Source organism: Lissotriton vulgaris, chromosome 4_1 (assembly GCF_964263255.1).
Source record: "Lissotriton vulgaris chromosome 4_1, aLisVul1.2, whole genome shotgun sequence".
In the NCBI taxonomy this organism is placed as follows: domain Eukaryota; kingdom Metazoa; phylum Chordata; class Amphibia; order Caudata; family Salamandridae; genus Lissotriton; species Lissotriton vulgaris.
In genome coordinates this window covers 1517050277-1517122365 of record NC_141691.1, presented here as the reverse complement: position 1 = coordinate 1517122365, position 72089 = coordinate 1517050277, and the positions used below count along the sequence as shown (strand labels likewise).

At 42.7% G+C, this 72089-nt stretch overlaps 1 pseudogene; it reads right to left on the bottom strand.

Moving 5' to 3' along the window:
* Positions 1–39618: 39618 nt before the first annotated feature.
* On the bottom strand, positions 39619–56194 carry LOC147724174 (gamma-glutamylcyclotransferase-like; annotated as a pseudogene).
* Positions 56195–72089: the final 15895 nt, after the last annotated feature.

Here is a 72089-nt window from a genome sequence, read left to right as displayed (position 1 = left end):
CAATATACCTTGGGCCTCAGTGTTGAAATAACATCTCTTGAAATTCCTTGTTTAAGGATGCAATTTAACAAACACGGCCTCAGTCCCTGCCACTTAGTCCATGAGTAGCCCTTGGGATTTTCACGTTGCCTTAACTATCATGAAGTAATAAAAATCATTTCCAAAGCAGCTTTTTGCCCCCCTTTTGGCAATATATGAGCACTGCAACATAACTGGGGTGACACCTTGCCGTGCTCTATGACGCCCATCTGCAGCTTCTCTATTAATAAGCTGAAATATGTTGAAATGGAGCAATTTAAATTAACTCCCAATGCTCTTGTTGCCTTTATTATTATTGCGGTCGATGTGCGATCTTTGTACAATCACGGACGTGCCACTCTCACTCTGTGATGCCCGTTCCAACACGGGATCAGCAAATTAAAATGTACCTGACGAGGTGTTGTATCTACATATCACCTTCACAGGGTCAGATGTCCCTCTTTACTCAGCCACTTTTCAATTAATAATTCATTTCCTTCGTCTGTACCATGGACAACACGGCATGAGCTGGTTTCTACCCTTTCCATAATTTTTTAAACGCCAATTGACAATCTCCATCTGGCGTCCTTTGAAACCTCGAGCATACCGTAGCCCTATGTAGCATGGATCACCATGACAACTTGTCACGTGATCGCTAACCTGCCACGCCCACCCCGGGACTGAACGCGGGCATTAATAGACACGGCTAACACAGATCTCTGGAGCGGGGTAGCGGGCACGGCCATAGGTATTTCGCCGTCCTTTCAACAGCGGAACTGTAAGTACTCTTAACTGCATTCTATTACAGCACCAACGATCAACGTCCCTTTCGAGCTCGGAAACGCCGCAGATCCACGCGGCCACTACAAACGCTTGACCGCTTTTTTGCATTTCTATTTCCCGCAGAATACGTTCTAGTTGAGGATAATTCCTCCTCTGCCCCCCGATGCCTTAAAGACATCTAATCTGAGTAAGACAGGCCAAAGTCATCCCTACATGTTGTTTGTTGGTCCTTCTGTATGTTGGTTGATGTACTTCCTTTTCAAGCCTGGTATAATTGCACAATTCATAACCGGTGCTCACTCATAGTCTGGAGAGGATGGACTACCACGCCACACAAGTCTGGAGGCGCGTATGACTATAACCTATATACGCCACCTTACACGCACATATTGATAAGTGTGTAAGTTGTTGACCCTCACCCACACTTGGGTTCCTTGGCCACTAGGATTAGTGACACCTAGTATTGGTTTTTAGGTACCAGCTAACCCCCTGAAATTACGGTCGGATAATTATTGGAAAAGAATAGGATTGGCATGTTGTTTGTGAACACAAGAGAACCTTCACAACGTTACAGGCACGTAATTCAGTATATTTACGCCCCTTTTTCTGTCTTTCCTTCCACAGGTCTCCTTTTTCTTGAGCCCACCGATTTTTGGTAGATGCTCACACTTTGCAGCAGATTATTTTTGCAATTTCTCACAGGAATCTAGGATTGGGTACGCCTTTTAGGGGGTGTCCATTTTCTTGGTTTTTTGGTCCTGAAGAAAACCTGGCACTTCCCACTATAAGGTTGAAACATGTAGACCAGACCACTTGCAGAGATACTCTTGGTCATAACTACCCTCAAAGTATCTCCACATTGTTTTTAATATTGTCCAGTTGCTCACTAATAAAATATATTTCTTGAGTTTATACCAGGACAATTTTTAACATTCTTTTTTTGCACTCAAACACAAACCAGCTCCACTGTAATTCAGGTGTTGTATCACACCCTGATGACATTCGGTCATCAGGGTGGACTCCGATGTTGAAGCAGGTCACCACTAGGTTGGTGAGTGAGGGGTTTTTATAAAAGGAAGATGTTTTCCTTTTTTCCAACATACATCTCATTAAGATTTTTTTTTACTCTTTATGGTGATACTCCATTTGTGTTTGCTACATACCTACCCAGGGGAACAGGAGTAATCCCCATTCACTCCTGGTGAAAAATTCCTCTACTCTCCCCTTTGGTTGTTACATGTCCCGGCAGCGCACAGCTGCAAGAGTTTGTATATTGCAACACTACCAGCTTTTAATACAACCACATCAACCATATCTGAAAACCAAGGCCTATCCTACTCGACAGAGGAAGTTGAATCAATTATGAGCAACCTCACAATGTTTGCGGATGCAAACATCTCAAACATTATCTCTTAAACTACAGACTGGGAAAAACTCTCAGAGATGAAACGAAACAGAATAAGGACAATCTTACATGGCACGATACTCAAAGAATACCTAACTAACAACATGGCACCAAAGGGACTGCTAGTCACAAATGCTCCACGTATCTTCCTGGATGACCCTGAATTTAGCAAAGACCGGGACCTCATTGCATGGCATTGCACACATGATTGGATCATGCTCATACTAAAAACTGCACTACGCCTATCAGAGAAGATTATGGTAGAGATACAAGTCACTGAATCCCAAATCAAGGCTACTATCACTGGCTATAAAAAGAAACTGGATGACCTGAACAAGGAAATCAATGAATACAGGGATAACTTAACACAGCAAAAGGTCCAAATATTCCATAAAGAACTCAAACGCTTTTCCTTTGTGAAAGCATACCCTTATTCGGACGCTGATTGCAAAGCACCTGTTCCATCTGATCCAGTGTCAGATGCCTCCAGCAATACCTCATAGCAACGGAGGATCCAGTACTAGCAATTCCAGACAGAGGCAGAGAGGGGGGTACAGGGGCCACCAACAATGGCCACCCTATAGCCAACCACCCTTCCAAGGTCCATTCAACCCACAAACACAATGTCCTTTCTACGGTTGGCAACCACCTTTCCAACCCCACCCTTATCAACAGAATCAATTCCGCCCTCCTTTTTTAGCCAGGGGCAGACGCGGAAGAGGAAGGAAAAAAACCAATGAACAACGTCCAATGGGAGAAAGACGACCCAGTGGGCAGCTACACCAGGAGCAAAGCAGGCCCAAGCAATGCGAGGACCTAGTCACAAATTTGTCATCTAGACCACTCTCAGAGATTGAAACAAAAGTACTCAACAAGGGACTAGGCTTTGTCCCCACAGCTCGCCTAGACAAATTTAAATTGCATTGCGAATTATCAGCCTTCTTTCGGAAACTCAGACTAAAGGCCTTTTTCGAAAAGCAAGAAACAACCTCTACAGAGGAAGTCACCAATGAAACTGGGCTCAGAATGAAGTCCACTTTTATACCACCTCCTCATACCATCCCAGTGGAAATCAGCATCTTTGAACAAGCAGTGTACAATGATATTGAAGCAATGACAGTCACCACCCAATTCATGAACACTAGTAGAGAAGAGAACAATGCAATACTGGAACTGAAGAAAAACAACACCATCATAATAAAACCAGCAGATAAGGGCAGAGGCCTGGCAGTTATGGACAAATCAACATACGATGCAGAATGCATAAGACTTTTGGACGACAGAAGAAATTATCAACCTCTACGTTCTGACCCTACCGACGAACTTCGGGCTGAGATTCTTCAACTAGTAGAGACAGCGGGAAAAATATCCAAACAAGAGGCTGACTATCTGTGCAAGCCAGAGGGTAAAACTCCATACTTTTATATAATACCAAAAATGCACAAAGGAAAAATTCCCCCCCCCTGGCAGGCCAATTGTGTCAGGGATCGGTTCCCTTCTAGAACCACTATCAAGATTTTGTGATTTCTTTTTGAAAACATTAGTCCAGTCTACTACCACATATCTACGGGATACAAAAAGCCTATTGGTACTTCTAGAAGACAAAGAAGTAGATGATGAAACCACTCTTCTGAGCCTTGACATAGAAAGCTTGTATACAAGCATACCCCAAGATGCAACAATAGATGTACTAAAGAAAACCCTTGATAACTGCACTTGGACCCATAACACTCCAAAAAAGTTCATACTGGAATGTGCCACCCTTGCCCTAAAAAGAAACTATTTTGAATTTGAAGGATCACTGTACTTACAGACAGGAGGTACTTCCATTGGCAGCGTTTTTGCCCCCAGTGTGGCGGGGCTATACGTGTTCGATTTCGAACAACAATACATTCTGAGCAACCAGAACCCCTATTGCAACCACATCAAATTTTGGAAGAGGTACATAGACGATGTCTTTGCCATTTGGCAAGGACCATTGGATCTACTTGAACAATTTACTGTCTGGATCAACTCCTGTGACCCAAACCTAAGATTCATCCACTGTATTGACAAAGAGAAAATGATCTTCCTGGATGTTGAGATCAACAAAGGCAATGTACGGCTGATAACTAAAACTCATTTTCAAGTCCACTGCCAAGAACAATCTCCTTAGCTATATAAGAGCTTCCACCCTTGCCCATTGAGAGAAAATCTCCCTTATGGCCAGTACTTGAGGCTGTGCAGAAATTGTACCCAACTCACTGATTTCAAGGATCAAGCTAAAGACCTCACAACTAAGCTTAAACAACGTGGGCACCCTTCTAAGATCGTTAACAAATGCCAGAAAAGGGCTAGGAATCAACCCAGGGAAGCCCTACTCGAGAACAAAACCACAACCAGCAATACTTTTCCGCTCACTTGTGTCACAACGTACAATGCCATCTCTAACCAAACAAGTAGGAGTATTAAAAAACATTGGGCAATACTGAATACTGGCAACCTCAAATGGGAGAAGCCACTGTTTTCCTATAAGAGGGCAAAAAGCCTGAAAGATACTCTGGTAAATACAAGGCCAAAAGAGCCAACACCCAACGCCGCTCAAAGTATAACACAGGCATGGGGTCTTCCAGACGCCACAGGACATTTCCGATGCGGTGACTGCAGCGTTCGCCACCTGACTGAGAATACAAAAACACTTAACCTTGAAGAAGGAAAAATCTGGCAACAACGATCTCATACAAACTACAACAGCAACAATGTAATATATATTATCAGATGTACATGTGACAAACCTTCTGTTGGCATGACGACACGGAAGGTGAAACAACGTATCAGTGAACAAAGCAGCACCATACGCTGTAAAAGGAATGCAACTAAACAGCAGATCATTTCCTGGCAGCCCACCAAACAACCAACGACATGAGATGGACCGTAATTGAGCAGGTCCAAGCGGGACCAAATCTACAGAACCATCTCAATGAAAAAGAACAACGCTAGATCTATAGATTGTCCACTCACAAAATCGGATTAAATGACAATATACCTTGGGCCTCAGTGTTGAAATAACATCTCTTGAAATTCCTTGTTTAAGGATGCAATTTAACAAACACGGCCTCAGTCCCTGTCACTTAGTCCATGAGTAGCCCTTGGGATTTTCACGTTGCCTTAACTATCATGAAGTAAGAAAAATCATTTCCAATGCAGCGATTTGCCCCCCTTTTGGCAATATATGAGCACTGCAACATAACTGGGGTGACACCTTGCCGTGCTCTATGCCGCCCATCTGCAGCTTCTCTATTAATAAACTGAAATATGTTGAAATGGAGCAATTTAAATGAACTCCCAATGCTCCTGTTGCCTTTATTATTACGGTCTGTGTGCGATCTTTGTACAATCACGGGCGTGCCCTCTCACTCTGTGATGGCCGTTCCACCACGGGATCTGCAAATTAAAATGTACCTGACGAGGTGTGGTATCTACATATCACCTTCACAGGGTCAGATGCCCCTCTTTACTCAGCCACTTTTCATTAAATAATTCATTTCCCTCGATCTGTACATTGGACAACACGGCATGAGCTGGTTTCTACCCTTTCCATAATTTTTTAAACGCCAATTGACAATCTCCATCTGGCGTCCTTTGAAACCTCAAGCATACCGTAGCCCTCTGTAGCATGGATCACCATGACAACTCGTCAAGTGATTGCTAACCTGCCAGGCCCACCCCGGAACTGAACGCCGGCATTAATAGACGCAGCTAGCACAGATCTCCGTAGTGGGGAAGCGGGCACGGCCATAGGTATTTCGCCGTCCTTTCAACAGCGGAACTGTAAGTACTCTTAACTGCATTCTATTACAGCACCAACGATCAACGTCCCTTTTGAGCTCGTAAACGCCGCAGATCCACGCGGCCACTACAAATGCTTGACCACTTTTTTGCATTTCTATTTCCCGCAGAATACGTTCTAGTTGAGGACAGTTCCTCCTCTGCCCCGATGCCTTAAAGACATCTAATCTGAGTAAGACAGGCCAAAGTCATCCCTACATGTTATTTGTTTTTTGGTCTTTCTGTATGTTGGTTGATGTACGTCCTTTTCAAGCCTGGTATAATTGCACAATTCATAACCCGTCCTCACGCATAGTCTGGAGAGGATGGACTAACACTCCACATAAGTCTGGAGGCGCGTATGACTATAACCTATATACGCCACCTTACACACACATTTTGATAAGTGTGTAAGTTGTTGGCCCTCACCCACACTTGGGTTCCTTGACCACTAAGATTAGTGACACCTAGTATTTTTTTTTTAGGTACCAGCTAACCCCCTGAAATTACGGTCGGATAATTATTGGAAAAGAATGGGATTGGCATGTTTGTGAAAACGAGAGAACCTTCACAACGTTACAGGCACGTAATTCAGTATATTTACGCCCCTTTTTCTTTCTTTCCTTCCACAGGTCTCTTTTCTTGAGCCCACCAATTTTTTATAGATGCTCAAACTTTGCAGCAGATTATTTTTGCAATTTCTCACAGGAATCTAGGATTGGGTAAGCCTTTTAGGGGGTGTAGACCGTCCATTTTCTTGTTTTGTTGGTCCTGAAGAAAACCTTCCCACGATAAGGTTGAAACATGTAGACCAGACCACTTGCAGAGATACTCTAGGTCATAATTACCCTCAAAGTATCTCCACATTGTTTCTAATATTGTCCAGTTGCTCACTAATAAAATATATTTCTTGAGTTTATACCAGGACAATTTTTAACATTCTTTTTTTGCACTCAAACACAAACCAGCTCCACTGTAATTCAGGTGTTGTAGCACACCCTGGTGACATTCGGTCATCAGGGTGGACCCCGATGATGAAGCATGTCATCACTAGGTTGGTGAGTGAGGGGTTTTTATAAAAGGAAGATTTTTTCCTTTTTTCCAACATACATCCCACTAAGATTCTTTTTTTTAATCTTTATGGTGATAATCCTTTTTTGTTTGCTACATATCTGATATGTAACACTGTGCCTTAATACTGAAGAAATTCCAACTGAAATCAAAATTAATGAAATCTTTGTTGGTTTCTATAAAATTACAGACCGAAGTGCTGAGGGGATAGCAACAGAACTTGTAAACCTTATAGAGGACAAAAGCCTAGTGCTTTATAAATGTAGAGGTCAGAGATATGATGGTGCCAGCACAATGAGTGGTATATATAGTGGAGTCCAAACCAGAATACGACAGAAAGAATCCAATGCAGTCTATGTACACTGTGCTGCTCAAAATCTAAATTTAGTGTTGAATGATGCCTGCATGTACATTCCTGAAATTGAGGAATTTTATGACATTATACAGAAAGTATATTTATTTTTCAGCCAAAGCATCAAACGGTGGAAACTTCTTACCGTTACAAAAGAGAGCACAACTCATTCAAAGCAAACACTGAAGAGACTCTGTCCAACACATTGGGCATCCAGACATGATGCTCTCCATGCTCAACGCTATCGTTTTAGGGACATCATGAAAGCAGTCACTACCATTTTACTTCAGTCTAAAAAGGTTGAGGAGCGCACAGAAGCTCAAGGTCTTAGGAAGTGCACAGAGACTTTTAAGTTTGTGGTAATGGTTGTAATCCAGTCCAAAGTGCTGGAGACAATAAATATTGTGTCCAAACTGCTACCGTCTAAAGATTTTGACCTTTTACAAGCATCAAATATGTTAAGTAGCACAGCAAATACATTTGTCAGTTTCAGAGATCAGTTTGAAGATGTTAAAAGCTCAGCATCTTTACTTGAAGCTGCATGGGGAATTCAATTGCATTTTACACAAAAACTACCACAATGCAAAAAAAAAGGCACTTCGATGAACTCTGTGAAGACCAAAGGCTGTGCAATCCCGACGACAATTTTAAGGTGTCTGTCTTTTATGCTAACATTGATATTGTTGTAAATCAGATAAAAACTAGATTTGCGGGTATGAACACCATAATTCAATGCTTTAATTTCATGATGCCTTCAGAAATCCTCAGAGCTAGTGAGGATGAGTTGTTTGAAGCAGCCATGACCCTGGCAGCTCATTACGAAAAAGACTTGTCCCTAGAGTTTCCACAACAACTCCTCGCTTTCAAAGATGTGTTGAAAGAACAAATACAACCTATCTCAGTTGGCACAATAGAGGATCTGGCTGACCTTTTATTTTTGAGAAACCATGCAATTCTGCCCAGTGTTTTGTATGTTGCAACAGCACTGAAACTTTCTTACAATTACTGTAGCCAGTGCAGAAAGATCATTTTCAAAGTTAAAATTAATCAAGAACTACCTCCAAAGCGCAATGACTCAGGAAAGGCTGTCGGGCTTGCAACTTTAAGCATTGAGAGTGATCGGGCAAAAAAATTAAATATGAAAGCTCTAACGGAAGAGTTTGCACGAAGAAAGGCAAAGAGGCAAATATTCTTTCAGTCAAGTACCCCCATCCAATTTGGTGAACCAAGCAGTAGTAGCCTTCAGCCACCAGTCTAATTTGCCAGTCACTCTTCCTGGTGTAAGCAGTCTTCAGCCTTGTGTCCACTCTTTAAGTATTGTTTTTCTGCTGTACCAGCCTTCAAACTCTGCAATTAATTTCATCAGGCTCCTGCAAGTACTGTTCCTACTGATAGTGTGAGTCTCAAAATGTATCTGTCCTTTGAAACCCATGAGGAAGCAGTACGTAATATGGTATTCTGCCAGTATATCATACTTTAAATATTGTTCGCTTATATATAGGCTACCTCAATATTATGAACAAACGTTTATAGAGGCAAGAAGAAATGTATTCAGTTTAACCTGACTATATGCACCCCCTTGACACTTTATTTTGCACAGACAAAAGGGGCATCATTTGAGTAAACAGCTTTGTTTATTTTGCTGCTGAGCTTGTTATTGTTTTGCTGGTCACTTAAATATTTGTGCCTTTATGCACAAACTAAAGGGGTATACTTTGTCGAGTTGTTTTAGTTTTTACCACTCATTTTGAAATATTTGCACTTTTATGCACAAATAAAAGTGGCATTGTTTGACTGGATCGGTTTGATGTTTATGCTGCTAAATTGTTATTGCTTTACCAGACACTTTGAAATATTTATGCCTTTATGCACAAACAAAAGGACAATTAGTCTGACTAAATATGTTTGATTTATGTATGCTGGTGCTTGCTGTACTTGTTATTTTACTAGTCAGTTTGAAATATTTGTACCTGCATGCACAAACCAAAAGGCATTGGTTGACAGTGGTTTGATGTTTGTATGCTGCTGCCTGCTATACTTGTGACTGTTTTTCTAGTCACTTTGAAATATTTGAGCTTTCAAAAAGGGAAATGTAAGTTTAAACTGGTTTGATTATTATATGGAGCTGTAGTTGTTGTGGTTTACCACCTGCTTTGAAATATATGTGCCTTAATCCACTCACCAAACAGGGAATTGTTTGAGTAACCGGTCTTCATTTTTGCATACAGCTGGACTTGTTTTTACCATGCACTTTGGAAGTATTTTCACCTTGCTGCAAGAAGAAAGTTGATTGTTTTATGAAACATGCTTGATTTTTGTATATTGCTAGACTGGTGATTGCTTTATTATGCACTTGAAAGTATTTGCACTTTTTATTTTGCTTTACCAACTACAGTTTGTATAGATTGTCATTAGGTACTTGCTGATTTGGTTTGTTTTTATTCTACATGCAGTGTTATTTATGGTGTGTAATATGTGTGCCTTAAATCTCGTATTTAGTATTGTTTACACTACAGAAATTATAAACTAAAATAGACAAACATCTGCATCAATGTTCTGAAGAATCCAAACTGTTTTCTTTCTCAGCCTTGTTTGCCTGCCTGTTTTGCAATGCTTACTAATAAAGATATGATGGTAGAAATCGAAATTGCTTCCTCAGTTCACGTTATCATGGACAACCCTTGACAGTCGCTAATGTGTGACATGCTGTCTATTTCCCTTGACTTTCACAGACTACTGAGTTATATCGTGTGTACTTCTCATGTATATTGTCAGTCAAGTTTTTACGGATTTGCAGGTTAGGTTTTTTCTTCCAAAGTTTCAAGCTATTGTACATTAAGGTCAATTCTATTTCAGATCCTTCGTAGTTGTTCTATGTTCTTCAGCCAGAGGCAGCTCCTTGGCATTGTTCTGATTGCTGCCTCAGTCAAGTAATCTGCTTTTGACAGTATTGTTACAAATGGCATAGCTTGTATGTTAAGAGTATTTCCCATGTTATCATTAGAACTTAGAGAAAGACAATATAGAGGCATTTCATTTAAATGTTGGGAGGTTTCAAATCAAAATATACTAGATTTCTCGGTGGTAGCGCAAAGTGGTAGGTGGTGGACTGTGCCGCCCGAGGGGGCCTCCATGTGCTTTGCAGGGGGGCACCCTCAAGTTTCGTTACACCACTGCAAAAGAGGTGTGCCGTTTCATTTTTTTTAATGAATCCACCATACGTTTTGGGAGGAGGAGTACTTCTTTATCAGTTTCCCATTTGAGGACGATGTCCCATTAATGTTAAACACAAAAGCCTGGAACAACTATTAAAGTCAGAAAGAGTTATGGTAATAATGTGGAAAGTGTTGCGAAAAATTGCCATTCACAAATGACATTCCCCATTTGTAACATTGAAGTGAAGTCATGAGCACAAGGAAAGCTATATATAAATGTACTGTAGCACATAAACAGGTAAGTGCTTTCAGACAAACAGAAAGAATAAAAGAAAGTTGCACTCAAGAGGCAGCTAGTTCTGGTACCTGCTGGTATGTGGACTGATGTTGGGCTACATCTGTTGCCTTAGGTGATAACATATAGTATGCACTGTTTTAAATAGTTTTTTGAGCATGAATTTAACAAGAATTACTTTTCAATTATGCTGCTCCACAACACTAATGTGTTTTAAGATTTTCAGTGCTACAGGATTGTGAGTGCAAAAGAGCTCATAAAATATAATACAGATCTTGCAAAATTACTACACTACGGGTCTGGCATGATCTTACTAAGAGGTTGCAACTGACTACTTTCCCATCTCCCTAAATGCCCATACATTTTAATTTTTCCTTACCCCCAGCCCTTTTTATGGACCTTTTGAGGTATGGCAGGCAGGAGGCTGCCTAATGATCTCTGACTTGTTCAGTAGAGGGGAGATACTCACCTTCCGAGACTGTATGAAACAATTCACTCTGCCTGCCAAGGTGGAATTCCACTACTTGTATATTAAACATTGGGTGCTGCAACCTTTGGTACGACTGGCCGCCACCAGAGATCTGCTCCCCATTGAGAAACTTGCCAAGTCTGGGTCCACATCCAAGGGGTGCATTTCTTACTTGTATTACCTCACTCAGGCGCTGGGCCCCAAAGTGACCCAATGACAAACACTTTTGGGGCCAATCCTGGACACTCCTGTAGCTGAAAAACAGTGGGAGCGGTTATGTAGTGACATCACCAAATTCAACCGCTCGATGTTTCTTAGAGAGACACATTACAAAATCATGTACGATTGGTACCTATACCCCCAGAAACTGCATAAGATCTTCCCCAACTCTTCTGATAGGTGCTGGCGGGGTGTGGACTGCTGGGCGACTTTTCCCATATTTGGTGGGCCTGCCCCTCCATTCAGACTTTTTGGAAAGAGATTTTGTCCCTAATCAAACTCATTCTAGGTAACCCAATCCGGACCTCACTGGAACACACATTGCTGGGGGTGAGAGATCCAACCCTGAAAAATCAAACACACGGAGACAGATCGATGATGTGGCTCTGCCTGGGGGCAGCAAAAATGGCAGTAGCTGCTGCTTGGAAAAAAAAACAGGCACCATCATTAACTCAATGGCACACGCGGCTGTGGAGTGCGCTGGCTCTGGAGCGCATGGCCGACGTAGTGGAAGACTCCAGGAAAGGGTTTGAATATATATGGTCCCCATTGGTGGGCTATCCTTAGGAAGGACACCTGTTGACGGCGTGCGCCCCATGGCTGAGAGCCCTCAATTTATTTCATATATAAGGTCGCAGAGGCACAGACAGGGGCTTGTATCTAGGAAGGTGCCTCTGCCTTGGGTTGGAAGCCCTCCTCTCCTGAACACCAAAATAATTTACGCAACATGACATCACAGTTCTATTTTTCTTTTTTTATATTAGGTTTCCCTTTTTTCCTTTATTTTGTTCCTGGAGGTATGATTGACACACAGCTACAAGATACCAATTGTGACATTTTTCAACTGATTCTACAAGTTGGCCTTGCACACCAAAGATCTTGTGGACAATCTGTAACCCTCATGTGAAATCTGTAACTCTTGGCATACAAGGACTGTAAAAATTGTGCTATATCTCTATGTTGATTTTGAGACTCAATAAAAAGAATTTGAAATAATACAGATCTTGCTTTAGATTGATTTAGGAAATAGTCAGTGTATGGGACCTCTATTCAGGAAAAAGACAAACCTTTCCCTCGCAAAGCTCGAGGCCAGCACCTCAGTATGTACGTCACAATATCAACTTATGAAAAAAACTGTCTTACCATCATGAAGTATACATGTCAAGTTCCTGCGGAGGAGACCCTGGACACCTTCAGAGGCAGCAGGATGGTTGCCGGGCTCCCATATCAGTTAACCCTCTCAACCAATTCTGGCCTTGTTCTTTCAGCGCTCTATAATTGAAGGTATCGACTCAGGTCTACAGAGGTGCATGGCTGGCTGCGGGCAGGTTCAGGCTATGAGTCACAGCAGGCTGCGGCAATTCGAGTTTGCTGCCCGGGGGGTCCGGCGCACCTGCCACCAGTGATAGTTGTGTTGACTGTTTAGCTGTCCTGACTCCTGTCAGTCCTGGGCAGAGCTGTCCAGTACCAGACTGTCCTGGCGGCCACTAGGACACTGACGTCTTCTCTCTGTCTCCCTCGGCTGCTTTCATATATTGAATGAAGCAGGGGAGAAGTAATAAGTACAGCTGATAGGAGTCGGTGGCCCGGGTCGGTGCCAGCTGTAGAAACAACGCCTTGGCCAGCACCATGATTATTTACAGCGCTCTGGCCATGACTATTATATACCGCAAACTAGCCAGCCAAGCCGCATTCTAGCTCCAAAAATAAACTTCCAGCGCTCTGACAGCAGCATGTAGCGTCTCCTCCCAATGACATCAGGCTACTAGTGAGAGCTGCGGGGACTGGAAGCACAATCATGACACATTGTAGCAGTTGAGGGAAGGCTACCAGCAACCTTAGCTCAGCTGCGAGCCCAAGCCTGTTGCAGCAGCATGGGGAAGCCACGAGCGGCGCGCTGCCACAGATTCAGTTTTATCAGCAATTTTAGTGACAGCTGACACACAACACATGCGTGACAATGCATTTCAGTGCAGTAATGCCGAGTACCACACTGAAATGTGTTACTCTAACATGTGCTGTGTGGCACTTGGCAGGACAGCATCACTGAGTAGGTCATTGGTATTGGAGCGGCATGACCACAGTATAATTAACTATGGTTTATCAGGCAGGCCGGTGCCAAGCACTATGAAATGGTTTGGCGTGCACATACACCAAGCTCTGTGCCATGCTAGTCTCCTGCTGCACCTGCTCAAAATGTTGACGCCCATCAATGATACAAATCTTTTCCACCTTGTCTCCATCAAGGATGGGAATGCCTAACTCTTTAACAAATTAAAAGTCCATGAAGTTTCAGGTTGTCTTGGAACTCAAACATGTCTATTGGAACGTTCTTGTTAGGTGTCCACTCTAGTTGCACATGTACATGAAAATGGCACATGGAATCTTCAAAGATATAATTGGTAGGTTCTTTAAAGACCTTTAAATCCTGCTCACCCGAAAGTTAGATCTTAACTACTACTTGGTTCTGGTGTCTCCCTCTTCCTCAGGAATGGCGTAAACTGCCCTAGGTTCCCTTTATGCTTGCTGGCACAAAGTTTATCATATATGTAATTGTTTGCAAATGTGGTTGACTATACGTTTGAAGTACCATTAGATCATTGAAGGAACGAGTGAGTGAGCATATGTGGACCCTCAAACAGAGTGATGACAGGAGCTCAATAGCTGTGCAAGCATCTAGTTGCAGTTCACAAGGACATAATAAAAGTTACTCATTTTTCAGGATCAAACATCACAAGGGATCCAGGGGGCAGGGTATAGAGAACTAAGACTCAGAAGGCAAGAAGCCATGTGGACCAAGCGCCTCAGTGCGGTTGAGGAGGGGCTAAATATGGACCATGAATTACAATACTTTCTAGGCGATTGAATTTTCATAAAAGTTTTTCTATTCTTTTTTAGGCTCCATTGCCACTTACATGACCCCAAGGTTACTGCACTTTGTCCTGATCCATAAACAAGATTTGTTATCACGTCTTTTTTAGGATATATCATGAAACCTCAAATACCAAAGAATAGATAAAGAGGAGGAAGCAAGGATGCTCGTTCATCTCCCCTGGTCATAGATACATATACACAAAGAGAACAAGTTTAGCGCTGCGTTCTAAGAAACCCAAATCAGCAGGGTTATTGAATTTACTTTAGCTCACCGCACTCTCGAGACGCCATGCGCTAAAGGTTTCTTTATGCTGATAACTTTCTTGTTCTGTCCACTTACTTTGCCACATACAGAGTGTGACAATAGGCGCCGCCTCCCGCAAGGATATATGTCTATATTTCACGAGAAGAACTCGTGATTGAAGTAGGTGACATGCGAATTTGTTAATGCGCACCTAGCGGTCTGACACCTATATGTTTGGGGTACACATATAAAAACATCTCTGTAATCCAACAGCGCATGATTAACAATTGCAATTTTGGATCATCCTCAGATAGCCACTGCGTGGGCTTATTATCTACAAGTGTATTCACACTCTTAAGCTTTGCATGTCTGATAAACTGCCCACCACACACATGGAAGGATGTGTTAGTAGTTAATATCATACAACCTGCAAACACTTGCATGGATGTGGGGTCCAGATTATGGGGGATGTACTGTTAATTCATAATTATGCTGTGTCTCCTTGTCTTTTTTCTTTACAGGTACAGAAATTCTGATGTTGAAAACCATAAGTCACTCACTTTACAATCCTATGCACATCTTAGCGTGTGTGCATGGTTTACGTGAGCTCAGGGTTCACTCTGACCCACAGGTCCTGCAGAAAGCCATTCAATTTGACATTTTTGGCTGAAACATGTAGATCACCTCACATAAATTCACTCTTCACATATTTTGAGGAGAAGTGCAAGACCATTGTCTCATTCATTAACTATATGTATTTTTTAACCCTATCCCAAGGACCATATATTAAATGATTGGGTACCCTGGAGGTAGTTTTAACCTTCCACTCTCACGGTATCCACTATTCACAAAATTCAAACAAAAAACATGTGATTAACTAGGTTGGTGGGTGAGGGTTCTTCTTAAAACATCAACTGGTTTCCCTGTCAATAACCCTGCTGATTGGGTATCCTAGAGCGCAGCTCTAAGCTCGTTCTCTTTGTTTATAGGTATCTATGACCAGGGGAGATGAACGAGCATCCTTACTTCCTCCTCTTTCTGTATTTTGTTATTTGACATTTAGCAGTGCACAGCTGTAAGAAGTGAACTGAAATATAATTGAATGTTAATAAGATCACATTTTGTCGAGTATTGATTCATGACAGAAAATCAAGGCCTAACCTGCACTGAGGAAGATGTCAATGAGATCCTGTCCGGTCCACTAATAATGGCTAATCTCAATATCGCACAAACAATTTTCCAAACCAAGGATTGGGAAAGCCTGACAGAACCAAAAAGGTTAAGAATTAAAACAATCCTACATGGGGTTATACTTACAGAATATTTGAGGTTGAACACAGCACCACTAGGTCTAATCGTAAATAATGCTCCACGTTTTTTCCTAGAATGTGTCAGTTTCAGAAAAGTTGTGGCCCAGATAGCTTGGCATTGCACTAGGGATTGGATAATCCTAATTATCAAAATAACCAAAAGATTGCCGGAAGCCATGCTGATACAGAGCCAAGTCATGGAGAACAACTTCAAAACTACTCTCACCTCTTTTAAAAAGAAGTTGGAAGAGGTGAATAAAGAAATGTGGTAATACAAGGATTATTTGACTCAGTCTCAAATCAAAAAGGTCCAAAAATACTGCAAGAAATTCTCCTGCAAAGAAAGCGTATCCTTATGCCATCCCCACATACACGCCAACAAACAAATCCACTGACCTCTCAGACCTATTGGAAGACAATTCTTCAGAAGCAGGAAGTGGCTCAAGTGGAGGAAGTACAAGAGGCAGGCAGAGGGGGCGAACGAGATACCAAACCTAGGGGGTATAGTCCTGGAACCCAATTTTTAGCCCACAACACACCCAATGTGCCCCTGGAATCCCATGTACTAACAGGGAACACCACTATTCGCCCAGAACCAGATATTTCCATTTTTAGGGAGAGGACAAAGATCACACGACCTGAGACAAAGAGGAAACCATATACATTGGGAAGAACAGAGTACAGGGTTTAACACCAGGAGCAAACCCAGTGATCCACAACCAGGGACCAGCACAAAATGGGAATAGCAACAAACCTATCCTCATGGTCCCCATTGGAAAGTGAGATAAAAGTTCTGAACAAAGGATTGGGTTTTGTTCCTACACCAAACCTCAACAAATTCCATCTTAACTGTGAACTATCTGAATTCTTTAACATACTCAAACTCAAGGCCATTTTGAGAACACCACACCACGGGAAACCCTGGACATTATTGGAGACACTAATTTTAGAAACAAATTCACATTCTGTCTCCCTACAACGACCTCACGGGTGAAACTACTTACATTCGAACAGGCAGTGATGAGGGAGACTGAAGAGTTACAGCCGCCCAACACTTTTCACAACATGACCAAAGCTGAATCCCAAGCATTAAAACAACTTCGCCAAGATGATAGGATTGTGATGAATAAAAAAGACCATACAACTGAATGCTGAAAATATTGGATGACAAGAAGAACTATAAACCACTCAACAAGGATCCCTCTCCACCCTAACTTCATACACATATGTTCCTGTCGAGGTAAGACACAGGCACTGGGGAGTTTCAATTTTCAGGTGGTTGTAGGGGCTCTCTTGATGTGCCTGGCTATCGATTACATAGTTATTATGATGAGTTTTTTAGCCTGTTCTTTTTACATGGGACTACACTCCCACAAGACCGATATTTTCCTTAATCTAGCAGTAAGATCTATGTAATTGTGGATCTTGCGCCGATCTGTGAATAGTACAGTGGAATTGGGTATAGCTTGCCCCCCCGGCTTTATAATAATACATAATCCTCGGGTGGGGGCCAGAGGAGGAGTCGGGCTAATTTTTAGATTTCACCCAGCTCGATATTAAGGCTATTCCTGGCTGTGAACTGCTGGGCTTTTCCCTAAATGGTCAGGGAGGTGTGCTATATACTGGGCTTGTGTGCTATAGACCCCCGGTTAGTACACTATCTGCTGTGTCTGAGCTTATAGATCTAATTTATGATCTATCCTACTCTCACACAAGGCTTATTGTGTTAGGGGATTTTAATCTATGGCAGGATGGACCGACTGACTCTGCATTTGTAGAGCTGGTCCAGGCCTGCCGCAACATCGAGCTATAGCAGCTCGTAATCTCCAAAACCCACTCAAAGGATCACATCCTTGATTTGATCTTTGCTGACGCACGTCAAGAGACCTTGTGGGATGTCCTACCCCAGTGCTGGATGGATCATCCGCTCGTCCTTTTTTCTCTCTCACTTACCGCCGCCACAGTGAAGAAAGGCAGTGCGGGAGTGACTAATGTGGGTAGACAATGGTCTAAACTCCTTAAACAGTCAACTCAGCCTACTCTGCTCTTGGATGGCTTTACCTTGGGAGACAGTGTGGACATGAGCTACGAGATCCTTTGCCAGCGAATTCTGGCTTCTCTGGACTCTTTGGTCCCGTTGCAAAAAATTAGAGCCAGGACTAATCATGCTATGCCATGGTATTCAGGAGAACTTCGGCAGCTCAAACTCCAGTGTAAACGGGCTGAGCGTGACTGGAGAAAGCAGTATCTTGAATCAGACAGAGTCCTTTTTAAACAGGCATTGGCGACCTATAAAGTCCAGATTAAGCTTGCCAAAGCTAGATTCCTAGAAGAATCGCTGTTGGCAGCTGCAAACAAGTCTCAGGCCCTATTTAAGATCGTTAAAGACCTTTCGCGTCCTGCCTGTACTATAAATGACATTCCCGCCTCCCAAACTCTTTGTGATTCGCTGGCACAGGCCTTTGAGGACAAGATTGCTACCATCTTGAACAATCTTGCCTCTTCATCAGGCTCTGTTTCTCAATCCTTGCTCAATCCCACTCCGACTGTGACCACGGAGGATGGTGTTAAGCTAGCCCGGCTGAACAACTTCCCTTGCCGTCTTTTGAGGACTTTTGTGTATTGGCTGACGGTGTCTCCTCGGGCTCACCGCTTGATTCCCTTCCACACAAATTTTGGAAACTGTTCCGGGAAGAGCTTTTTCCCCCACTTTTTTCCATCTACTGTCAGTCCCTCAGGTCGGCACGGGTCCCGGATTGCTGGAAGCTGGCTGTGGTTTCCCCACTTCTAAAGAAGGAAACTTTGGGTCCCACTTGCCCAGCAAACTACAGGCCTATTTCTCTACTGCCATTAAATTCTAGAGAAACTGGCCACAAAACATCTGTCCAGCTTCCTTGAGGCCAATGACTGCCTGGATGTGGCTCAATTTGGCTTTAGACCAGCCCATGGGACAGAGTCAGCTTTGGTGACTGTTCTAGATGATCTTCGGACGCGTGCCGACCAGGGTCGAGCAGCCTTATTTGTGCTGCTCGACATGTCGGCCGCGTTTGATACGATCAGCCATGCGATCTTGATCAGGAGATTGGAGGAGGTTGGGGTATCTGGCTTGGCCCTTGATTGGCTGGTGTTCTAACTTTGTAATAGGCACCAGGAGGTGGCCCTGCCACCCTTTAAGTCTAACATCAGAAGGGTCGGACAGGGCGTGCCTCAGGGGTTGGCCATCAGCCCTATTCTATTCAATCTATAACTCTGCCCCCTAATCAAGCTGATAAAATCCTTTGGCATAGCAGTCACCAATTATGCTGACAACACCCAACTTATCTTCTCGTTTGAGGGTAAGGAGGCTGTGTCACAGGAAATCTTCCACCGCTGTATGATCACCACGGCGGAATGGTTGAGCCACAACTCCTTGCAATTTAACAGCTCCACAACCGGGGTGCTGCACTGCTCCATGGATCGCACCCCTAGGCCTCTTCCACAGGATTTTTGGCCTCCTGTTTTTCAGGGCACTAGCTTGCCGGCTGAATCCGTTCAAAACCTGGGGGTGATGTTTGGCTCCACCCTGCAGCTAGATGTATCCGTGAATAAAACGGTGGCCACTTATATGGCACTGCTTTGCTCACCGCGGAAGATTCTACCCATGCTCCCTGTGCAGGTTAGACCAGAGGTAGTGCGGAGCAGAATTTTAAGTAGGCTTGACTACTGTAACGGGCTACTCCTAGTGTCGCCTGCGACCTTGGTGGGAAAATTGCAACGTGTACAGAATTTTGCCGCCAAACTGGCACTTTCGCACCGACGTTCTGACTCTTCAGCTATGGCACTCAGGGACCTTCACTGGCTGCCAGTTCCTCAGCGGATTGATATTAAAGCTCTGTGCTTGGTATTCAGGGCTCTTCACGGACAAGGTCCGTCCCCATTGCAGGACTTGTTCTCTTGGTATATCCCGTCCAGATCACTCCGCTCGACCTCGGCTTGCTTGGTAGTAGTGCCCAAGATTCTGAGGTCCCGGTTGGGAGGATCGGTCCTTTAGGTTCACCGCAGCGAGACTGTGGAATTCTCTTCCGTTGTGTTTGAGAGGTATGGGAGATCTCCCTTCCTTTAAGAAAGCCTTTAAAACACACCTTTTTCCTAGAATAATGTAAACGGATCAGTAGCTGGAAACATCATGTATGGTTTACAACAATCTAAAGCGCCAGGATACCCGTTGGGTGACAGCCATTTGCGCTATATAAGTATGCCAATACATACAATACATGCATACATATAATAGGGGCTACTTACTTGTCTTTCTGTAGCCCTGAGGAAGGTGGTGGATACCCTCCACAAGACAAAACACTGTTGGCTACATTTGTGTTGTTTCTGGATTGGCAACAATAACATTGGTTCTGGAGTAATGCAAGTTTGGAAATAAAGGAAAGACTATTTCAACAGCAGCACATTTTTGGACATTTATCTTGTTATTTGGAGGCCTGTGCCTCCAATTTTGGGAACGTTTGGTGGCCATTTCTTTTTATCTTTTGAGCAGCTTAAAACTTATCATGGTAAACCTTTGAAGCAACTTAGCGCAAAAGTTAACCCAGCCACCCCCCTGTTTGTATTAGTTTTGCCCGGTCTGCTGTAAGTCGTGTAGCACCATTAGGTATTAATAATTACAATATTAGAATTAATTCAAGACAGACTCGAAAAGGGGTAGCAGAAGATCTGTTGAATAACTTACATGCAGGTGTACCTGTTAATGTAGCGGTGACAAGGGAAAACAAGGGAACAGATCAAAATTCATAAGACTTGAAATATTTAAGAAATTTGAGATTTCGAAATGGTGGATGGAGTGACACTGAAGCAATATCATCAGAAGTTGAATAGGATTCCACAGGGTCTATGCTACCAAATATTTCCTGCATATGATGATTTAGAAGAAGACTTATTACTACTCTGAGAAAAAGAACTTATTGGCAATTCTATGAGGCTGGCTGATGAATATATTAATTGAAAACTCGGAAAGAGGAATAAGACAGCACAAGAATTGGACATTCTAGAAAAGGAGATTTTAGATCTAAATTTGTCTGAAGCAACTAAGAAAAATTATACAATTTTGAAGGAGGAATTGACTAAGTATGAAGAAGACATCAAATAGAGAAAGGCCAGGAAATTTAAGAGAGATGAGTTGGATTATGCAGGTGGCAGAGTGTTTACATTTGCAAAATGCTTTGACTACTTAGTTAAGCAAGATCTGATTGGAGGAAGAAGAAATCATCCTCTCTTAGTGATAAAAGTGCTACTTCTTCTAGCAATATCTCGAGCAGTTTGGATGAAGACCAAGGAATGGCCATCAAATGTACCTGTTGACAACACTTTAAGGGAGGTTCAGAGAATAAGGATGGGAAGCCAATATTCCAATGTCAGACAAAGAGGAAACAACCCAGAAAAACTAGGAGGAAAGCGGGGAAGAGGAAACGTTAAAAGAAAGAGAGAGGGTGCACACATGTTCCTGGAGCAGGGACAAGCAATAGCGATACAGCAACACAGAGATGTACAGGTGGTTAACTTGTCTAGTAAGGTCCTCACTGAGGACATGATTTCAGTTTTACAAAAGAACATTAATTTTTTCCCAACAATGACATTTGATATCACCGATATTAAAATTGATGTTTATAAATGTATTAAACAACTTAAACTGAAGAAATTCTTAGCAACTAATCCTATCACCGATAAATCTACTGCACAGGACACAGTGTTTGGTGATTTATCTATTGAAGATGTTCAGGATATGACCACATTGTTATCCATTACGGAGAATGAACATGACCCAGTCACTATTCAGTGTGTTACATGATTTGGAACAATGCGCAAACCTTAGCGAGGATAGTGGTTTGAAAAGGAAATCAAATTGAACCCCACAACTGGCAAGTGGGTATAATATTGATCTATTTCATAGATTAGTCAACAATGAGATGAACAAATAGGGTGAAACAATGGCATGCAAGAAGCATGTATTCCTCAAAAATAACCTCACACAAAGAGCGAGAAGCATTGAAACAGCTGCGTTCAGGTCAAAGTATCATTATAGGGGAAGCTGTCAAAGGCGCGAATATGGCTGTAATGGTTAAAAACTTGAATGATAATGTGATCTTTGGACAAATTAATATTATACTATGGTATAAGAAACCTAACCACAATCTTATTTTTGGGTTAGCAAAAATTATTAACATGTTTGAAACAATGGTCAGTACTTGGTCTATTGAACGATGACGAATATTTTTACCTACTAGTGGATAGATCGAGGTTCCCATGAATGTATGCTATACCCAAGATACATAAAAGTCTACTCTCTCCCCCTGGGAGACCTATCACTTCAGGGATTGGGGAACCTAGATAGAGATTATCAGCATTTGTAGACACTTTTTGCATACATTTTTAGCTAATGTTCCATCTCATATCAGAAATACAAAGCACATACAGAATATTTTTAATAACATTGTTTGGGACTCTAACATGACATTTGTAACTATAGACTTTGTATCACTGTACACAAACTTATCACATCAACATGGCTTAGCAGCACTCGGGCATTTCCTTTACAATCGACCGATTGAACATATGGAACACTCAGAGATGCTAATTACTATGTCTCACAAAATTCTGGAACATAATATTTTTCTATTCAAAGGGGAATGGTACAAGCAGAATGCAGGACAGCGATGGGTTCCAGATTTGCACCGTCTTTTGTCTGCCTGTTCATGGATTAGTTTGAGATGATGCATATCTGGGGACTATCGAGAGCTAAGTGGCATGACTTCATTTTTTAAATTTGGACGACACAGAGATGACTGTTTTATGATTTTAACTGGCAGTCAGGCCAAATTACATTAGTTCAATGCATTTATGAATGACAATGTATATAACAAGCCCTTTACTTTGACATACAGTCAGGAGAGGATTGTATTTTTAGATGCTGAACTCTAGATTGGCCAAGGGAGAAGTAACAGAAGTCAGATTGACTCAATAGCCTTCAGGGTGATGTTTAGAGCATGGACAATCTTCAGTGATGATACTGAATTGTTATACAATGTAAAGGACATTTAACAAAGTTTCTTGGCTCAGGGTACAATAAGGATGTTATCATGAGGGCAAAGCAGCCATCCCAGAAATGTAAATGGATCCACACCCTTAAAGATAAGGGAAAAGACAGATATTAAATCACTTACTCAGTGCATAATTTGTAAAATAGTAATTGCCAGGGCTCTGACCAGAAGGCCACTGCAGCTTGCGCCACCCATCGCCAATGCCATCGCTGCCAAAACAAATACTAACCATCTCTCTTGCATGTATATGTGACATTTCAGATTATTCCAGGTCCCCAAAGGTAGCAGAGGTAAAGGAATGGCTGGAGAGGCAGGTATTAGCAATTTTAATGTACACTGTTTATTCCTAAACAACCGTTGTTCTGCTCATCTCTAAACTAGATGAGCAGCACCACCATGTGGTAGACTGTTCCAAGTATGGTGTTGACAATTAGGTGCTGGTGCCCAGCACTGGAAACCAATTAAGTGCTGGTGCTAAGATCCAGAAAGCACTGGCTCAAATTAAGCACTGCACCTATTAGACTGGTGTCAGGTTACCACCTATGGTCACAAAAAGTGTACAACATGCTTAAGTAACATTGGCACCTACTCATATCAGATCGAATACTAGAACCATACGTTACGGGGCATCCTAGCATCACTTACTGTAGGGGAAGAACCACACGGAATATAGTGAGTCCCCTTATCCCAGGAAGCATACAATATGGGGGGTTGCATAGACTAAATGAGGAATGGTATAAATGTGGTGATTGTAGTCTGTGTAGAATGTCTGTAAATGTAATCCAGAAATGTGCATATTATTATTCATAGAAGTTTTCAATCTGTATATACAGTGACAGTGACAACATTTGTTGTTTATGTTATCATCTGTAAATGTGGAAAGATCTATGTAGGGGGAACCATCAGATATTTGAATGATCGTATTGCAGAGCACTTTAGAGCCCTGAAAAACTTGGATGATAGGTACCCTATTGCAACTCATGCCAGAGAATGCAAAGCTCAGGATATGTCTTTATGTTTCAATTTTCATAGGACTGAATCTATACTGTGATGTGAGGGGCGGAAATTGAGAACTAAGGCTTAGGCAAAGTGAAGCATGTTGGATTATGAAGCAGCTTGCTGTAGACAAGGGCATAAATATTGATAAAAAGCTACCATTTTTTCTGGGCACCTGATATGCATGCGGGTCACCTCTTCCTTTTACTACTTTTCAGAATAGATCTTTAAATAATCCCTATCCCTCCCCCTACCCCTGGAATCTGAAAATGTGAGATTATTGCACGGTCAAACTTAGTATTGTTATGATGCAGGTTCTGTGGTGAGCACAATAGACATACTTTGTTTTCCTACTAGGCTGTTTTGGAGAAATGTTGATCTTGTGAGATGAAAGCTATCATAATGATAAGCTTTGATGTTGGATTATTGAAATTAAGATAAATATTTATAATATTAGTGATTAGATAGCTAGCATGTTGACCATTTGTGCATACTGCCTGTCAGTCTTAGTTGACTTGACAGCATAATTTTGCCTGTTCACCGACTGAAATCCCTTATTAACCAGACTGAACTCTTCTACCGCATCTTTCAAAAAGGAAGGAAAAGCGATTCTCATGTCAAAATTCACCTGAGCCTAGTATAAAGAATTTGAGACCAGTCGCACCCTTGCTACTAACCCGGACTATGACAAGGGTCCAACTTGACAACCTAGACATTATTTCTACCCTTGACCTGAACCATCAGGATTGTGCTGTGTTGTTCCCTATTGTTCTAATTTTACAAGATGTTTTGTATACGTGTTTATCTTACATTTATTTGTTGTACAAATAACTTAACTTATTGTAAAGCGCTCTGATATCCGCAAGGATCTTGTTCGCGCTCTATAAAACTCTCACAATAAACAAAATAAATAAAATTAATGAAATGACTTATTGTGCATCTTGCCAGACAGGCTTAGTTGACTTTTCAGCGTGATTTTGTCTACTCACCAACTAAATTCTTTTTTTTACTAATCAAATGATTAATAAAAGCACTTAATGATGGGCCACTACTAGTTTTATGATCTGGGTAACAGAGGATGGTATTGTTTTTTTGGTGGATTATTTGTATGGCAATAAATTTAGATTATATAAATTCTAAATTATCGATAGGTGTCAATGGTGTGCCAGTAGCTATAATTACAATATGGACCTGAGGTTCAATTTTACAATCGGCATAAACGTGATAATGTCAGCCATGGGAGATGATTTTATGAATAGGGTATGTAATTATGTTGTTCGTGTCAGACACAGGCCAAGTGATTACTAGATGTAGTGTGTATGCCAATGTTGTTTACACAAATATAGTAATGTGATTTAAATGGCCAGTTGACATTCCAACGTGGACCATATGATTTTCGGACTAGGGAGCTATCCGGCATAGTCCATTTACAATATCTACTAAAAACAATATGATCACATGACCTTAGGGATTAATGGATATTTCAAGATGTCTCTATTTCTATATTCATATGAATTTGATCTTTTTCTGCTGCAAATGTTTTGACACAAAGGCGACGGTGAAAAGCGATGCCGGCCTAATTTTCAATATTAAAAAAATGCTTGCACCGCCATTATAGGGAGTTGACAACTAACCCCACTCCTCGAATTACAAAAGAAATCTGTGCCTTGAGCAAGGAAGGCTTGGATGGAGGCTGGCTTAATGAGAAGGAAGCAGCTTTCCTTATCAACAAAACACCAACAGTGCCAGCAATATATTTATTGCCTAAAGTGCACAAGAGCCTATCAGACCCCCCCGGGCGACCTATAGTGTCTGGTTGTAACTCTATACTTAAACCATTGGCACAATAAGCTGACCACTTCATTAGACCATTTGCCACTGAGTCACCATCTTATATTAGGGATACAATGGCTGTAATAAATGCAGTGGAGAACTTTGAATTCAATCCCATGGAAGACATTCTTGTCACCATGGATATTGAAAGTTTATATACGAACATCCCACAACTGGAAATAATATCTATTCTTACAGATCTATTAAATGACAGACCCAGAACGCACGAGGTGCCTACTGAATTTATAATTGAATGTGTACGAATATCGTTATGTGAAAATTTCTCTCTATGAGACCAACTTCTACCAACAACTCAATGGAGTTGCTATGGGGGCAGTGTATGCCCCAGATATAGCTAATATATATGTCTCCCATTTCGAAAATCTATTTGTTGACGATGTATCCAACCCTTTCTTGAGTAACATTCGACAGTGGTTGAGATACATCGATGATGTATTCCTGGTTTGGTATGGTTCAGACACAGAACTACAAAACTTTCATGTTTGGTTAAATAACCAAAAGCCCAATTAAAAATTCACCTTGGAATACAATTCATTTGAAATTAATTTCTTGGACATATATATTAAGAGTGATAGTGATATGACCAATCATTTGTATACAAGTTTATATACTAAGCCAACATCTCGCAACACGCTTCTGAAATATCAAAGTCATCATCTCCAAGCCCTTAAAGATGGGCTACCATTTGGGCAATTTCTGCGCTTGCGCAGAAATTGTACCCTAAGATCGGATTACTTTACTGAAGCAAAAATTCTAAAGGAGAAATTGAAGGCGAGGGGTTATCCCTCCAAGCTCCTAAAAAGATCTCTCAAAAGAGCTTGGTATAACCCAAGAGAAGAGCTTTTGAAAATCAAACACCGCCCTAAGAAGGATAATCTTGTATGTGTATCCACCTTTGGCACTCATGCCAATGCTATTAAGAAAATCATACTAAAACATTGGACTTTGTTAATGTCAATACCCGAGCTGATCCAAAAGCCGCTTTTTGCCTTTAAAAGGGGAACTAATCTTCAGGACCTGCTAGTCCATGCTTATGACAATGACAAGGAGCAGCATGTAGTTAAAAACATGAGACAATTGGCACCTATTATTGGTCACTTCAAGTGTTGTAGTTGCCAAGCATGTCACACAACACAAACAGTTAAAACCTGCAACATCACATCAATGGCATTAATCGGACTATGAAGTCCTTTTCTAACTGCAATACTGCTAACGTGGTATATTGCATTAAATGCCCGTGTGAACTACATTATATCGGCAAGACTATTCAACCTGTTAAGAAGCGGATACTCCAGCTTCAGTCTCGAATCCGATGCAAGGTAGAATCTGCTCCACTTGTTGAGCACTATCTCCGATCAAGCCGCACTTTCGACCAAATGACTTGGTGGGTCATAGAGGTAGTCAAACCGACGAAACGGCAGCAAAATGTTGACCGTATTCTAACACTCAGGGAAGGTAAACACATTTGCAATGCCAACACTATTGAGAAAGGGCTTAACAGCGCCACTGAATGGCATTCACTTGCGTGTCTGTAAATTCCCATGTTCAATCTGTATCTTTGTTCAACATTTTAGGTGTAAACTGGATGTGAGCTAGGAGGGACTCCTTTTAGACATTAAGGCAAGTTGTAAACTGGCTCACAACTAGGAGGGCCCCTTAAGAATATCCACTACATATGAAATAATTGATATATCGATAAATGAAAACAAAAAAGAATATAAATGTGTTACACTTATCCTTTTCTAGATGTTAACTCAATGTGTATGAGCTTTAATGCAGATTGTTTCTATTCTTTCAACATTATTTCCCACATTTCTTGACTGATAGGCTCCCAGAATGTATGTCTCTAACTACTTTATCTTTGATACTTATCTTAGTATTGACATATATGAATGGACACTTGGTCATAAATGGAATTATGACACCTCTCCTTCACTTTCGTAGCCGCATGTATCAGTAATCATGCATATGTATTAGATCGACTAAAGACCTCAGTCTTCATCCTTTTGATTGATGGTCGTAACGACCGCGCAAACAAGCATCATAAATCCAATATGTTGGTTTTGTAAACAATCTATTGGTCAGTAAGGAACATATATCTATGTTCTACACTGCAAATTCATTGAACCTGGAATAATGTTTAAAATGACCGTGACATACGACTACCAAGTACTTTTTCCGGTAGATAGATCCGTTACCTATTGAACAATATGCCACTACAAAATGGCCGTCTATTTGCCGATTAAATCTCTAGACTTACTAGCCTCTCAGTCCTCTGTCGATCTCCAAACCACAGCAGTATAAATTTGTGTGAACCGATGGTCACACTCCTTGCATCTACTGCTGAAGCAATTGCAGAGTGAGAACGGACTCTGACTCATTTAATCCAGGTATTTATTCTCTGAGAGCCAGGACACATTTTGCCACTTATTAAACTATATAGATTGACTCCTATACATTAAATACTAAATTGGGTGGTGGCTTCTTTTATATTTCTTTTAGAGCATACTCCCTTACTGAGAAATTCTGGCAAGAAGACACTATTATACCTTCTAATGTGTAAGGTATGTATTGACCCGTTTAGTTTAACTAGACACTAACGTATTTGAACTTTATGTTAACCACGGTAGACCTCTTATGGGTCTAATCCAATGTCTGTTCTTCTTTTGTACCGTAACTAGGGAACCTTTTAAAATTATTGAGGATTCCATTTCGTTCCAAATCTGTGGCTTCTGGAAGTGACTTACTAGACAGGTATTTAGCGATTATTAAGCTATTATTCACATTTGCCTTATAATTCTGACACCCTCTTTCAGCTGAATGTGTGTTATAAAGAATATATAGTTGAACTTGATATCACTATATCAGCTTTATACATATTGGTACCAACAATCTACCCTTTGGTACCGACCAATTAGTTTGTTTACCAGCTACACAAATAATAGAGTGTTTAGATATATAGGCTGGTTTCAGGCCGAAGACTATATAGGCGAAAGATCAGATAAAGGGCAAACCTTAAGTTTAAAGTTTGAAATTATAGTTGTGAATGTTGGATACCATCAGCCTTACCGCAACGTTTATCGCCTTTATATCACCCGCAAATACAGGCTTCCTTATGGCAATTCTTAGCCTTCGCGGTGCAAATCACCCTGCCTGCCCGGGACACCTGCTGGCTCCCATAAGGTAAAAAAGCAAGGATTTAGTGATTTGAAAGAAACCCAATTTAATATAAGGATTTGTAATGTAACCAAAATCTGCTCTGTTTGATCATTTTAACACAGGGTACTTCACCACAAAACACTAATCATTCAACCGACAGCAGCGCTAGACAAATTGAGTCTCTGATCCGTGCACTTATATGAACAAGGTATAAAATTATGTCACAAATAGGGGTCGTTTTTTCAACTAGCCCTGACTATCTGGGGATTAGTTTAATTTTGAAACAACTCGAGAAATATACCCTTGTTCTATTTTGCCGATCGCTGCATGATACGATTTTAATCAAGCATAATGGGTTAACACTTGGTGTCAGCCTAACAGATTACCTGTGTGAAAACATACTTCTTTATGTCAAAACAAATGACGATAGATGTGATACGTAAGATACTGTGATGAAATTGAATTTTCACTGACTAGGATATGCAGTGCACAAGATTGAAGCATTTTTTTTTAAATATGAGGATTCTCTGCTCTATTTGATTTACAGAATGTATCCTTCAAATGTCAGTCATAGTGTAAATATTGTCTGAAATCTGAAAGCTCATAAATTGTATCGATAACTTTGTATTCCACAACTGCTATGTCGGTGTCTCCATTAAGAGTGACTAGGATATGCATTGCGCGAGAGTGAAGCATTCCTTAAACACAATGATTCTATTTGTGGAATGTATCCTTTCAATGCCATATATGGTGTAAATATTAGCTGAAATTTGAAAGCTCATAAAATGGATTGAATCTGTTATCTCACAACTGCTATGATTGTGTCTCCATTAATAGGTTTTTTCAAATATAATGTTCACTTTCAATAATTGAGAGCTTCTTTGGGTGTTATATATACTATGTAGACTATCCCGTCAATGGATAGAGACAGTATTTTAATTATTAATCTGTTATCGTTTCTAGGGTACTCAAGATATGAAATCCATGTCCTGAGGATGGTCTCTCACACGAAAGAATAGAAACCGAAACGTCGACTGTGGCTTTATCTACCATTGAATGTTTAATTATTTTTGTGATAGGTAGAAAAGCTTGAGCAATTGATGTAGCAAGGGCTGTGTTGATTAATGTATTTTCCCTTCTGCGTCATTGTTTTTCATCTTGTACCCAACATTTTAACTTGATTTGACAAAAGATTAAATACTTTTTTTAAATATACACCCATATTTCAATCCCTTTTTGCTCTCTTCTTTTTCTGATCACTCATAAGTGACAGTTTTGAATATATGTAAATCTCTGTTGTTGCATAACCAGCACCAGTGGGCTCAAATCACTAAGCCCACACGATTTCATTCCTTAAGTGATTCTAAAATTCTTGTTTTACTAAAATCCCTTGAAGGTATCTTCACCCTATCATGCACCGCCATAGAGCACCAGATGTGAAAAAACTACTAAACTAAGATTGAGTCTCTACTTTTATCTTAAGACGAACCTGATTTTTGCATGACCATGCGATCATTTTGACATACATGAATGCACTGGTGAAAAGCGCTGTAGACTGATTTGTGAATATAAAAAAAGTCCTGCATGTCAAAATTATGAATTAAGGCTTTAACATGATTTTAGAATTCACTTTCAGCACTGCATGAGAAGAGTAAAAGAAAAACAAATTGGCAGCCAAGTGTGCAAAGGTACAAAATGCAGCCATCTGTTATATTTGGACTCTGCCATACACACAATAAAATGGCAGTTGAAGTGATACATTATGATGTCTACAAACGGAATGACAAAACTGTTTGTCTTTGTAGTATCCTGCTTGTCCAGAACATTCATATGTTCTATTGCATGTGCACATGGCCATTTTAGAATTTGTACCATACGTTATGATACTGTAACTATGATGAGGCGCCAGGGGTAGATAATCCTGGCTCCACATTAAAACTACCTACATGACAGTAATGTTGCTTTCTCATAATTCTATTTTTACAGGATGGATCGCAAGAGGCTATTATCTCCACAGTTACTCAGGTTTGTATATACAAACCACAATTCTGCATGCGTATTTGGTTTTCTGTCCTGATGAAAGCCACGCTGACCCATAGAGGCATGAAAACAGATGGCTGAAACATGTTGACCATACTAAGGATAAGTGGGATCAATTAATATCCCATGATTATCCACCATAGCTTTTAACACTTACTCAGCCTCCACTATTAAACAATTCATGATTGGTGCTAGGAGAACCTTAGCCAATTTTAACACCACTCTTCATCAGCACATGTATAATCGCAGATCACAAAAAACCCAGCTCCCCTGTACTCAGGCGTCATAGAAAACCCTAGAAGCATTCTGCGACAAGGGTGGTAACCCAATGATGAAGCATGTCACCAACTTGGTTGGTGAGTGAGGGTTCTTTTAAAACACCTTGCGAGTTCCAAGGCATTTCAGCCTTAAAGCTTTTGAGACACTGATCTTTGGAACAGTAGCAAATAAAGTTGCAAACTCATTCTTCTTTCATTGCATTACTTATTGGTTGGGAAGGTGAACCAGTTTTTATTTACCCTTCTCTCTCTCACTTGTGCTTATATGCACAAATACTCTCCACATTGCCTCTAAGTTAGGCCTGACTGTTCTGGGCTAAGCTACCAGAGGGTTAAGCGAAGGTTAATTGTGGATTGGCTTGTTCCTCACCCTGACAAGGACTGTAGTTGCTGCCTGACCAAGGCTAATGCCCCAGTCAACCAACAACCCAATTTCTTACCGTCCCCTTTCTATTTATAAAAACACACAGGTCTGACCACCACAAATCTCAACCAAAAGAGTGGGTGAGAATCAATGACTAACAAGGAAGAACAAATTCAAAGTAATTAGGTTACCTGTAAGTAATTAAACATTAACTTATTTGGTTACTGCCTTGTTACAGTCATTACAACATGAGGTGCATCAAGCTCAGAGCGTAATCCCAGCTAAACTACAACTCATTTCGCTCTGTAATCCATGAAATTATTTAAGAGTTCACATTACCAAATCACAGTGTTTCTTCAGTGATCCAAAATCACCACAACCCATGTCCCCACAGGAGAGTCAATAATGCATAACAAACTTAGAGGGTTTTGTGCAAGTGAATGCCTTGAACATCTTCCCATCAGGTTGACATTCTTTGGGTTGAACCAGTGGCATATCTCAAACTATTGGGTACTCCCTGGAGAATGTGAAGAGAGGCTTCCAAGTCTCCCATATCTCACAGATGTTCATTGATCTTGGGATGTATGAGGAGTCCCTTAAGGGTTGCGGGACTCCCTGCACCACAGGGGCTGCAGGGACCTGAGTTACACCTCCCCCCACCTCGGGTTGAGCTCATTTGTATTCTCCTTAAACAAGGAACCCCCTATTCTTTGTATACCAAAGAAATAGTACATCTCACATAGTTGCTTCAAGGTTGAACAGATGGCTTACAAACATTTCTAAGATGGCCAAAATTCACAAACAGCAAATCTACCTTCTTGAAAAAGAGACGTGTCGAATATATACCAGACCTGCTCTCCTAACATCCAACACATCTACACTGCTGATCTCATGAAGAACAATTAGAAACCAACTGTCACACAATCACCTCTTGTTCCTCATGAAAAGAAGCTAGCACTTTTGGCCTCAAGGAAAGCCCTGTTCTGAGAATAGGTGTATCTAGAAACATTCATAAATGAGGAGGTGTACAGGAAAGAGACTAGTGCTCTTTATTTATCCAGAGATCCTGAGAGAAGAGAAACTCTGTTTACTTTGTCCGCTGCCATATTCTTTTCCCTCTTGATATAAACCACTGAACGGGTATTCATTGTTTATGTTCCCAGTAGAAAATTAGTTCAGGTAAAATTTTGAGGTTGAATTGTATTTATGATAACTACTAGAAACAATTGGATGTTGGACGAGAAGAATCTCCGTACAACTTGTCTGACTACTTCCATATCTTTTCAATTGGAGGATCGATTCAGTCGCATGATCAGACCATCTGCATTGAATCTCCTTCAAGCCTATGGTGGCCCTCATCCATAGCCACTTGCATCCATTGGGAATATTCTTGGCTGAACCAATTTCAAAGCAATCCCTGCTCCAAGATGTGAGGGGTTGAGCCACCAGTTTTATTTGTGACACACCTCGGGAGCTATAGGAAATAGCATCTCCAGTTCCATAAACAACAATTTCAAAGCACTAAAAAGCAGGCAAGCCACTCTCCCTAGAGGACACTCTGCTCAGGATCAAAGAATACAGTTGCTACTATGTCTCCCTGAACCTGCAGCCATTTCCTTGCCTCGCATTCTAGTCCTTCAGAAGACTAGCATGGCTCTGAATTTTTAACTTCCTTGCCTGGGGAAAATCCCATCAACCTCTTACTTATCGCTCTTTCTTTTCCGAGGATCCTGGCAGCACCATCCTTTTGAAGGGCCACCTAGAGGGAAGAAAAAAGAGCCCAACATCAGCTACATCGTGGAGAAAAAAAACTGTCAACACGAGAACCTCACTGAAGCCCACAGAAACTTACTAGACTAATTCTGTGAAATCAACAAAATTTCAAAGTTCAGAAACCCGCACAGCCTCCTTACATAAGCCAAGCCCTCTTGAATTCCCCTGGAGAAGGTGTTGAAGCGCTTGGCATCGATTAGCATACTACTCCGAACCCAAGGTTAGAGGTACATAGGTAAAGGATAAGTGTCCTGGAGATCTAGCTTCACTATGAACTTTCCCTTCTGTACTAGTGGACTTATCTTCTGTGGGCAGTCAATGTTTAAATTGATTGAGGCATCTCATGTGTTTACCAAGCTTAAATACAAGACAGGGTTAAAACACTAGAAGCTTTTTCTGCTAGGAACAGGATTGCATACATCCCTTGCCTTTTTCCTATCTTTGGTACCTACACTTATACTTCTCACAGAGTCATTGCTTCATTTTGTTCCATGCAATAGGAGTAGGGATGAAACTATGCTATAAAGTACTTGAGCTAAAACCTATACTGTATCTTGTCTGACGATGTTCAATGCCCAAAGAGCTGAGAGGTATCCAAAAAGTATTGGAAAGGACCTACCACCTAAGGATCACTGTCCCTTTCTAGCAAGGTACACTGCCCATTTTAACATGAAGAATGTGTATTGAGTGCTGCACAGTGTCTTAATCCTTGCTAGTGGTCTCTGCCTACCCACATACTCCTCCATGCATCTCCAACACTTTGTCAATCTCCACTGACCATTGTGTAAGAACAGGGGTAGTCTTTCTCCACCATCTCAAAGCCACACAGAGAGAATAAAAAAATATAATCTGTGAAATCTTGTCCTGCAGTTTCCTATACTCGAGACTGTCGGAGACAGACAAAACAAAACATGAAGTTTCAAAAGTGAGTGCACCTCTTATGGGGAGGGGTCTCTGCCTTAAAATAGACAAGGGGCTAGAGAACATTAAGTGGGAGTAGACAAGCTCCTTATGTTGTGATGACTGTAATAAGAAAATATAAAAAGGAGGTAATACCGACCTCACTTCTATCTGACAGGGCTTGCATTAATTTGGAGATTCTGATGTGCCTTGATATTTTTCTTGGCTGGTTACACACCAAGTTAGCAATTTCTTATGTTCATGTTTATCCTTGCATCTATGTGGGGTGTATTTTACAGCAGCTGGCATTCACAGGTGTCCTTGCACTGTGGGGATGTCAGTGTGTTTAGTAAATTTGATTTTCTCCTGGTATTCAATTTGTGAACATAGAAGCAACATCCGATGCAAACGAAACAGATTACGCATGACCAACCATTTTCTGGAACAGTGTCACACCTCCAATGACATGCAATGGATAGTGATAGACCGCAACATGAACAATATCCAACAAGAATTACTGGACAAGGAACAGAGATGGATTTATCAAATCTCCATACATATCCAAGGGGTCAACGATAAGATACCCTGGAAGAGCCTAAATCACTGATCATTCACCTTTCGCTGAAACCTTCAAAGGTTGGTGCATTACAAAGTTGAGCTCTGACACTGCACTGACCAGAGTTTAAAAAGAAAACGCAATATGTGCCTCCACAGCACATTATGATTAATAGAGTACTCATTTACCCAACACTAGATTACTACCTAAGGCTGAAACCTGCGGTTATCATTTTCAAAACTTGTAACTGACAATGATAACATCTAAGAAAAGGCTCATGACTGGGCTATCACGCCACATTGTATAAACAAGAACATTAGAACCTGGCATTGGTAATGATAGTAACATCTGAGAAATCGTCCTTGAACAAAGCAATTAGAATATGCTCATTTTGACTGTGCTTCAATACTACAATTAAAACATTTGCACAAGCCTATAATTAATTATAGATCAGGCTCCAGCAGAGTTAATGTCCATGTAAAATAGGATGATGATACGTAATGTTGTGATTCCCTTTCTACCTCAGTAGTGTGCAGTTCGTATCATCACTGCAATAGGCTTAAAATCACTGCAATGTGTGTAAATGCAATGCCTCAGCACCACTAACCACCAGTATCGTCTTAGTTAGCACTTTAGGGCAAACCCCCATCCGTGTCACACGCTATGCGTGATGCCGCGCGAAATACCCGGAAAACGTTCCTACCTTTGGAACGGTTAGCGCTCCAGACTCAATCAGCTGCAAATCACCTCTTCACATCACACGCTCCTTGCGTGATTACGCGCAAAGTACTCGGAAGAGCTAGAATCAGCGGGACGGTTACGATAAAATAACGATACACGCCGTGATGGTTACTGTAGTAAAGGAAGATGCACAGTCCACTGTGTAGGGTAAGATCCTTTATTATAAGTTCCTTCTGAGTCAGGTTGACAGGTTAAGATAATAAGTACAGAAGTAAAACCCCACCAGGAGCCAGCTGTTAGCAGCTCAACCTGAGTTGATCAACTGCCACAGTAAGTAGAGCGAGACACTGTGAGCCAGAGAGTCACCTTGGCATTCTATGATGTCACAGATGTCATAGTACAGTCTTTCTAGTGGAGAGGACATTTACTACACAACCTCTTCCCTTATGGAATAAGAACACAATAGAGAACACAATAGGCAAAATACCTCAAATGCAACATCAGCAGGAAAGCACAAAAATGAGCAAAAATTAGATGTTCAAAGATAACATTAGCATGAGGTATCATTAGCATAAATATGAACAAAGAAAACTAAATTTAAATACTATATGCCTCATCCCCCTCCCTTAACGAAACAATATGGTTTCGAAAAAAGAGACCAAAACAGCTAAGCTAAGTGGTCACACTCATAACCTCCCCACACATGGGTACACCACTGGGTAACACCCTAGAAATAAAACAAAATGAGTGTAGACTGGGAGAGACACAATAGGAGTAAGATTCACTTAAAATAATACAAGATAATCCAAGAGAGCAAACCCCTTTCACAAGAATTCACCAAAGGAAAAAAAAACTACCCCTGATAAAGACATGCTGACACTAAATGTATGATAAATTCACAGCTCAAAATCTTACCAATATGAAACCCTGGCCAGGAGTTGCAAGAAGGTAGACTTCGACCAGAACATAGTGCACAATCTCCACCAAAAGCAGGGGACAGCGCAGAGTATTGAGAATGGGCTGAAAAGGGAACACCGCAGGACAAACCCTGGGAACAAAAATGGGGCATGGACTACCCGCCAACACTCAACCTCCCCTCAAAAGGGTACACCGCAGGACAAACCCTGGGAACAGAAATGGGGCATGGACTACCCACAAACACCCAACCTTCCCTGAAGAGGGTACACCGCAGGGTAAGGACAATAACCCTGGGACAAAAGATGGGGCATGGACTACCCGCCAACACTCAACTTCCACTCAAAAGGGTACACCGCAAGACAAACCCTGGGAACAGAAATGGGGCATGGACTACCCGCAAACACCCAACCTCCCCTGAAGAGGGTACACCGCATGGTAAGGACAATAACCCTGGGAAAAAAGATGGGGCATGGACTACCCGCAAACACTCAACCTCCCCTGAAGAGGGTACACCACAGTGTAAGAACAATAACCCTGGGAAGAACAATGGGCATGGACTACCCGACAACACCTAACTACGACATCCCTAACGCAGGATACACACTTTCCATAAGAGCACCACAAATTTACCATGTTAAAAACACACAACACATTCCAGAACAAGACTGTGTTAAATAACATGCAGTGATAAGTTAACTGCCACGCAAATAAATAAATGACATTAGCTCCGGTGAGCGATCTCTCACCCTGGTCCACACACACACAGCTCCCTGCAGTCAACGCTGAAACTTGCCACAAAAATGGAATATGACGCACTCTCCAAATGTCAGGCAGTCTCAAAAATGCAATATGTGAAGAGAAGACGAGAGTTCTGATGCTCCTCTTCCCTCTCCACTGACAACTCGTGTTTCACATGTCGGCCAAATTGTACGCTCCTCGTATATAAAATGTGGCACAGACCATACAGGCTAAATTCTTCAGTAGGCAGACAGCACCACGTTTCCCGAAAATACGATGCCATGATTGCCAAGATGGACGACATACAGCAAAGATGACCGGCAAGCTGAGGCATTGTCCAATAAACACAAAATGGCGGCACGCCTTTTGACGCTCTGTCGGGTGGCTCAAGACACGTTTGTGCACTAACGCGTTGCCAGGCAGCTGGAAACCAGAAAAACCAGGACGTCACAGAGAAGACGGATGCATCACGAGACCGGTAAGAGTGTGCGTGCAGAGAGGCTCGTGACATTTTCAAAATGTGGCGGTTCAACTTCCATGAACCAAATTGCATTGTGAATGGAGCAGAAAAATAGTAAATGTGCTGATCAAGAATAGCACCGGTACCTGAATGCGCTCATTTGGAACGGCGCTGGAGCAGAAAACTAATAAATGTGCCCTCCACTCACCCGCAAAATATTGTCCAGTGCTGTGCCAAGTCTGCTTCCAATAAGCGCCCGTTTGAATGTGCTGACCAAGAATAGCACCGGTACCTGAATGCGCTCACTCGGAACGGTGCTGCCAAGGCACTCAAACACTGGAAAAATGTTGAGTAACAACTGATAAATGTGAGAAGTTGGCCTGGTATATGATGCTCACTAGTTCTAGTGATCACCTTGTACCATGCCAAGCAACCCTTATGATGATTGGTTGTAAGTCAACCTTATAGACCAGCTATCCTAGTAGCGTGGACAAAGCAGTCTTAGGCTAAACTCTGTAAAGGCATGTGAAGCAAGCTGTTTTACCATACACAATCCCCTTGAATACCAAATGAAAGGACACCACACAGATATATATATATATATATATATATATATATATATATATTATTTACTACAAATCCCCTATACTCTTTATGAGCACAGAAGCAAATGCGTTAACCCCTTCCATGCTGATGACGAACCCCAGCCATCATGCACTACGGTGCTCGTGTGCTGATGACAGCTGGGGTTCGTCACGGCCCGCCCCTGTTCGTGTTGTTTACAGCACACCAGGGGAATCGCGGCCGCATGAAAGGGGTTAAAACACAGTTTAAATACACAAAAGTTGCACAATATGGATGAGCCCTAGGGGCCACCTAAACCATATACTAAAATAGTGGTATAAGAACCAACCTACCAATGTGCCTGTGAGGATCTTTATTCAGTATGTGAATTTAGTCATGTTTACAGTCTATTTTTATTGTGAGCTCCCAAAGTGAAAGTAGCATTTTAATTCCTAATGACGCGTGATACTTTTGGTACAAGCTCAGCCATATGAACTAGCTTAAGGAAGCATGTTTACAGCCTACATTTCAAGTAAATTAAGAACTCTTGAAATAGGCCCCAGACCGCCACGCCAAACAATCTCTTGGTCAGACACTCACTTGTTGTAACACATTTAGTCCACAGCTTGAAACAGCTATGGTAATGACAGACGCAGCTCGACAGCCACAGACTTCATTTGGGGTTTTATATACACTTCGTTTCAGCTCACTGATTTAAGCTGGGATCAAAGGCAACATGGTGTGTTTTGAATCCTTGCTCGAAAGGGAGAGCTGGTGGCAGGTCATGTCTGATTTCACTTGAAAACACAGGCCAGTCTGAGGCCCTTTTCCAAGGAACTGTGAGCCAGGGAAACATTCAGCCAAACAGCAGAGAAAAGGAGGTTGTCTTCGTACTCTGGTTTTGATGCCAGACTCTCTTCTACCAAACCACCCACCGCCACCATGGTCCCCTGTGTAGGGCGGAGCACGAGGACCGGTGGAAGCCCAGTGGTGGGAGGCAGGAGGAGGGAAGGCTGGCCATGATTTGTGTTCTTGTCCAGACAACCCTGAATGAGGTGCCCTAGTCTCATACCCACGTGTAGCCAGCCCAACATTCATTGAATAAGTATTATTGAAATCCTATATAGCGCACAGCTACCCACATAGGGTTTCCCGGTGCTTTAGCTACAGGCCAGGGTCTTACAGAACACCACCAAATCAGAACATCAAAATCTTCAGCTGTCGTGGAAAGGTGGTCTTTGGTGATCTGAGGTTTAGCCAGACCCTACATTACAGGAATCGATTGAACTCCTCGTTTGCTGTACATACGTCATTGCAGCTTCAACCTCTTGCATTACTGGTATTGGTCCATCGTAATTTTTCGCTTCTGTAGTTTCCGGCTTCTTCTGATACTCCGCAGGCATGCAATTCTGCTTGGCACCCATAGAGATACCCTGCTTATACTGTGGCGATGGAGACTGAAACATTCCTTTAGCTGACAGCATCGACAGCTCAGGCCTTCACCTGTGGACTGTGATCTGGAACGGTATATATAGGTATGTGGATGGCACTCGTAACACGCGTCCCTCCTTGTCCAAGAAACCTAATTTGTTAATATTCATTTACCAGACCACTCTCCAAACGTAATCTCCTGGGCTTTGAAGAAAGGCAGCTGAGCCTCCGTGCCAATGTCCATGTTCTCATCCTCGCGGACTGCCAGAGGGCAGCTTAGAATCCTGTGCTGTCGACGGTGGCAGACGGGTTCCTCTGCAGGGTCCTCCCCCTCAGCAGGTTACTGCCCTAAACGAAGTACAGGAGGGACCCCTGCCCAGGGCGCAGGCCAGCATCCGATGGGCTCGCAAAAGAGCTGCTCACACCCATGTCCATGCCTCCAGGGCGGACTGTGCACAGTGTCACCCCCCTGAGGAGAAACAGAGGAAGCGAGGCAGGTGCGCACAGCCTGGTTCCATCCGCCCTGGGACTTCAGGGTTGACTCTGGGAATAAAGTGCACCCTAGCAGCAGGGCCGGCGCTAGGCATGGGCAGTGTGGGCAGCCGCCCAGGGCCTCGCGCTCAGGGGGCCCCCTGCTTCACCGTGAAAGGCCACGCTTTCCCAGTTAACCTCCAGGGCCCCCTGCCCCACGCAATCAAATTACAAATGCGAGGTGTCTTGACCTTGCTGTCAGGGTGTGATGGCATTCCTGGGTGCACAGGGGTGGGGGGGAAGGGACAAACAAAGTAGGGACTGCACCGCAACTGGGCCAGCAATTATGTGTGCTCACAGTGTCAGGGGGGAGGCAACACCTCTGCTAAGTACCGGCCATTGCCTTTCTGCATTTTGTTGCTAGGTGACAGAAGGCCCCCTTTGTTAGCAGAACCAGCCAGACACAGGTAAGGAGAGGTGGGTGAGGGGGGAGAGAGCAGCCAGATCAACTGGCTCGTGTTTACTTTTGTATCGCCTATTTTTTTTTTATTGGAATGTGCATTTAAAATGTATGTAGAACTGTCACATTAGTGTTTTACGAAATGCTTCTTTACTGCTTGGGGGGCCCCTTTCCCTGGGCCTCTAGGCACTAGAGCAAGATCCAGGTGTGGGGCCCCCCTCCTTGTGCCCTGTAGCCATTACTCCCTCTTTCCTTTCTTTGTCCCCCCCACCAAAAAAACCATGCTTGCTGGAAAGGTTGTCTTTTTCTGACATTTTTCACTTTAAATGTGCTCCCTCGGGACGGACAGAAATAAAGGTTAAAATTGAAAAATACCTAAAGCAAGACAGTGTGGATCGAAAAAAGTGGCAACATTGATTTTATTCAAACCCAAAGCACATTAGCGCCACTTTAAAGAGTTTGCCAGTGAAGCGCTACTTTTGTTTTTATGAGATGAGGCAGAGGCAGGGTGACAAAGGCAGGGTGACAGAGGCAGGGTGACAGAGGCAGGGTGACAGACGGAGGGAGACAGACGGAGGGAGACAGACGGAGGGAGACAGACGGAGAGAGACAGACGGAGAGAGACAGACGGAGAGAGACAGACGGAGAGAGACAGACGGAGAGAGACAGAGGGAGAGAGACAGAGGGAAGGAGAGAGATAAGGAGGGAGAAAGGCAGAGGGAGAGAGACAAGGAGGGAGAGACACAAGGAGGGAGAGAGACAGAGGGAGAGAGACAGAGGGAAGGAGAGAGATAAGGAGGGAGAAAGACAGAGGGAGAGAGACAGGGAGGGAGATAGAGGGAGGGAGACAGAAGGAGAGAGAGAAAGATGTGGGTATGCTGGTCTGGTGGCTCAGTGGACAAAGGCATCGGCTGCAGGGACCTGTGTGAAACCTCATGGTCACAATTTTTTTTTGCTTTCCCCTTCTGACCCCGCCCCCACCGGTGCGGCCCTCGGCCAAAAACCACACTGTAAATTTGCCCCCCCCCCCAGAAAGTTTGTGAGTTCCCATGCCCTAGATGGTCTGTGACCCAGTCATTGAGGTCACAGGACCCTTGAGCAGGGAGGCTCTAGGGCGGTGGGACCGGTGACATCGCACTGAGCGCTCACTTCAGGTGGGGGCGTCATCTTTGCAAGTATATTATGTTTTTAAAAGCACTTGCTGCCTCCTTCCTGGCCTCCAGCAATTTTCGGCAACAATAAAAATGTCATGATCACTCCAGTGATTAATGTTCCTCCTTGAGAGAGATCGAAGTTTAGTCTAGTGGAAGTTTTGACTCGTGGAAAGGTAGAGCAGAGGATTAATGTGCCTGCTGCAAAGAACATGTACCATGCAGATCACAAAGTGCACATATTGTAAATAAGTCAGTTAATAAGTCAAAATCTTAACATTGAACAGTGAGCTATTAACTGTCATCTAAGAGCTGCATGCAAACTTCAAGGTTATAAATTGGAGGATTATGGTTTTTTCCCCAGTCTTTGGTCATCTTAATGTTGCAAAAAGGGTTCATTGGGATATAATTCAATTCTGGCTATTAAAGAGAACCTCCAACCATGGTATTACGTTCTAAATTCAGTGTGTGTTTATCCAGACCAATCACTAATAAACTATAATGCCTAGTAACATGATTGTCTGATGACTCCTACACCTTGTAGTCCTTTGTCTTATGTAACACTTCCTATACAGTGATTTAGACATTTATGAGAGATTGTCTCGGTATAACGTGTGTGATATACATTTCTCTGACACCCTACACTGGTATCAGTAGCGCTGTAAATCAAATTAAATGCATCTCAGTGAGAATGTGGTTATGGAGACTCGAGGGGCACTGTTAAAGGGTGGTAGTGAGGGAATCCGTGGCAGAGGAAGTTATTAGGGGCAATAACAAACATTGTTGCATAGGGCTCCACCAGCGCTAAAGCCGGCCACTTGCATTTCTAACACCAAATCAAAAACGTTGATTTAAAAAATAAACTTAAATCTGCAGCATACCTTCAAGTCAATGTATGATTTAGTAGTGGTCTCGGTTGTTCTAGGTCTTTTTTTATTTATGTACAATCTTAATTTGTTCGCAATGGTGTCTTGTAATTTTGTATTATATGTGCTGTGTTTTTGCACTCAACATAATTCTGGCAAGTAAAGAGCCCACACACAAAAAAGATTGTCCTACGACTCTTAGCATGTGCGTGTGGTATACTGGTGAGAAGATTTACGTTAAAAGAAATTACTTAGTATTAATGTCATCCTAAGGTGGCAGCATAATGACACAAAATGGTAAGGGAGACTTTTGAAATGTGCGAGGTTTGCTTTTGTGTAATTTTATATTTTAAATGATCCCGCATCCCGCCCCTCCATTACCTCAACAGGATCTCCCCCCTTCATGAGACAGAACTGTAATTTGTATCAAGCACTCATCTGGAAACGATCAGTTAACATTGAGTGAAAAAACATCCATCTTTCTAAGACCTGGAACTAGCTTTTCCATCCAATGTGACAAATGTAATCCATTTAATACAGTTTGAAAATATATGGACGTATTTCATTTGTATATTTATCTTTTTGTCATTGTTACTGATATCCACGTTAGGTCTCTTCAGTGATGCCAAATAAGATCAGAAGTCCCGCAATGTCACTTTCTGTGGTCACTTCTTGTGATGTTACATGCAAATTAGAGGGGCCTCACATCTTCCCTTTCGCCCGGGGCCCCAAAAGTTCTAGGACCGGCCCTGCCTAGCAGTATATACGATTAAGAGATCGCTTTTTTGAATGGTAGGTGTCCACCTGCGTAGGAAGAGCGTTTTTTTTCAATTATAAGTCACTTGTTCAACAGTGGAAATATGTGATATTTTTATATCTTATAACATATCCAGATTCCGTCCAGGTAATAAAACTAGTGAATTCCTGACGTCACAACTGTACCGTTACTGCAATCATGACACAAAAGCAGTACTACTGTCGCGCAATCTGAATGTCAAGACATCACAGTATCCTCCATTTAAATGTTCATTCTAAAAAATGCTACTTAATTTGGGATTATTAAATATTTATATTTGGTGGATTTATTTATACGAATTTATTGATATTGAAGGACAGGGGGATCATCAAAATTCTGCCTAAAACAAAACAAATCAAGAAAAATGTAGCTAGATACATATGAAAAACAGTCGTTCTTCCTATATTCCAATCACCCTGCGGACATGAACTATTAACCATGGGAAGTGCAGTGGCAAATGTGACCAAAAATATAAATGTGGCTTGTCCTCCCTGTTTGGCTTCATTTTTCCTTATGTTCTAGAAGCCGACTATCCAGCGCCCAGGAGAAAACACACACCCTCAACTCTTGAAAAGTAAACGAAAAAAATATGCTTTTCGGGGGGAAGGGGGTGGGGGGGCCGCAGAAACTTCTACAAACTCTCTTTTGATTTCCGATATGAAAAAGGAGAAAATGCTACTACTTTGCAACATCATGTTTTGTCAATCTAACTTGAGGGTACGTGAAATCAAACAATACTCTGTCTAGCGGTTTCCATTTTTGTGATGTCAAGAACTCCTATATAATTTGTAAGAAACTCTTATTGTACGTTTAAGACTTACAGGTCATGTGAAGTACTTTGGGGTGCAGCCATGACTAAATAACAAGGGCCCAGTCTTTCATATTCAACGTCTATTTTGGTTGTTAACTTGAGTGTCTCCTGACTTCATGAATCTGTTACCAACATATAACTCAATCATCATGGCAGTCAAGTAGGATGTGAGCTCATATCCCCTCCAGTGCCAATGACTAGGATGTGAAGTCAGAAATTCTCAGCATGAAAGTTTAGCTAGACATTAAAAGTATGCTAGGAATTTCCTATAATTGCAGAGCAAAGCATTTCGATATTACATGAATATGTGAAAGGAGAAATGTATCCCTGGTTTGATGCTGGATTACTGGAGGAGCTAGCATACTCTTCACAGTCTTTTACACAATCTATCAAAAGCAAAACAAGCATTGTTAAAGTCAATAGGTCCAGGTTGACTGTGTTAACACAGGCATGCATAAATGATATCCGCATCCATTTTCATATTAAAGCCAGACCTATTTCTTTGGATGGAGATGATGGCAAAAGCAGCAAGAACCTAAGTGAGAGAAATACTCCTCTAGGCTGCTAGAAGTCCTTTTGACACTGATGGAGACGACAAAACCATTAAGAACACAAGTGAAAAATAAAAAATAAAACAACGCCTTATATGTGTCATTGCAATGTCCACAATGTGGTACAGAACATTTTATATTGCAGTTTCGTTTTTCTGTAAAAGCGTTGCTATAGCTTTTCTGATTATCTTGATAAATAAATGAAAACATTATTTTCCATTATGGTAACACTGGCGCCTTATAACTAATTGAAAAACCTTTACCATGAGCAAGTCCAAAAAGAGCAGCAACTTCTAAGTAGAGATTCCAGCAAAAAGATGAATAGCAGACAGCAGGTAACACAGTATTACAGACAACCATGGGTAAAGCAGGTGGGCTTTCTCCTTCCGGTGGAGATGCCCAACCACAAGACTTCCAGAAAGTCTTGTACGAAAGCGACAACATTTGTGATATTGAAAGTCTTTAAGATAGCCATCTTGAGGTCACTCCACTTTGATGCATATATACCCAAAAAACTATTTGGTGGCCATGTTAGAGTCAGTCTCACACACAACGTCCTGCCCCATACATAAAAATAGAAAAGTAAGGTAACTACCAGTGCTCATCTAGATGCGCAGCAAGTGGTGATATATAAGTGACGGCACAGATCGCAAAACAGCTTCCTTAGAGGCACAAAACTCCTCCATTGTGGACGTACAGAAAAAAAGAGACTGCGCATTCCCAAAATGTTGCATAATACGAAGTGCTCATGAAAAATGAGCACAGAAGTTTTCTTGAAAATCTGCCCCTTCCTACTGAAAACTACAGAAGCAGCATATTAAAATTATGCTTAACTGAAGTACTGCATGGGGTAAATGTATGTGTCTTGTAAAGCGCACTGCTGCCCTGAGGGGTCGTAGCGTAGTAGACCGCTGGGGAACCCGTCCTGGCTATCCCTGTGAGGTGGTCCCTACTGGGTATCTCCAAGGTGAATCCAGGCATCCCCGGCGAATGTGGGGGGCCGTTGTAGAGATGAGGCAAGCTAATGCCCAAAGTTGCTGAGTGTGATCCCTGGTTAGAGTGTGTGATCCCTGGTTAGAGTAGGCACCAAGGCGAGAATTATCGGGTCGCTGACCCTGGTCCACGATCCTGCCGCTTCGGAATTGAACCCTGGTCCCGGGCCGTTCTCTGCTTCCGGGTCTGCCGCCTCTAACCAGTGAGCCACACCACTCCACACATACGCGCCTTGAGACCTTTCTGGTGAATCGTGCACTTTATAAGAACTTTTGACTTTGACTTCACACATGAATGTAAATGTACCATAGTATTGGTCAAGCCATAATGTTCCATAAAATCATATCTCTTCTATTTTTTAATGTATCTTTGTATTTCACTTCGAAATGTATTTTGTAAATAAAACCAGTCAACTAATTGTGTCTACCATCAGTTCCCCGCAGTGGAGACGAATCAGAGTGGTGACAGTGACTGATCGCCCTGGAAATCCCAAATAGTTCCCACACTCCTATAAACATCCTCTACTTCAGGTGTGACTATTTTTCACAGTTCTGTTTTATTTTCTTGTATTATTCTGAAAGCGTGTTAACTTATTTTATTTACATCAAATTCAGATGTATGCAAGGATATTCATGCTTGATATGTTTATGAATTGTGGGAATTTGTGTGTATGGTAAAAGTATTTTTTTTCTATCAAACGATACTGCAGGTGACAACTTTGTTTCAGATACTTAAAGGGTAGAGCTTTTGGGAAGAAACCTAACAAATTCTGTTAGGCTAAGCCACCAGTCTAAATACAAACACTGAGAGAAAGACAATGTAATAAGCAATTGAAGGGGAATTTATTAGGAGAGGGATGTAAGTCCGGTAAAATAAAACAAATCACTGAACAGATTATCTTTGTTAAGAGGGGGTGAAGTGTGAGTGCTCAATAAAAGCATTCAATTAACAAATATGTTAAAAGTAGATCTCCTAACAGATCGGTATGGAGCTAGATTGGCATAGTGGACTAGGCAGACTCAAGCAAGAAGTGGTAGAATATTATAAGGAGAAGAAATTCCAGACAGATTTTTGTGAAAGCATTAGTTTTTTTCCTGGGTCTCTTCCAACAATAGGTTCTCCGGATACCACTGCAATATTGTAACCATGAAGGATTTATTTGTAGATGGTGGACAAAGAAGCTTGTTATTTGTGCTGAGGTCTCAAGAAGCAATGATTAGAGATGTGATGAACATTTTTAACTAGCAAGAAAGCAGATGTGTTTAACAAGCTGGGTCCCAAGTTCTAGAATTATTGTAAATGTTATTTCCAAAGGTCTTTTGGATTTTTAGGCCCCTGCAAGAACTAGAGATATACATATAGCACCAGTTCTGAAGCCTGATAAAGATCTAGGGAGGGCTAGGAGCTACAGACCTACATCATCTCCAAACAATGATACCAAACAGAGATCAGAGTTGAGATGTAGAGATTTGATGAATGAAAAGAACCTAACCCTGATTGGTCCAACCATGAGCTTTACAAGAAATAGTTTTACAAGAAATAGGTTGCTATTGCGTCCGGGGCTACATAAACGTATCACTGATTTTGAAAGCTGAGAAAAGTCCACAGAGGCCTAGGATGTCTCAACATATACATAATTTAAACAGTAAGACAATGATATGTGTCAACTCGTAGGTGATATATTTGTGAAACTGAGATATCATCAGGGAAAATCAGAGGAATCTGTCACTGTAATAATGTTGTTTGATCTCACAAGAACTGTTGTGGGCATAGAGGATTTTAACATACAATGATGTGAAGATATTCTACAATGTTTGGATGACCTATTAGGGGGGAAACCCATACCGGTTCCAGGGTCAGACCATTTTCTTCTACCGTTTACATGGTCACCACCTTACAGAATAACCACTAAAACCCCCCTGTATTCTAAAACTCGCCCCTGGTCCAAACTCTCAATGGAACAATGGACCACACTTTTGGAAGAAACTAAACCTGCCCCCTCTGTAGATGTGGTCACGGCCGATGACAATTTTAATAATTGGCTTCAAAAGTCCCCGTAAAAAGTATGAAAATGAAAACAGGAAACATAGAAAAACCTTGGTACTCACTGGCTCTACGGGGCCTAAAGCCAGAACTGCAAAAAACTGGAAAGAGTCTGGAGGAAGAGTTTTTTCCTCGGACTCAAAGAAAAAATACAGAGAAAGCATCCACCTCTATAAAGCTGAAATTAGAGCAGCACAGGCAGTCTATTACGAAAATAAAATCCTAGTCGCACATAATTCAACTTGTGATATCTTTAGTAATGTTAAAACCCTCTCAAAAGTTCCACCCTCACCTGACACCCTTAGTACCTCAGGAGCACAATGTGACAAATTAGCAGATTTTTTTCCCACAAAGATTGAAACCATTTTTCCTCCCCCCCCTATGAAAAATCATTCCCCAGTTCACCCACCTGAGAAAATCAACCTATCCTAGATATAATCCCGGCACTGGAGATGCCAGTATTAGAAAGTCTCCTTTCCAAGGTAAAAAGTGGATCACCCAAAGACCCTGCCCCGCTTTGGATACTGAGACAGGTGGTGGGCATGGTCTCCCCTGTGATCCTTGATCTAGTCAACATCTCACTTTCCTCAGGGGTCGTCCCCCCCCGCGTGGAAGGAAGCCATGGTAAAGGCTCTATTGAAGAAGCTCAGCCTTGATCCTTCCTCTCTAGGAAATTACCGCCCCATCTCCCTGCTTCCAGGATTAGCAAATTACTGAAAAATACTTTAACTCAATACTGTCCTCATTTTTGGAGACCCATAATCTTCTCCATCAGACTCAGACAGGTTTCTGCCCACTACAGGGTACAGAAACAGCATTGCTCTCAGTAGTGGAAGAATCAAGGAAAATAGTAGACTCTGGTGGCAGCGCGGTGGTCCTGCTTTTCGACCTCAGCGTGTGGCGTTCGATACCATAAAACACCGGATCTTAATCCATAGGCTTAGCAAATTAGGTGTCACTGGAACTGCCTTGGCTCCATTCTTTCCTAGATAATAGATCTTTCCAAGTATCTGAAAATGAGGTGACGTCCAAAAGGACACCCCTTCGCTGTGGAGTGCCTCAGGGATCCTCCCTGAGCCCAACTTTATTTAATGTGTACACCTGCACTCTCGCAGAGGCAGTTCTCCCTTTTTGGAATACATATAGTCACCTACGCAGATGATACGCAACTGGTGATTGGGCTCAATGGAGCGGAGAGCTCTTCCCCCTGTCTGTGTTCATGACTGTAGGAGATTGCGACCTGGATGAGCGACTCCTTTCTCAAACTAAACGGGGAAAAAGAGTGAAATTATGATTCTGGGTAATTGCTCTCCACTTGACCTGAAAGAAATATGGCCTGCCTCCTTAGGCTTAGCACCTCCCCCCAAGACTCAGCTAAGATGTCTAGGTGTTTGGATCGACCAAGACCTTACATTTAAAACCCAGGCACGGAAGACGGTTGATTCGTGCTATGGTGTCCTGCAAATTATTCGGAAAATCCTTCCTCTCCTGCCATTTCAGGCCAGGAAAATCATTGTCCAAGCACTCGTCCTGTCCCGGCTGGACTATGCGAACGCGCTCTATTTGGGGGGCCCCCGCTGCCACCCTCACAAAATTGCAAATCATCCAGAAGAGGGCCGCAAGACTTTTACTGTGCACTTCCAAACATCAGTCAGCCAAATCTGCTCTGAATTCTCTGCATTGGCTCCCTTTTCAAAGACATAGTCAAGTTCAAATGCCTATGTATTGCCCATAAATCTTTATCCAAAACTGGTCCACCCATTCCTTACAATATTATTCAGCCCTATGAGCCCAATAGAAGTCTTCGATCCAAAACCTTGAACCTGGCCACTATCCTTAGGATTAGGAAGGCAAGAAGTGGAGACCGACAATTCTCGCTTAATGCCGCCAGAATCTGGAACTCCCTTCCCCACCATCTGCGAGCAGAACCTAATCATCTCTCCTTTCGCAGATCTCTAAAAACACTACTGTTTCCTTAATCAGGCTCGACACCTCATTGCGGCTACTGTAAATGCTAGGATGCCTCCGGGTAGCCATGCGCTATATAAATGTTATTCAATTTCAATTCAATGTCTAATGGGAGGTTTGAGTGAGACCCTGGGTAAACTTTGATTTGGTTCATGGGTTCTGGCAGGACCGAATGCATTGAAGACGAAAAACGGAACAATAAACATGAGTTGTTGTGAAGTGGTGCAAAATATAGCAAGGCATGATTGACCTTTAATGCATACTTTTGACTTTAAATTCAGTTTTATGCAAAAAGATTAGCACAGAGATCAACATCTTACTCTGTGTTGAAATGTCTTTAAAAATATTGTTCCACATGAAAACATTAAAAAAAAGTATTCCTGCCTCCTCAGAGATAATGGGTTAATATAGGATTGTGGCAGGGTATTCACTTTCCACCTTGATGAAGTAAGGGGTTGGGGGGGTGTTCCGCGGGGCGGAACCATGAGTAGAGGCAGCTTGCTCTTGTGACGACGATGGCCCCACCATTTTAGATCGAATTACCACACAGGGTATTTTTTGACCACCGACCTTTACTACCAGGTACTTCACTGGGTAGTATTACATCCTTAAGCAAAGAACCAAAAGACAGCCTAAACATTAAACAGTACTGATAGTTTCGGGGCACTACCTAGAGGTTGATTTAAAACGTAGAGAGCCTCACTGACTCACGATGTACCACTTGTTTAGGCAATCAATTTTAAACAACACCTACGACTGGATCGTATCCATCATCACAACATTACATGCTACTGTTTAATCCATGTTTTTATCCTCCACTAGAGTTTGACTACAGGGGATCTCTCCCATTTACTCGCCAGTTTTAGCAATACGTTGATGAAACTAAGTGAGTTGTTTTTCTTGCTGAACAGGTTGAGTGTGCGCAAAAGATGTGCATAGGAACCTTTGTTCACCATAGTATGATCACCTGTGATTGTTTTAAGGAAAACTGCCCTATTACTGCATAATATGTTCTAGCATGGATGCATAGACAGTTCTCTAGACCTATGAGGTCAGCTTAGGTGGAACATATGTGCCTTCAATGATGAGAGCGATGAAAGGGTACTTCGAGTGTCTGCGTTTGCACACTTGTCAGCCTACCCTAGCACAAGTAATTTACTTGTGCTTTCCCCTACAGGATATCGAGTGTGTGTTACTTAGGGGTACACTCTCCTTGAAAAAGACTGAATCCTAGGATACAGAATCGTGGTACCAAGGGTAATCATGAGTTGGGATCCGAAAGGGCCCTGGGAATGCTGGTGTGACCCAACACTGTGGGCACTCTCAAAACGGCAGAAACATGTTGACACTTTGGCAGTAAGGAGGGGTAAAGGAATTCTTAAAACTTCTCCTATCACCACCATCCTTCACGTTTTTAAGCCCAGCCAGTGGGTCGAGGAATACATTGTTGAGCAGAGACACCGTAGAGTTAGGAATGATTAGAGGAGCAAATCATAAAGAAAAAATGCATCAAGCACGTTCCATATAGGATAGAATTCCCTATTCTAGAAAATGGGGCACAATGGTTTTAGATTCCAAGTTATAGAGGAGGAGTGATATAGAGCATAAAGCTCAACATTCAATCAATCAGTAACAGCTGAGCTTCCCATAAAGAGAAATAGACCAGACTCAGTAGAGTCTCATAAGTAAAGTCAAATAATCATGCGGTAGCAGTAATGACTGAAATTAACAATCAGGTCAGCAAAGGAACAGCAAATCAGCATTCAGCACAAAGCCATTAGCATTCAGCTTCAGTGAGAACAAGTGGTATGGGTAAGAACAAAGAGGTTAAAATGTGTGTGGAAGAAGCGTGTGTGGAAACATTAACACACACTTCGAGAACAGATTCTTCTTATCCTTTCACGCATTCACAAAAAAAGTGTTTACTAAGATTAATTATCAAGTATGAAACATTTATTAAACTATGTCTACATATGAGGTCTTTCGATTCATAGGCCTCCTTTACCATGGGTATGAGCACATTCTTAACCTTCTCATGAAACAGTTGTGCAAAGAGCTAAACAATAGGCTATGTGAATTAGAATCATCAGCTGCAAAGATTATTCAGTGCCACATCTCTTTACTATAAAATGAAGAAAAATTAAAAGATCAACATTTTCTATTCATGCATATTATTTAGTGTGTGAAATACCATGAAGTTATTCTATTAAATGTTAAAGTGTTTCTAGAAAAACATTTCAAAACATTATTATTCGGAGGAATTATTGTCATATAAATGTGAAACCTCCATTAAAAGACATGTCCGGGTTCAGTCAACTTTTAAGCATTTTGCACACATCTCAGTACATTTAACTTTGCTGCTGGAAAAATGAACCTTGATTTAAACATTTTGAGGTCTATTAATAATAATTATAGTTACATACTGCATTTTTGCACGTTTTAATGTGTCACTTCAATAGCAATTGCAAGTTAACATTGCACGTCTCTTTAATTATATTATTTAGCTTTTTAATAAAATCTTTATCTCAGAACCAATTAATTCATGTTATAACATATTTTATAAAACAGTGTCTAGGACAGGTTCAAGAGGTGACATAGAATGTGGAAAAACATCTATCCAACAGCTCCGGTGGGCGGTACTCTGCAGACAAAGTTGACTATACATTTCAATATTAGTTGCATCAAGTAGAGGCCTCAAGCGGTTTAATCAGAGCAGTAGCCATATGACCCCACCAACTTCTCCTAATCCTCATCCTTTCCGTGAGTCTCCTCAGCACCTAACCACGTGGGATAAGCAGATCACCACTTATCAATAATAGGGTCTAAACTCTGTAGCCAGTGTTTCAATATCTATTGGTTTAAGGTGAAATGTATTACATTTCCCAAAGCTACCTTGATTCTGGTCACCACTTGCTCCTAGTAAGTCACTAACACTGGGCTTTCCCATAACGTGCATAAGGTTAGCCTTACACACCTTATACCTACGGCAGCCCAATCATCAGTGTGAGTATGGTAGATGTGTATGAGAGTAGTAGTGAAGTAGTCTCCATATAAATACTCGATCTGTGTGACCATTAATCAAGCATTACTCATCACCTCTTCAATGTAGACAAGGATCTTATCGCTTTCTCTATCTGTTAATTGGATCCCACAGTCCTTCTCATTTGGACTTCACGCCAAGCTCCGTGTAGCTCAGTAACAGCAAAGTGCACAAAAGAGTGTAAACTCTAGATTCTCACAGTGTCAGTAATATCATTTCTGACAACATAGCGGAGGCAAGCAATCTACGTGGGAATCTCTCCCAAGTTATTTTAGACGGCATGATTAGCCAAGCGTATTGCAAGAATTGTCCCAATCCCACTCCAAACTGTCCTGTAGCCTTACAAACCCAAAATTGGAACAACTCAACGCAAATACAAATTACATATATAACAATATTGTTATATATGTAATTTTAAATGTTTTTACAGCCCTGACGAAGTTCTTTCAGAACGAAACGCGTTGGCTGCCCGATGATGAAATTGAATAAAGAAGAATAAAGAAATCTGATATTGGATGGACGTTTTCCTTTAAACCCATTAATACTCTAAATAATACTCTAATTATTGTTGTTTGGTGGTGCAACCCACAGTGGGTGGAATGTCCCGTAGCCTTATCAAATGCAGCAAAATGATCATTATACAGGAGGCCCTTGTAAGTCCTCCATCGATGCATCTGGTATCCACTGCTTCTCATCTAAGCTTGCTGAACCTCAGCAGCCTCCAAATATGGCATCTACAAAGGAAATCACCCTTCCCAGCACTCTACTTACTGTCCAGTCCCAAACAGGTACAAAAGTGATATTGGGAGTCACATTTATCAAGACTTTGAGCTGACCCAAAGTCATCCAAAGTATTTCCTTTATTTTAATTAAAGTCTAGAGGCTTAGAGGAGATGAGGGCCCCTTTGTCTTTATTCTTGAATTATTACAATGGTACAACATAAGGATGTGTGGGTTATGGAAAACAACTTTGAAAGCATTATCAGTACATCTGTCACTGGAGTTACATAGATTAAGGGTGAATGCTGGTCACAGCAGTCACCACTGACTTCTGTGTCCCTTTCAATGGTTGTGTGTAGGACTATGGAAAGGCAACTATGCCAGGCATCGCAGTTAGGAGGTAAATACTCCCTCAGCATAATTTGCTGACCCTATAAAGTTGTGAGATACGTGGAGTAGTGGGCATCGACCCACTGCCCAGCTCTGAGTATGCATCTCTTTAGTCATGTCTTGGTTAGTGGCCTTTGTGGACCCTTTTTAGGTCTTGTCCTATGCAACGCGCATGCGTTGCATAGGAGAGAGACCTAAACCCATCAATGCGCCTTTTCAGGCCAAACCGTGCACGCGTTCCATTGCCTTCAATGGCAACGTGTGTACGTCTGGCTATTCCCTGACGGGAGCGAGCACAGACAACATATGTTTGTAATTACCTTGCAAACATATGGTGCCCCTGCTCGTTCACACAAGGGAAACATGCGCAGGCCCCCTCCTGTCTCCCCTCCCACTGCAGCTTCCTTCTTTAGGGCGACTCGCGCACTTTTACTGCTGCGCGGCCAATGCTGGTTTATTTTCAGCATGTGGACTCGACTGCGTGGCTCCCCATCGTCACTCCTCCCACAACACACTCTCCTGCTCTTGGACTCCTAGACCCCCCTGCTTCCTCTCACATATGCCGACCCCCGCTTTCACCTCACATGCAGCTCAGTCCCTGACCCCGATTGTTGAACCTGCTCCTCTGATGAGGTGATGCCATCGTGTGCAGAAGTGGTCAATTGTTTCACCATCTCCACCCACCTTCCATGGTCCCACTCCGCATTCTCATCTGTTCAAACCATATGCAATCGCCTCTCCATAGATCCTTCCTTCACGAGGTGGTTTGCAGTGATGCTGGCGTAATCCAGTGGTTCATGATACAATGCCTACCCAGTAGAAGACCCAGAGAGGCAAAGCGTGTATATAACTTCCTGCCCATTGAGGTAGGCAGCAACCCAAGCAGGCAGTGTTGAGGCGTAACCTCCAATTTGGCAGCCGTAATTAATCTCAGCTCCTTCACCACTGCGCTCTAGAAACTTCCTGCACACAGGTCGTGTGTAGGAAAGTGGCTATGTCGGCCCCCATCTAGCGCAGCCCCCAGGGCGTTCAAGGAACAACCTATGAAGCTTTTGTGATGTGTAGTAGGTGTGATGCAGGTAATAAAATGGTGTCCGTTTAAATCTGGCTTTACTCGCCACCTCTTTCCCCCGTCCACATGCACAGTCTTCAGCCAAGTCTTCCTCCCACATTTGTCGCATCCTCAGTGTGTACTTATGGCGGTCTAGTTTGAGTGATGCATGGAGGCACGATATCTTGCCCAGACTGGAGCAGATGTCCAGGACAGCCCCCAGCAGCTGGGACTCTGGTGTCTCTGCAGGAAAGACCGGACACATCCATAGTATCGTTTGGGAGATTTTCACATATTTCAAAAATTGCTCCATTCCAAGGTTAAACAGCTCCCACGCTTTTACAAAGGAGACAAACATGCCTCTCTGATAGAGATCTATGCCCCATCTACCAACCGGCTCACGTCCATCACTGTGTTCATGTGCTGGAGAAGACCGGCCCACCCTACTGGTAGCGACGTGGCATAGGAGTTGCGACAGGATCTTCTCATCTACTAATTTATGTATGGAAATAACTGAGATTGTGTATGGATGATGGCTTTGTCAGTTTATAGAGAATCAGTGTCACAATAAGAGTTTGTATTGTAGGAGAGCCAGCAGAGTATGGTAGAACCTGTTGGTTCTTGGACATCAAGTTCTGCAGCTTAAGATAGAGAACTCTAGTTGGAAAGCAATTTACACTTCTGGGTTTGGTGTATTAGTTGAGAACAGTCTCAAAAACCTACTTTTGCTAATATTATTAGTAGTATCCATGGTGAGCTAACTTGGCAAATAGCCCATGGAGAGGGTTGCGACACGAGTCCTGTCATTATCTGGATGCCAAATTACCTTTCCTTTCTTTTCAGTAGTCACTCCTCCTAAGTACCATTTTCTCTTTGCGGCGTCTCGTATGTATAGAGTATCCAGGACAGTGCAGAATGAATTAGATTGATTGTGCGCGGGCTCTGGAGCACCAATGGAGGCAGTTACTCGGAGTGTTAGAGAGAACATTAAAGGCAGCAGGGAGTTTCCTCCTTTCAGTGTGAATGGAATTTGGAGATGCTGCCTATGCGCCTGCTCTCCATCTGTGAAAGCAATGCTGGCCTCCATGGTTTATCTGCACAATAAACCTCTCTGAAAAAGTTAATGTGGTGCAATTTTCCATCTTTAGCGATTGGCAGAAAAGTTAAAACTGAGTTATGAAGCACGTTGTCCACATGAAGGTGAGGTATACAGCAGGGCAGAGGTGGTCCTAGCAAATTAGCTCACCGCCTGGTGCAAAAGTCCTTCTGTTCATCTGTCACGGTCAAGCCTCTTTAGTTTCCCTCTGGCTGCTTTATAAGGCTTGTAAGGGACAGCATTCAACATTGACTCTCCGACTGGCAAGTGATTATTTCGGACCAGTGCGTGCTTGATATTGTTCAATTTGATTACACCTTCCCTTTCTTGACTGCTCCCTTCCTACATTGCCCAAGTTTTTACTCATTCATGTATCATGCTGATATTCTTTCTCAGATGTTGCCTATGAAGGGCTCAATTGAGAAGCGCCCAAGGAGACGAGAGGCATGGGTTCTATTCCCGTACTTCTGGTGTCCAAAAAGACCAAGAATTGAGACCGACCCTAGACTCTTGAACACCTTATTAAAGAAGATAAGTTTAAAATGGTGACACTGGGAAAAGTCCTCTTTGCTTTTGACCCCGAAGACTGTATGGTAAACGTCGACTTGCAAGATCTATCTGTCTGTCTATCTATCTATCTGTCTGTCTATCTATCTGTCTGTCTGTCTATCTATCTGTCTGTCTATCTATCTGTCTGTCTATCTATCTGTCTGTCTATCTATCTATCTATCGCCTCTTGGTGATGGCGACCCATCTTCAGAAGTCTGAGGGTTTACATACTCCTGCACCATGGCAACTGGCTACTGAAGGCAAGTTTGCTTCAGGTAGTCTCAGACCACCTGCAGGTGACTGTTTTGTTGCTGGTCTCCATCAGTGAGACTAAATCACACTTTCTAACTGGACAGAGGATTCCTTTTGTAAGGTCCTTCCTAGTCACAGCAGCATTAAAGTCCTTTCCGCCGTTTTCTTCCTTTTATCAGGGGCAGTCAGTCAAAGTCCTCATGGATAACATAACCACAGGGTGGTGCTACAACAGGCTGAGAGGGGCTTGGTCTCATGCCCTCTGTCTGGAGGCCATGAGGCTGCGGCTAAAACCTTGTGGGATCTCCCTGACAGTCATTCACCTGTCAGATTGCCTAAATATCAGAGCAGACTAACTCCGCATACATCATCTTGCCAATCGTGAGTGATGTCTAAATATGGAGATGTAACGGGACATTTTCCCCTAGTGGGGTGGTACATCTGTGGTAGATCAATTTTCTACCTCTAAGAATAAGCAATGCTCATGCTTGCATCCATGAGTTTTTCCCTTGGAGATGCATTTTGTTTTTAACAGGGCTTAGACCTCCTTTATGCGTTTCCTACTCTGCCGCTGATCACACAAGACACGAACAAGGTCATACTTGACCCGGCTCAGCTCATCACAATATCCCTGGACTGGAATTGGAGGTCTGTCACTCAAAGCTCCTAAATCTCAGCATGTGCCCTCCCTCTTTGGGAGAACTGGAGCAAGGCAGAGACCTGTGTATGAATCTCCGTATTCTATACGCCCATGCATGGATATTGAGTGGTTCAACTGAACGATTGGAAGCAGTGGATGTCAGTGTTGTTTCTCATTGTCTATCCATAAAGTTTATCTATGCTGGCACAGTTGGTCTAAATTTGTCAACTGTGGCAAGTAGAGGCAGGTTTACATTTTACAAGCTAAACTGTCTGATCTCCTTGTGTGTGTTCTGTCTTTGGCCCAGCAAGGTTTTTCTGTAGGTACTGTTGAAAGCTACTTATTGGCATTTTTGGCTTTCTTAGCCTGATTTGCCTTCTTTGTGTATTTTAAGAGGGCTTTCACACATTTACTCCACTTCCTACATTATGCCTCAGTGGGATCTGAATTTGGACCTTGCGTTTATGATGTGTGCTCCATGTTAAACTCTGTACTGTTGTTCCCTGAGGCTCTTAACAATGAAAAGCATGTTTCTTATTGCCTTTAATTCTGAGCATTACATCATTGAGTTACAGTTTTTCTGTTCAGCCTCTGCATGCCACCTTTTATCTTACAAATTGATGCTTTGGACTAGTGTATCTTGTCTTCCAAAAGGAAGACCTTTTCATTTGAGGCATATGATCAAACTCCCTGAGCTCTTCTGTTCACCACATCCCCCCTACCGAGAAGAAGAGGCCACATCGGTTGGATCCTAAAAGGGTCCTTAGTTTTAACATTGATTGGACCTCAGTCTTATCAATGTGGGCCATATGCAATCAGATTCATTCTTCCAGGGCTAAGGCTGCTACTAGGGCCTATCATGGAGTTTCGGACATGTGCCACGCCTTTACCAGGTACTGTGTCGACTCTCAGTCATTTTGCCCGCACATTCCTGTAGGCCTTCCTGGTGCAAAGTCTTCTTCTTAGATCCACCTAATTTAGTGGGCATTGCTTTGTATTGAGTCACAAGCTGAGGAATCTGCGTTTAGAAGTATACATCAGAACAAACTAGTTATTTATGTTACGCTTTTTCTAGTGAATACTTTAACTGTGGATTCCTCACTGCCTGTCCTCCTCCTCCCCAGTCTGTGGAGTAGACTTTTAGGAAGTAATAAGGTTCCAAGTCAGATTAGGCACAGTGTCAATATCTTCATTTTTTCAGTTGTGCTCCATGTCAGATGGTGCAAAAAATGTCATTAAATAAACTGGCATGAGCAGGCAGGTGTGGCAGTTATATGGGGCTCCAGGTTGTGCTGTTCAGTGGTGGACAGAGTCCAATGGCTCCACCTGCTCATGTTCAGGAGCTGTCGCAAATAGTTTACCAGATCCAGTGTGGTGTCTGGGGAGAATAACAAGGTAAAGGGTGTACAGCTAAGTAGAGTATTCACCGGAAGGAGCGTCACCACATGCAAGTACTTCTAGTCTTTATCTTGAGCACTGCATGAGTTTCTGTAGCAGGAGCAGAGTATGTGGTCCTGAAAACTGTCAGTGACAATCTTCTAGTTGTATTCTCCATTGCTAAGTTTCTTTATTCATCCTTTTTCAGCTCTCTGGCCTCACAAGCTCTTTACCTGAAACAGTGATAACTCATCTCTTTAGCCAGGTAAGATCTGTCCTGTAATCCGCCCTTTGTATAGCCAGAGATAGTTCAGTCTGTGTGTCAGTTTGTGCTTTTATGTTTTGCTGCAGGTCTGGTCGGTGCCCCTAGGTTTCATGCTGAAGCCTGCACCAGTTGTCTTTCTTGAGTATACTCTACCATGCTCGGTCTCAATCCATAGCAGGCTTCCTGTTGCTTGCATTTCATGGCCTGCTTAATGTCTCTCACATGCTTGCTAGTTTTCTCTCTCAAACTTTGTTTTTCACACCTGCTTTGTATATCCCAGTGCTCCATGTTTGTGTCTCACATTTCCACATTTTGTTCATCCACCATTGCTTAAAGACCCCTGTCCTGCCACATTCCCAGGACCAGAGCACATCTTCCTGTACTGCTGCTACATACTGGTAATGGACCTCACCAACCTCTGCATGAACCAAGAAACCATTTAGAATGACCTATTTTTATTGTGGTTCATTCTGCGCTTCCGACATTCATAAGTAGTTTAAAGACCTAGCGATAGAGTTACTCAATTTAACAATATTCAGTTTACTAACATAGCATGGATGCAAGGCTGAGCTGACCTTGTTGGGATTTAAACTCGTGATGGGCGATCACCACATATGTCAGTGATGAATATTGATGCACTGAGCCATTTTGCTGTCTTTCACCCACACCATTACCATATTCTCTACCAGTGGTGGCTAGCTTACACAACAAGCATTAGCATAGCCAATAGGCCTCGCCTTTGGGACCAAGGATATTGTGCTGCATAACTAAATACTTATAAGGTCCCAAAGGCGAGACCTATTGGCTATGCCAATGCTTGTTCTAAATTGCATCCAGTATATAAAGCCTGTATGCTGTCTCCTTCCTCCTAGCTAGAAATAAACCTGAAATCCTTACAGTTGCTACAATGGCCTGCCCTGCTACTTATCTTACCATATGTGGAAGCCCCCATTAAAAGTCCAAAAGGTCATCAAAGAGCTACGGGAGCCTAAGATATGCTCTACCCCCTCACCATGTGATTGGAGGCAGGATGTTTAAGAATCAGCCTCAAAGGCAAGTGATGTTTATGAATGTTAGCTGAGTTTCTCAAATACCACTTCATATGTTGAGACAGTTCACCTGAGAGATCAACTGCTCATTTACAGATGAGATGGATGGTGACTATGTCTAGCAGATACACCCCTTCCTGCATTGACTTTTATTATTTCATTAATCTTGCAAACTGCTGAATGCAGCTGTCAAGCACATAGTTGGCTAGCCATATTAACACCTTAGCAGCTATGGAACGTCCAGCTCCAGTGCTGAACGTTCCATTGCGCAGGTGAGGTTCGAACGTCCAACGGCCGACGGCAGCACTTCCGAGGTAGTGGTGCCGTTGGACTAGGCGCAGCACTTATGAGGTTAAAAGACCAATTGTGGTCTAATATTAGCCCTGTTTATTCTTGACCTCTGGTGCCCACTGACCTACACATTGGAGTGGTCTTCCTCCTCTGTAAGTATGCCTGAGACTGTAGTTGCCATTGTTTGCTTTGCACAAAACTGATTAGATTTTTAGAAACCATTAAGGTAATAAACCATAATCAGCATTGAAGGTATATTAACCAACCATTTTAGTGGGAAAAATCAAGACCCTCCATTTCTCGAACAATGTCCTTTTAGAGAACTGCTACCATTAGCTGTTTAAGAACCTCAATATTGTATTATCAGTTCCGAATGCAATGTGTTGGTTCTCCATTTCTATTTTACTAGGCAATATTTCTTTTTGCGACCGTGTAAGAATGTAAATTTCCATATGTGTAAATATGGGCGGGTACATTTCTATGTGCGTTAATGGTAATCCTCATTAATTTACACATGTTATTTTGGCTCTTAAGCACCTTAAAGGAGTTTCTTTTAGTGAAGGTGATTGAGTTCTGCTCTTAACAGCCAATACTCGGTTTCTAAATTTTTGTAATCTCAAGGCTTGTGTATGCGTGAAGTGCAATTAGTCAATTGTAGGTTCTGTTGGTAGTGTGTGGTGGAGGCATGTATGTAGCCATGACCTAAGTTCTTTGAAGCCTTGTGGAAGGCAAATTATCACTGATCTATGTCCTTGCTCTGTAAGGTCAAACATAGGTGATTAAAATAAAGAACTATCAATTTGTCTGTCCACCCTTCATCTAGGCTGATTCAGCTGTTTTCTGTGCAGAAACTAGACCCAAAGGCCATTGAGACTGTTGTAGTTCACAATGTGGATTTTGAAAGAGTAACTCTTTACTGGCACTGATTCCTCTTGTGATCCTATCATTGCATTATTCTTAACTTGTAGCTTTGGATTTGTCACATTTCTATTATGAATCCTTTAATGCAAATCTCTGTATAGCTCAAAAGACTCTAGAGTGCCATACCCATTTGAATAAATACGATTTGCACCACCTTTCCCGATGAAGGCTCCCTGAATTGAATACAAGTGTCAAAACATTTGGGGATAAATTCACTAACCAGTGGTGCAGCAAGGTTGCTGTGCTGCATTTCGTCACCTGGAGAGAGCAAAACCATCTCTACAACATGTCTTTACAAATTCAAAAATTCCCTTTTTGCTAATTTGGGCCATTATTTCAGCTACCTGGTATGCTAAAGTGGGCACTTGCCTATTTTCTGCCTCTGTCCGACCCAGTCTGTCTCCAAGAACTGCAGAACTTTGAGCTGCCTAGTAACAACGTAGACACCCTTGCTCCGTAGTGCTGGGGGAGGGGGATGTTCTTCCTGCGCAAAACTATCCTTTGAGGCTATTTCCCCTTTATATGTGTGCTGTATTGTGAACTGGCCTCCATATTTTGAGGCTAACTACTCTACTGTTGGTAATGTGAAGGATATTTCAATTCATTTGTTTTTTTGTACCACTACAACAATTAGAGTTTTTAATCCAATGACTTACCTTTTGTCAATGCACCTAGGCCAGATCTGCAAAGGTCTAGCATTGATTTTGCATTACTTTTTTAACACAGACTTGCCACAATATTCCTTTTAGTACTTACAAAGAAAAGCAAATGGAATGTAAAGAACATGGCAGCCAAGAACATAGCGTTCTTCCAGTAAAAGCTTTAGCCTCTCTTTTGCATATTGCTACCACGGCAGAGCAGGACATTACATTACCAGTGGAGTATGAACAATTCAAGGAAGTGTTCAATGAACAACAAGCCAATGTATTACCCCCTCACAGGTCATATGACTGCCAGATCAACCTAGTGCCAAGTGCGGTAGTACCGTGTATCAGGATCTATTCTCTCACGGACACGGAAAACGAGCATCTCAAGTCATATTTGGATCAATATTTGGTGAATGGCTTCAGAAGACCCTCTAAATCGCCTGTGGTCTCCCCTTTGTTTTTCATACCGAAAGCAAATAGGGAGAAACGCGTGTGTATAGACTTCAGGGCTTGAACCAAATCACTATAAAGAACAGGTATCCCCTGCCTCTTATCCCTGTTCTATTAGATCAGGTGAAAACAGCTCAAAAAATACACTCGGCTGGATTTGAAAGGTGCCTATCACCTGGTCAGGGTAAGGATGGGACATGAGTGGAAACCAGCTTTTCACACTCAATTTGGGTTATTTGAGTATACCGTGATGCCCTTTGGGCTATGTAATGCTCCCACTGCTTTTCAGGTTTTTTTAATGAAGTGTTGCAGGAGTATTTGGACGTTTTCACAGTGGTTTACATTGATGATATTTTGATTTATTCTGATGTTGTGGATCAGCATTACCACCATGTGTGTTTGGTCCTGCAAGCCTTGCTTGACATTGGATTATACTGCAAACTGAGTAAATGTGAATTCCATGTTCAGAGAATGGAATTTTTGGGAGTAATCATTTCACCTCAAGGATTGGAAATGTCGTATCACAAAATAAAAGCTGTAAAAGATTGGCCACAACCAGTCAATGTGAAGGAAGTCCAATGCTTTTTGGGCTTCGTTAATTTCTACCAAAGGTTCATACCCCAGTTTTCAAAAATGGTAACAACTATTGCAAAACAGGTAAGGAAGAACGTTCAGTTTGAATGGACTGAAGAAACCGAAGCCTCCTTTTCACAGTTAAAAGAAGCATTTACTTCAGCACCCGTTTTGGCCCATCCGAATCTGGAAAAGCCATTTATAGTGGAAGCAGATGCTTCAGACATGGCGGTGGGTGCAATAGTATCACAAAGGAATGCAAAGACAGGACAGCTTCATCCTGTAACCTACATGTCTCGCAAACTTAATGAGGCTGAAACAAGGTACACTATTGCGGAAAAAGAGTTAATGGCCATCAAGGATGCTTTTTCTACATGGAGACATCATTTGATGGGGGCCAAGCATGTGGTCACAGTGTATACTGATCATAGAAACCTACAGTTTATGAGGTCTGCCCGTTTGTTATCCCATAGGCAAATGCGCTGGATGCTGTTTTTCTCAGAATTTGATTACATTGTTACCTACAGACCAGGTGCTGAGAATGGGAAAGCAGATCAACCAGCAACTGACAAGACTGACACAGGGCTACGTAACCCCTCCACGTTCACTGCAACGGATGGGATGGTCCCACCCGAGGTGCTGACATTTGAGAGGGCAGTAATGAGGTCCCTGGAGAATAAACCACAGACCAGTAGTTTCAACAACCTGAGTAGAGCTGAAAGACAGGCAGTCTTAGCTTTGGGAAACAACACCTCCATCGTCATTAAACAAGCCAACAAAGGGGGAGCCACGGTTATACAAGATGCCATTGACTATGACACAGAGTGTAGGCGCCAACTTACCAACACCACCCACTACAGACCCCTACCGGCAGATCCGACCAGCAGGTTGACCACAGACATCTCTAGTCTGATCATTGAAGGCAAGACCAATGGGTGGATCTCGAAATACGAAGCGGAGTTCCTCCTGACGACAGACCCAGCGGTCCCTTACTTCTGCACCTTGCCTAAGATTCACAAGGGTACCAGTCCAGTCCCAGGAAGACCTATTGTCTCTGGCATTGGCTCACTATTGGAGCCACTGTCTAAGTTCTGTGACGTATTCCTCCAGCCCATTGTTAAGAAAATACCCTCCTTTTTGCAGGACACAAGGGATGTCCTACGCCTTATTGACTCAATCGAAGGTAGAGAAGAAGTGGACCTCCTCCTAACGCTTGATGTGGAAGCATTGTATACGAATATTCCCCAAGCAGCCACACTAGAAGCAGTGGAATCTGCCTTAATGCAGGAGGATTGGTCCTCACCTACACCAATACCGTTCATCATGGCCTGCGCGAGCATCGCCCTGACAGAAAACTTTTTTCAATACGGATCACAGATGTACCATCAAATCAGGGGTACTTCAATGGGTTCAACCTTTGCTCCCAGCATTGCCTGTATCTATATGGCAGCCTTCGAGAACCAATTTATCTACCCAGAATCCAACCCCTTCAGACAACATCTTACATTATGGCGTTGCTACATAGACGACATCCTGATACTATGGAAAGGTGACCGCGATAGCTGCACCCAATTCTGCACATGGATCAACCAACAGAATCCATACCTTAAATTTACAGGCTCCATGTCTGAGACAGCCCCCCCCCCTTTCTTGACCTCATGATACGGCTGGGCCCAGCCGGTCTGAGCACTACCCTCTTCCGGAAGAGTACGGACAGAAACAGTCTTCTCTTGTTCAATAGCCATCACCCGAGAGCACTACGCGAGAATCTACCCTTTGGCCAATTCCTGAGGGTACGTAGAAACTGCTCCTCTAGGGATGACTATAGGCAAGAAGCTAATACCCTCCAACACAAACTGATGGATAGAGGGTACCCCACTAAACTGATACGCGACTCCAGCAAGAGAGCACTAAACAACCATAGGGAGGCCCTCCTTGATGTACACCTGAAAGAGTGTGATGACCTGCTTACTTGTGTCACCAGTTTTACCAGAAACTCCAACTTTATTAAAAAAACTGAACAAACACTGGGGCATCCACAACTCAAAGGGCGCCGAGCTACCCAAACCGAGATTCGCTTTTAAAAGAACAGCCAACCTTAAAGACTCTCTGATACATACATGCCCTAAGAAAAAATACAGCAGTGGGCAGCAGACATTATGGCACCTCCCTCCCGTTGTTGGACACTACCCTTGTGGCGGCTGCGCAGTATGTCCCCAGTCCAGACAATGCAAAGAAATCAAACTCATTGACTCCTTCACGTGGAAACTAAACAGACACACCAACTGTCTCAGTACTAAATGTATCTACCTCCTGATTTGTCCTTGTGACAAATTCTATGTAGGTATGACCATGAGACAGGTGAAGCTCAGAATAACGGAGCACAAAAGCAACATACGGTGCTCCAGGACCCTCACAAGATTGTATGAACACTACCAACTTCACAATCATTCTGCAGACAGCATCCAGTGGTTAGTGCTCGAGTCCCAACCAGCCATGTCCAGGCAGGCACTGTTTAGGCTGGAACAGAGATGGGTGCACCGCCTTCAGCTTGACACAGTAGGGCTCAACGATGCAGTCCCCTGGGCCACCGTCTCTAGATGACTTCCTAGCTAGCTCCTGTACCCATTCAGCCTATTCATTACATACACCGGAGCTTGGCACAGGCCATTGCATCACAGAGGGTCTATGTCCTACCCTTGATGATTCCCCAACGAGTTATCCCTACACGATGTCCCTCCAAGTACCTGACTAGCCCGCTTTGTCTCTACCACGAGCATGATATCCCAGTGTCCATCAGGGAGTATACTCTATCCCAGAGATCTGATGACTGGTCAAACAACCCCCCCCCCCCCCCCTTCCCCCAGCAGTCGCGCGGCCCTGCCACACGATAGGTTATCTTTATTAAGTTCCAACACCCGCATAATATCCAGCTTGAGCAGCAACCCAGCGCCACACCAACCCCCAGCAGACTGTACATCCGACCTCTGCCAGCACCAGCGACCTTTCCAACATGGCCGCCACGTTTGCCATCATTGCCTATCAACAGCTCCAGTTCCTGGGCTCCCTGTGCGCATGACGCGCGATAGGCACCACCATACTCGCGGCGCTTGGGGGAACTAGCGGTCAGCCTTCTTATAGATGGACACCACTGGGACACACCACCAGTTGCTCCGCACCCTGACCAGGTGCCTCAAGCGTGAGGGGTAGGTGTCTCCGCCGTCCCAGCGTCTGCACACAGGTAAGCTCTTTCCCTCTGCCCTCATGACCTGAGGCTCGTCTCAAACGCTGGCAGCACTACAGCCCAGGCGGTTGCGGGGGTGGCTCTCAGCCCCGCCCGGGCTCCCCGCCCACTTGCCACATTGCGGCCCGGAGGTTCAGAGGAGGTGGGGAGCGCCCTCTTGTCCCCGGTCCCACTCACACTCCTGAGGCTGTACTCTGGGGGTTGTTCCTGCGCGGTGCCCCGCTGCACTTCGGCGCTGTCTATACTTGCGCTCACGGCTTGTGAGCATACAGTGTTGCATGGTGCTGGGTGTGCGAGCTGTGCCCCGCGCTGGGAGCTCCTTTGATATGCAGACGCCCCACACGGACAGAGGGTCCGTCTCCCTGCCTACCCGATGACTGCACCCGTGGTATTGGGTCTATTAACCCTGGAGGTCCACTGAGTGCTCACCCCTGCGCCCTCCACGTGGCTTTGCTCTGGCATGAGCCGGTCCTCCCCATTCCCCCATTGGGGGAGCCTCAACTACCAGGCACTAGTCTACTACCCTGTATCCTGCTATACACAATTCATTCCTTCCCTTCCAAACCCTGCAGGTACACCCACCAGACAGCGCTGGCCTCACGGGAGCATACTGCGAGGCCCGTGTCACTCTCCCTTAGGGTAAGAACCTTCCTTTTCCTCTCCCAGGAATGGGTGCTGCATGGACAGATTCGGCTAGACACTTTAGATGAGTGTTTTCACTGCACTCCGGTTTCTCCAATGAGAGATAATAATCGCGCCATACCCAGACCGATTATGAAGGGAACTTCTCATCCACCCAGTACTCAGTATGAATGTTTTCCCTGCACGCCCTCCCTCACACCCCCCACAGTGTGGAGAGCATTGACTAAATGTCACCCTACATTATCTCAATGTATAATCACAAATTCGAGATATGACTTGACCCGCTCTCTTTTAATCTCTTTTTCCTCCTACCTTTAGGTCGCCTAACTAGAGCAGGACCCCTTGGCCCTCTTTGTACCCGACCCAGTGAGGTTGTATTTGCTTTTTACTTCTTGAATGAGCATTGTATCACCTTTCTTCACGTGTAGTACCTTGTTTTGGTCCTGACGAATCGCCGGTTGGCGAGAAACATGTTGACCACACCAGGGGGTTGAGTTAGTTTTCTGTACCCCTACACAGTCTCTAGCTCTCCTCTCACCCCTTTTAATCAGGGAATCAGCCACGTCAATAAAACCCATTGTGGACTGCTTACCCTGTTTTAATATTCACTCACTTTGCACCGACTACACTTCCTCTCTTTTTCACTCACACACACACACCATCGGCAAGGAACAAAAGAACTCAGTCAGACATTGCAGCGCCGGTCTGACGAGGAGCAGTGAGCAGATGATGAAACTGGACATCCTACAGTCAGGGTGTGTTTCACACCTAACGCTCTGGGTGTGTGAGGCTCTCTAGTTCCGACAAAGGAACCTCCCTAGTTCCTTGACTCTGCACGTCTTATTCCCTCTCCACACTGTAATACTCTCTTCCCCGGGGAACTTTGTATCCTTCTGTGTGCTCTAGTCTTGGACATGTACACTGGACCCCATTAAATATCGTCCGATCTCAGTTCCTCTTGTTAAAAAAAAAAAAAAGAGCAGATGCTCTTACCAGGCAGGAAACAGTGAGTGGCCAGGAGAATAAACCAACATTTTCTATATTGGCCCCGGATCAAGTCATAGGTGTGGTGCATTCTGAACAGTTTTTATGTTCTTTGGCTCGTAACTGCACAACTCTCTTATAGAGGAAATGCCACAAAGAACATCAGCAATGGAAGAGGAAACAAGGGGTGCCGATCAGAAATCAACAAATGGTAATTCCTTCCAAAGTATTGCAAACCAGAGTACTTCCTTGGTGCCATATGGTTCCCAGTGCAGAGCACAATGGCACTGACAAGACACTAGACAGTATTTTGAGATATTTCTGGTGGCCTTCAGTAAGGGCCGATGTGGTACTGTTTGTGCAGAAATGTGAAACATGCGCAAAAGCGAAAACTGATCACAGAAAAGTTCAAGAATTGTTACAACCATTACCCATACCCTCAATTCCATGGAATACTATATCCCGTGACTTTATAGTGGGATTGCCTAAAGACCAAGGGCACACTGTGATCTTAGTCGTGGTAGACAGTCTCACTAAGATGGGGCACTTTACAGCTTGCAAGACACTACCTACTTCTGGGCAGTTAGCCAAAATCCTTCTGAGTCAGATAGTGCGATTACACGATGTGCCCTCCACTATTGTATCCGATCGTGAATTCCAATTCACAGCACATTTCTGGAAGGTGTGGTGTGAGGCATTTCAGATCAAATCCGTGAAATCCACAAGTTTCCATCCACAAATGGACAGGCAGACTGAGCATTTAAATCAAACGTTAAAACAATATCTAAGGTGTTATGTCCAAGAAAACACTCACAAATGGGTGGATCTGTTGTGGGTGGCGGAAACAGCATATAACAGTGCAACCCACCAATCCACCAATCACACCCCTTACTACTTCACTTATGGGTTTCATCCTAGATTCTTGACATTGGTCCACCCTGGGATGGATTATAAATTACCTGGAGATCAGGACCGTGTGAAACAAATACAGACACAATTGAATCTTCAGAAAGCTAAAACAAGCTACAAAAGACATGCAGATGCACGCCGTAGGGAGAGTCCTCCATACAAGCCAGGCGATGTGGTCTGGTTATCCACAAGGAATATTAGGTTTCGCAGATATAGTATCTTTAACCCTCGCTTCTTAGGGCCCTACAAAGTGTTAAAGTGCATCAACCCTGTCTCAGTCTGTTTAGCTTTGCCAAAAACCATGAGAATACACCCAGTGTTTCATGTATCTGCGCTGAAACTCTCCTACACTCCGGTGAAGAGCTCTCCCCCTCCTGTGTTGGTGGATGGGGAACCTGAATATGAGGATTCCTAGATTCTGGACTCCAAAGTGAGGGGATCCTCGTTGTGGTATCTCATATCCTGGAAGGGATATAGCATGGAAAAATATTCCTGGGAACGTTCACGGAGCGTTCATGCTCCCAGATTGATATGCACTTTCCATACGTGGTTTCCTGATAAACCGCGTCTTCGTCGGACCCTGTAGGGAGAGGGATGTACTGTCATACTCACTGTGAGGGACGCTGTAGCGGGGCGTGTGGCAAGTGCGATGGAAGCGTTCGCTCACATCCTGGGAATGAACTACAATTCCCATGTTCCCTGTTTCCGGGTAGGCACGCGCACGCATTCCAATGATGCGCCTACCCGGAACACATTTGGTCCGGGCAGCCACAGCGATTGGTGCTGCGAATTCTGATCGGCAGGGACGCTGAACCGAGGAGAACCCGCGCTCTGGATTTCTTCCCCGATTTGAACACTTGATAGGAGGGCAGTAAGGGTGACGTTGTCACCGCTCTGGGGGCATTTCGTAAATCTTTCCTAGGAGGTGATTTGGAACTATGTTCTCAGTTTTGTACCACTGAATGGACAATAGGAGGTGGAAGCCATACCTCCAGCTAGTTCTACTTTGTAGCAGATTTTGTGTTTCACCTAAAGATATACTAGATCTTGGCATTATATGCATGACAGTGGCTGTGCTTAAACAGCAGAGGAGTGCTTGACATGAGGTTAATGCCAGTATTGATGGTTTCATTCTGATGAAGGGTATTCCTGAATACTATATATGCTCTTTTAATCTCTCTTCCAAACAGGGGCTTCGGTGTGAGGTACGCTCAACCCCCTCTGTGATGCAAGGAAAGTCAATCATTGTGGTGGGTACAGTGTGAGTGAGTGGTGTGTGAGATGTGTACCTTCTAATGCCATGAACCTGGTCATTAAGTGTTTCTCTCATTTGTTTTGCATATGAAGAGCCTTCATATATTCGATATCCTCATCAAGAACTAGGATACAAGATGCACGTCCTTTTTTTCCTTTACTGGTAGTTATTGCACAGTATAGTAATTGGGTTTGTACATGTATTGTTGGAAGTAGTACAGGACATTGATTGTGGGTTTTTGTGTTGTAGGTCTCCCTCCCCGCTGTCCCCATCCTTTCCTTCCCTCGCTTAATCATTCTTAACCTCTGTGCTGTTATAGCATCAGAGGGTAAATCGATTGAGAGGTGGACCCATTTGAGCAATGCACCGATCCTGGGAGTTTGGAATAAAACCTTGACAGTTCCTGATAAATCCACTATTAACTTAAAGAGCACCAGAATATGACTTTATATTTTTTCTGTCTTTAAAAAAATCAAAAAGAAAATCAATAAAAACAAAATATTTTTCCATGTCACTTGTTATAATGTGTATCATGTTTTTTGTGTTTCTAGAGTTTTATGCCTTCCTAGAGCAAATCAGCACTGAGCCCGGTGCCAAAGTTTTCAAAATAGTTGATTTCCCAGTCAGAGTTTCATCCTTTGTACAGGGGCCCGTTCGTTTACCAAAGTAAGTAAGTATCTCGCAGTCTGTCTGTGAGGGGTTGAATAATGTATCCAGTTTAGTCTTTTTTTGTAGTTTATCATACTAAATACTGATTGGTCTGAGACTCTGGACTTGAGTCATTGCTGTGTTTTATTATTGGTTATTGTGTATGATTGTTTGTATGTCAACACTTGGTGACGGTAATAGGGTGCTATTCACTTTTAAGATTTTAAGGTTTTTTAAGGTTTTTAAGATTGTTGCCTCTTAGGCTGATTATTTACATTCTTTAAGATTTTTTTCTTTAATTATGTCTAATTTACCCACTTTTGGTTTCACTGATGAACAATTTGCCAATATGGTAGGCAGTTCAGCAACCTTTGGTAATCAAACATCAAGTGTCACGGATAAAAATGAAGATGCTATAGCATTGCTGGCATTGAAAAAAGAAAATGAAGCTTATCGAGTTACACGGGCAAATTATGCTCGAATATCTGAAAGCAGGGGAAATCCCCCAAGGCTTGCGTGTCAGGACTATCCCAGGGCTCTTTGTCCAAATAAAAGAATTTCTAGAATGATGGGCCATGATATCCAAGAGTTGCTCACGTGACTATATGATGCTAATTATTGAAACCGCAATAGAGGTCATTGAACAATTGACGGCAGAAATTCTGGACCTTGAAAACCAAATCAAAGCCTCAGGTATAGTGGAAGACTCTAATAAGTAGTTAGAAGATATTGAAAAAAACCTCCACTCCTATACAGAATATCTCACCAAACGCAAAATTGAAAAATTCAGAAAGGATGTAAGATTCTTTAGAAAGGAAACTACTCATCCTTACTTGGTAGGCCAATAATATAGTCAACCAGAATGTGGTCAAATTGATCAATTTGCGAATAGACAGTACAGATATGGTAAGAAAGTTACTACTTTCTCTGACTCTTCAGACTCAGATAGTGAAGGCCAATTTGCAACTAATGGATACCAGGGATTTAGATGTAACAGCAGACAATGCAGTACACAACCGTTTTTTAGGGCGGCGTTTCACCAGAAGGGGCAATTGAAGACCTCAATACCAGCCGAGGTTCCAGGCCAATCCACAAATCGATTTCAATCAATTCCTGGCCAATCCACCAATGAGCTTCAATCAATTCTTAGAAACACGGAACAAGAGATACTGGAGGGAGTAGAAACTATA